The 72,089-nt window shown below is 42.8% G+C and overlaps 2 protein-coding genes across 5 annotated transcripts in view; one reads left to right on the top strand and one right to left on the bottom strand.

Annotated features, from left to right (window-relative positions):
- The window catches only part of LOC120064367 (ribosomal RNA processing protein 1 homolog B-like), a 6,634-nt gene extending 5,873 nt beyond the window's left edge, over positions 1-761 (bottom strand). The window contains exons 1-3 of the mRNA XM_039014905.1: positions 618-761; positions 195-277; positions 5-62 (exon numbers count right to left, since the gene is read on the bottom strand). Coding sequence (XP_038870833.1) covers positions 5-62; positions 195-277; positions 618-747 — 271 coding nt within the window. The 5' untranslated portion in view covers positions 748-761. The remainder of the gene's footprint in view (positions 1-4; positions 63-194; positions 278-617) is intronic.
- Positions 762-23,490: 22,729 nt separating this feature from the next.
- LOC120064365 (glucose-6-phosphate exchanger SLC37A1-like) lies at positions 23,491-71,785 on the top strand. Of its 4 annotated transcripts, none has more exons than XR_005478589.1 (22): positions 23,491-23,723; positions 32,438-32,519; positions 33,652-33,757; positions 33,999-34,077; positions 40,510-40,645; positions 40,814-40,890; positions 41,008-41,174; positions 41,319-41,377; positions 41,917-41,997; positions 42,094-42,222; positions 46,307-46,397; positions 50,316-50,378; positions 50,632-50,717; positions 50,947-50,995; positions 51,185-51,258; positions 51,435-51,513; positions 51,663-51,760; positions 51,846-51,922; positions 56,496-56,673; positions 69,784-69,854; positions 70,199-70,276; positions 71,742-71,785. XR_005478589.1 is itself a non-coding variant. In XM_039014896.1 (19 exons), the coding sequence occupies exons 1-19, from the start codon at positions 23,668-23,670 to the stop codon at positions 56,548-56,550; spliced, it is 1,644 nt and encodes a 547-aa protein (XP_038870824.1). In that variant the 5' UTR covers positions 23,491-23,667; the 3' UTR covers positions 56,551-58,238. The 4 variants fall into 4 exon arrangements, 2 of the variants coding, with proteins under 2 accessions (XP_038870824.1, XP_038870825.1); XR_005478590.1 differs by having other exon boundaries at positions 70,166-70,276; XM_039014896.1 differs by lacking the exons at positions 69,784-69,854; positions 70,199-70,276; positions 71,742-71,785 and having other exon boundaries at positions 56,496-58,238.
- Positions 71,786-72,089: the final 304 nt, after the last annotated feature.

Raw genomic sequence — 72,089 nt, 5'->3', positions numbered from 1 at the left:
TTACTACTCTGGACGTTCTGAAAGCTATGCATCAGGCCAGATATCTGATTCGACAACTCCTCCTGTAGGTAAAATTCCTATTAATGAATCTTCTCTTGGACCCACAAATTGTCAAACTTGCGTATCAACTCTAATGGTTTAACCTTTTTACATGAATTCACATAAGTTGGGTCACAACATGACACTGACGTTACCTGAAGAAGTGGCTTGTCCTGCATCCACAGGCAATAAAAGAGGCCCTTCCATAGTTTAAGTAACTCGTCGCCTGTGAAACCACCTAGAAAAAAGGCAATCGGTGAAACAACTGGATAAATTACTAACGTTACTATAAAAGGAAGTTGGCAACTTTGTTGGTCGCATCGTTACTGGGCTTGTGCGACTTTTCTTTAATGTGTTCTACATCTTAAGACCTTTTACATAATTGTTTGTGTTAATGACAAGTTAACTATTGTATTGTTAAACCGAGAAATTCCGATCTTTTAACAAGCGCAAACGAATCAAAGGGTTAGAAAACTAGCAATACGAAGAGATGAGGCGGACATGCTGCGTATCCCTTCCACCGTTATGTTAAAAGAGAAGTGCGTGGTCCAATTTCCCGGTAAGCCCGTTAGCCTTACCGTTGATTTTCTGTGCCCTAACACTGATATACTTTCTTAGCTTCTTGATGGCCTTTGTCCGAATGGGCTTCTCGTTAGATGCCAATCTTTGAGCGAACTGGATCTCTGCTTCTTGTTGTATTGGCGCCATGTTCCCACTAATTCATGTGGAAACACATTTCTCTGAGCTTTTCGCATGTGTTTTACCTCGTCGCAGGATGATGACTTCACACTTAAAATAAATGGCCGCTATTCTGCATTTCATCACAGGGCGGCAATGTTCACTCAACTTTGACTCGTCATTTTTACCCTGCAGAGTCCATGGAGGCTATTTATAATCACACCCAACCTTTTAATACTGAGAGAATTCCTCAGTGACATGCAAATCCCAGAACAGTAATTATGAGATAGACACTTAGGCTACTATAGAAACATCTTTATAATTGAAATAGACTGAACAAAAACATAAACTCAATTTCAAAGATTTTACTGAGTTACAGTTCATATGAGGAAATCAGTCAATTGAAATCCATTAATAAGGCCCTAATCTATGGAATTTGCATGACTGGGAATACAGAAATACATCTGTTGGTCACAGATACCTTTAAAAATTGGGCTCCACAATGGACCTCTAGATCGCATCACGGTATTTCTGTTTATTCAAATTGCCATAGATAAAATGCAATTGTGTTCGTTGCCTGTAGCTTATGCCTGCCCAAACCATAACCCCACCGCCACCATGGGCCACTCTCTTCACAATGTTGACATCAGCAAACCTAACATCAGCAAAGCGCTTGTTCACACAACGCCATACACGTGGTTTGCGGTTATGAGGCCGGTTGGACATACTGCCAAATTCTCTAAAACCACGGCTTATGGTGGAGAATTGAACATTCAATTATCTGGCAACAGCTCTGGTGGTGCGCTTTTGAGAACTGTGTTTTTCCCCTAATTGCATTTAGCCTTATAGCATACTGCCGTGCACGCATTACTGCCCCTAACACGGACGACACTGGGTCAATTGTACGTCGCCTCATGGTCCTCCCGGTCGCGGCTGGCTGCGACACAGAGGTATCGTATTTGAATATTGAAACAATGTTGCAAATGTCGGAGCAAGTTTTATACAAATCTCCGCTGTTGAAAACGAAATCTAAAAGAAATGTGAGGTATTGTCTAAATGCTTTTAATAGTGGAGATCAAGTTCATAAAGTGCCTGGCTTGGCTGATGAGACAGTGGATTGCGCAGTCAGATGGAACAGAGTAAATCGGCTAAATCAATGACGTTAAAATGCCTGTGGTAACTTGTGGAATAGACGCCGGCAGGAATGCGGTTTTAACCAATCAGCATTCAGGATTAGACCCATCCGTTGTATAATTGGGCAATAAGGCCTGAGGAGGTGTGGTATATGGCCAATATACCACGGCTAAGGGCTGTGTCCAGGCACTCCGCGTTGTCTCATGCTTAAGAACAGCCCTTAGCCATATATCACAAACCCCCGAGGAGCCTTATTGCTATTATAAACTGGTTACCAATGTAATTAGAGCAGTAAAACTAAATGTTTTGTCATTCCTGTGCTATACAGTCTGATATACCACGGCTGTCAGCCAATCAGAATTCAGGACTCAAACCACAGTTTATTACAAGTTATAGCACACTTTTACTCACACCAAGGTAAACCTGATCATCATCAAAATCATCTGATCTGACATCTTTAGCTACTCGTTTCTCTGTGAAACATTCCTCTTAAGTAAAAATTAAACCAACGGACTGCTGCCTCTTCTGTTTACAATTGTCATGACAAAAGGGGTTCGTTTAATCTCCCCCGGACACCCGTGTAGGCGTGTTTTGCACTGGCTGAAAGTTGATTGCATTTGATTTGGAACCGGGCTGCCTCCCGAGCTCGAGTCATGTGCCCCTTTCAAAGCCCAAGGCGAAGTTGGCTCAAAATAAAAGTGAGGTAATTAAGCATGTGTAGTAATTAGTAGGATTCAGTGGCGTGTATTCATGAGTTCCAAGGGAACCCAGGCTTCCCCCCAAAAATTACAAAATAATGTATCGTTCATCTCTGTGTTTCATAAATGTTCTTCAATTTGCAAGAGGTTGAATGTATCTCACCGGAGAAAGCATCTGAGCGAGCAAAACAGCGCCCCTCTGTCTGTATGTGTAGGGCATTTATCTGATGCTGTCTGGTCAGAAAGAGTATGACATTGTTGCTGCCTCTAGCAGTGAATGCAAGGGAAGCCAAGTGAGCATTTGGCCTCCCTTGATAAAAAATAAAATAACAATAACCAATCAGCATTGAGCTAAACTGAGTGAGCTGTGAATGGTCCTGGTGTACCAACAAAAAGTGTCAAAGGAAGACAAACGCCATGCTTGACAGGATTTTTTTTTTATTGTTGCATTTTGTTGTGTTGTTGTCCTCTGGTGGCTAGCTAGGTAGCTAAAATTGTCCCTTTCCTAAATTAGCTATCGATGGAGATTGGTATTTGGACTTGTGGTTTTACTTAATTCTCCATATTGGCCAATGATTATAAAGACAATTCTGATCCAACCCTAAATGTAATGTGCCCATGTAGCTAGATGTAGTATGCTAATGTTAACTACAGTAGCTGGCCTGGCGTATCATTGCCCATGAAAGGAAGTTAGGCTAGCGAGCAAGTATTTTTGCCAGGTATTGTCACGCCCTGATCTGTTTCCCATGACCATTCCGCCTGCCTTGACCACGAGCCTCTCTGCCATTCTGTACCTCCTGGACTCTGATCTGGTTTTGACCTTTTTGCCTGTCCACGACCATTCTCTTGCCTACCCCTTTGGATTAATAAACATTGTAAGACTCCAACTATCTGCCTCCTGTGTCTGTATTTGGGTCTCGCCTTGTGCCTTGATAGTACGAACTGGCCATGACAGACCCAGCAGACTTGGACCAGCGCCGCCAAGCTGTCTCCCTGCAGCAAGCCACCATTGGGAGACATCAGGAGTTGCTACAGGGCCTTTTGGAAGGGCTCAGTTCCTTGACAGAACGCCACGACCGTGGGAAAAAGGCTATCATGGAGCAAATCAGGGAGTTAGCTCAGAGACTACCTGCCACCTCTGGAAAAACCCCAATCACCCAGTAATTCTTTCCCTATCTGTGGGGAGTTTGTTCAGCCTATCCCGAACCCCACTTACCTCCTCCAGAGCGATATTCGGGGAATCCTGGTACCTGCCGGGGTTTTCTTTCTCAGTGCTCGCTTATTTTTGAGCTACAGCCATCTTCGTTTTCTTCAGACCAATCGAAGATAGCGTATATAAATACGCTAATATCGGAAGGGCGCTCTCCTGGGCTACGGCAGTTTGGGAACAACAATCTGCCATTTGCGGTCATTTGGTTGAATTCATGGCTTCCCCAGTGTATATATCCCTGTGTTTCCTGTCTCTCTGTGCCAGTTCGTCTTGTATGTTTCCAAGACAACCAGCGTTTTTTCCCGTTCTCCTGCTTTTTTAAATTCTCCTTTTTCTAGTCCTCCCGGTTTTGACCCTTGCCTGTTTCTGGACTTTGTACCCGCCTGCCTGTGCCACGACTTCCGCCGAAGTCGGCTCTTCTCCTTGTTCGGGCGGCATTCGGCGATCGACGTCACCACGCGCCTGTATTTTGTTCATGTTCCGTGTTTTGGGCACGTTTATTGTATTCTGTGCTGTCGTTTATGGAACAGAATAAAAGTGCGCCTGTTACTACACGCTACTCTCCTGCACCTGACTTCGTCTCCCTTACACACCCTTAACAGAATATCACACCTCGTTCACCCTCCTCAGGACTTTGAATGGCCCCACAAACCGTGGACCCAGCTTCCGGCAGGGCAGGCGGAGGGGCAGGTTTCGGGTCGAGAGCCAGAGCCGGTCTCACTGCGGTGACGGTCCGCGCTGGTCTTTTGGCGAAGCGCAGCTCGCTGAAGGTGAACATGGGCAGCCTCCCATGTCTCCTCAGCGCGCCTGAACCAGTCGTCCACCGTAGGAGCCTCGGTTTGACCCTGATGCCACGGCGCCAGAACCGGCTGGTACCCCAATACGCACTGAAAGGGGGAGAGGTTAGTGGAGAAGTGGCGAAGCGAGTTCTGCGCAATCTCGGCCCAGGGCACGAATGCCGCCCACTCTCCCGGCCGGTCCTGGCAATAGGACCGCAGAAACCTGCCCACATCCTGGTTGACTCTCTCTACCTGCCCGTTACTCTCGGGGGGGAAAACCCGAGGTAAGGCTGATCGAGACCCCGAGACGTTCCATGAACGCCTTCCAGACTCTCGATGTGAACTGGGGACCCTGATCAGACACTATATCCTCAGGCACCCCGTAGTGCCGGAAGACATGAGTAGACGACAGGACTTAGAGAAATGATCCACAACGACTAGGATCATAGTGTTTCCCTGTGGAAGAGGAAGAACGGTTAAAAAATCCAACGACAGGTGTGACCAAGGTTGTTGTGGAACGGGTAAGCGGTGTAGCTTACCTCTGGGCAGGTGTCTCGGAGCCTTACACTGGGCACACACCGAGCAGGAGGAAACATAAACCCTCACGTCCTTAGCCAAGGTGAGCAACCAGTACTTCCCAGTCAGACAGCGCACCTTCCGACCGATCCCCGGATGACCAGAGGAGGGTGACGTGTGGGCCCAATAGATCAACTGGTCACAGACAGCAGACGGAACGTACATACGCCCGACGGGACACTGGAGGGGAGCGGGCTCTGTACGCAATGCCTGCTCAATGTCCGCGTCCAGCTCCCACATGACCTGCGCTACCAGGCAAGAGGCCGGGAGTATGGGAGTCTGATCCATGGGCCGCTCCTCTGTGTCATACAGCCGGGACAGTGCGTCTGCCTTCATATTCTGGGAACCTGGTCTGTAGGACAGGGTAAACACAAAACGGGTAAAGAACATGGCCCACCTTGCCTGACGAGGATTCAGTCTCCTCGCTGCCCGGATGTACTCCAGGTTGCGGTGGTCAGTCCAGATGAGGAAAGGGTGTTTAGCCCCCTCAAGCCAATGTCTCCACACCTTCAACGCTTTAACCACAGCCAACAGCTCCACATCATAGTTACGCTCCGCCGGGCTGAGCTTCTTCGAGAAGAAAGCACAGGAGCGGAGTTTCGGTGGCGTACCCGAGCGCTGTGAGAGCACGGCTCCTATCCCAACCTCGGACGAGTCCACCTCCACTATGAACGCCAAAGAGAGAGCCGAAGTAAACAGAGCTCTCAGCTTCCCAAAAGCCCTGTCCGCCTCAGCCGACCACTGCAACCGTACAGGACCCCCCTTCAGCAGTGAGGTAATGGGAGCAGCCACCTGGCCAAAACCCTGGATAAATCTCCGGTAGTAATTGGCAAACCCTAAAAATCGCTGCACCTCCTTTACCGTGGTGGGAGTCGGCCAATTATGCACGGCTGCAATGCGGTCACTCTCCATCTCCACCCCTGATGTGGAAATGCGATACCCTAGGAAGGAGAAGGCCTACTGAAAGAACAGGCATTTCTCTGCCTTGACGTACAGGTCATGCTCCAACAGTCGTCCAAGTACCCTGCGCACCAAGGACACATGCTCGGCGCGTGTAGCGGAGTATATCAGAATGTCATCGATATACACCACTACACCCTGCCCGTGCAGGTCCCTGAAAATCTTGTCTACAAAGGATTGGAAAACTGATGGAGCATTCATCAACCCGCATGACGAGGTACTCGATTCGAGACGTCGGGCAGGGGACCTTCAGTACCTCGTGGAGTGGGAGGGGTACGGTCCGGAGGAGAGGTGCTGGGTCCCGGTTGCAGATGTGTTGGACCTCGAACTGCTGTGGGAGTTTCACCGTCGCCGGCCGGATCGCCCTGCGCCTCGCTCTCCGGGTTTTCCCCGAGGCCGGTGTCGGCGCACCGCTGGAGCCGCGTGTCAAGGGGAGGTACTGTCATTACTTCCGCCGAAGTCGGCTCCTCTCCTTGTTCGGGCGGTGTTCGGCGATTTGTTTTGTCTTGTTCCATACACACCTGGTTTTCATTCCCTAATCACACTGCATGTATTTAGTCCTCTGTTCCCCTCCATGTCTTTGTGTGATATTGTTGTATGTTATGTGGGTATTTTACCACGCACCTGTATTTTGTTCATGTTCCGTGTTTTGGGCACGTTTATTGTATTCCGTGCTGTCGTTTTTGGAATGGAATAAAAGTGTGCCTGTTACTACACGCTACTCTCCTGCACCTGACTTCGCCTCCCTTACACACCCGTAACAGCCTGACCATTTTGCCTGCCTTGACCACGAGCCTGCACCTCCTGGACTCTGATCTGGTTTTGATCTTTTTGCCTGTCCACGGCCATTCTCTTGCCTACCCCTTTGGATTAATAAACATTAAGACTCCAACCATCTGCCTCCTGTGTCTGTATTTGGGTCTCGCCTTGTGTCTTTACAACAACAAAAAACTAAAAGCATGTACTGTATGACAGAGTCATAGTCATAGACCATTTAGGCAATATGAAAGAGGATGGCATTGACGTTTCTCTACAAGTAGGGTGAGTCAACATGTTTTTTCTACTTGCACGCACACACACCACACACACACACACTCACACACACACAGAAATCAGTACCATGGACAGCTACATCTTATTTATCTTACGTTAATTGTACTAAATAATTTTTGTTATCTTTAAATTGTCACTGTATTAGACTAAGCATAGATGATTAGATTATGTTGAAATGGTGCTGGAATAGTGGAGGCAGCTCCTATTCTTTCGACTTGCGGTAACTCTCTGTGGTTCTAAATCAATAGCTGTTTAGTAGTCCGAAAATGTCGGAAACATTACCTTGCTTGACCATGCTGTAGGTCATGTAACTGTTTGTTACATTCAATATGTCACCGGAAAGATGTAGCTCTCCGGTTTTGTAATGAAACAAATGTGTGGTTGAATTTATTATTCTTATTGTCTCGGCCTATTGTGATGGTGTCAAGGCATATGAACTAACCGGTTATACAGCAAACAACGTAATTATCACAACACAGGTTGTAATATGCATTGATGTATTGATATTTCCCCCAATTTTCCAGATAGGTCAAATGTCTGAACCCCGGTCCCACATTGAGGTAATTATTTTATGCTGGCCCGGGTTGAACCGGTCAAAAGCCTGTTATGTCATCGAGCGAAAGCGGGGAGGGAGGAGCGCCCTTTTCAAATGAACAGCAATCTGCGCCGCTCCGTCATTTTGTCAACAAGGCAGCATGGTGTATTGTCCAGACATATACAACATCTCTTTTCCATAAAATAAATGTTTGAACCCATACAGAAAACTCATGTATTATAATATATGTTCATACAGTATATGCGGGGGAATTCAAAATATATTTACATATACTGTACAGAATATATTTATGAAATATATAACATGAGCACTCATATATTTACATAATCTATGTTAATGCAATATATTTTTGCGCCACATGTATCAATCTGAATTGTAGTGTTGAGTCTACTGATCTCTGGTACCTTGGCATTAGGTTCCCAAAGGGGGGTTTGCATGCAAAAGTTAGAATTGGCTTTAGTAAGAAGGAAATCCTTGCACTTTTAGCACAATAACCATACTGTTATAAGTATTATGACCTGGAAAAGGTTGTGCCTCATATTCTTTTCAGAAAGGAGGAACCGTGGTTACATGCATAGGTGGAGACGGGCAGGTTGTGTATGCATGCAGTTGTGTGTGGGCGGTAAAAACTAGGGTCAAAACAAACAAATGATCTAATACACTTGTTCAAACAGGCGTAACTGCGCTCTCACGCTTATCAAGCTAATGATCTAATAACTGGTGTCAGCATGCTTCAGTTTGGTTGGTGGCTAGCTGAAGTCGGCTAGGCGAACTGAACGAGTGTGCTCACATGCTCCCTAAAACAAAAGCGGAAATATTACCCTGGGACAGTAGAGGGCGATGAGCAGGTAATAGCCATCTACAGCCAAACAAGGAAGACACGTGTGGGAAAATAAAATAGTGTACACAGGATGCGTTTCAAACTCATAAATGACACACCCTCCTCCACTTACCCTCGCCTAATGCCCTTGGGGGAATCCCCGTCACCATCTTGGCCGTCAGTCCAAATGATTAGCCAAGCAAGGGAAGTTGGCAACGTAAGCCCCTCAACCGTCGTTTTTGACCGAGTTTGCGAGTGTACAATTATGTTCACTCCGGGCCTGAAACACCCCATAATTCAATTTGCGATGATTGTACATCCGCTAAGAAAAGTCCGCCAAAACTTAAAACCAACATTAATATGGAGAAGTCAACATACAAGTGTAAGTAAAAACTAATGTAAATAAGTTAGAAATTGTGCTACTAATGCACATGAAAGCTCAAACACGTATCAGAAAAGTAATGATGTTTTTGTTTGGTTAGCTTTTGGAGACGTTCACTTGCGCACATAACTTCTCCTGACATCACACTTATACATTGTCATTTTTGATTTACCTGATATAGTAGGATGCTAACATTCGATGTCTGCGGAAGCGTTGTCTTCTAGCCAAGATATGATATGCAATCATAATTGACTGTAGCGCATATAAGGCACACACACAACAGTTCTATGATGACTGAAAACACAACCGTGGGATGAAGGAGTGACAAATTTCCGGGCAAGAGCAGTCCATTTAAAATGTATTAATTCTTCCCTCGCCCCTTGCCTGCAAGTGTCAACTCGTCAGACGTCATGATACGTCATCAGAAGTGTCCACTCAATTTGAGGGCTGAGGGGAGAGGGTGTGTCTTTTAAGTGTTTGGAATGCAACCACAGAGAGACACTGATGGTGGATGGTGGTTGGAAGCGTGCGCTTGTGTCGCGGTAGCTTTTGATGAAGAAGAACATCAAGACGAAGCAGCTGCTTTATAAGTGGGATGCACTGTTGAGCACTACATCCTGAGGAGTTCGTGCTGATTGTACGGAGATTGTGGCAGCCGGTTAAATGGCGTCCCTTGAGAGGGCAATAACAAGATGTATGTCAGGAGAAGTGCAGTATTATCATAAGGAGACGTATACTTGGAATACGGAGGAGGAATGGAGGGAAAAAGAGAGGCAGAGGAGGTCTAAGAGAGAAAGGGAGGAAGAGGGTGAGCTTGAGTCTAAAATTTTTTTTGAAAAAAGGGGGATGGTTTGTTAAAGAAGAATTGTAGAAAGTGTAAGCAGAGTGAGCTGAAGACAGAAGGAGAAATGGAAGTGAATGAGGTCGAAGTATCGGAGGTGGTAGGTGTGGTGAAGTTCTCGGAGCCCGAGGCTTGCACTGAGGGTTAGGATAAAGATGAGTCTGTGACGGTAGGAGTGAAGTTTTTAGAAAAAGTGGACCCTTGCCTTTTCGCTGATCCATTTGTGGTTTCAGGGTGGGTGAAAACAGAGTTGGGTGCTGTGGAATCAGTGAGGGTTTTTTATTTATTTATTTAACCTTTATTTAACCAGGTAGGCCAGTTGAGAACAAGTTCTCATTAATAACTGTGACTTGGCCACGATAAAGCAACGCAGTGCAACAAAAACAACACAAAGTTACACATAAACAAACGTACAGTCAATAACACAATAGAAAAATCTATATACAGTGTGTGCAAATGTAGAAGAGTAGGGAGGTAAGGCAATAAATTGGCCATAGAGGCAAAATAATTACAATTTAGCATTAACACTGGAGTGATAGATGTGCAGATGATGATGTGCAAGTAGAGATACTGGGGTGCAAAAGAGCAAGAGGATAAGTAACAATATGGGGATGAGGTAGTTGGGTGTGCTATTTACAGATTGGCTGTGTACAGGGACAGTGATCGGTAAGCTGCTCTGACAGCTGATGCTGAAAGTTAGAGAGGGAGATATAAGACTCCAGCTTCAGTGATTTTTGCAATTTGTTCCAGTCATTGGCAGCAGAGAACTGGAAGGAAGGCGGCCAAAGTAAGTGTTGGCTTTGGGGATGACCAGTGACATATACCTGCTGGAGAGTGTGCTATGGGTGGGTGTTGCTATGGTGACCAGTGAGCTGAGATAAGGCAGGGCTTTACCTAGCAAAGACTAATAGATGACCTGGAGCCAGTGGGTTTGCCGACGAATATGTAGTGAGGGACAGCCAACGAGAGCATACAGGTCGCAGTGGGGGTAGTATATGGGGCTTTGGTGACAAAACGGATGGGAATGTGATAGACTACATCCAGATAGACTACATGAGTAGAGTGTTGAAGACTATTTTGTAAATGACATCGCCGAGGTCAAGGATCGGTAGGATGGTCAGTTTTACGAGGGTATGTTTGGAAGGATGCTTTGTTGCAAAATAGGAAGACGATTCTAGATTTAATTTTGGATTGGAGATGCTTAATGTGAGTCTGGAAGGAGAGTTTACAGTCTAACCAGACACCTAGGTATTTGTAGTTGTCCACATATTCTAAGTCAGAACCGTCCAGAGTAGTGATGCTAGTCGGGCGGGAGGGTGCGGGCAGCAATCGGTTGAAGAGCATGCACTTAGTTTTACTAGCATTTAAAATCAAATAAAATGTATTTATATAGCCCTTCTTACATCAGCTGATATCTCAAAGTGCTGTACAGAAACCCAGCCTAAAACCCCAAACAGCAAGCAATGCAGGTGTAGAAGCACGGTGGCTAGGAAAAACTCCTTGAAAAGCCAAAACCTAGGAAGAATCCTAGAGAGGAACCAGGCTATGAGGGGTGGCCAGTCCTCTTCTGGCTCTGCCGGGTGGAGATTATAACAGAACATGGCCAAGATGTTCAAATGTTCATAAATGACCAGCATGGTCAAATAATAATAATCACAGTGGTTGTCGAGGGTGCAACAGGTCAGCACCTCAGGAGTAAATGTCAGTTGGCTTTTCATAGCCGATCATTGAGAGTATCTCTACCGCTCCTGCTGTCTCTAGAGAGTTGAAAACAGCAGGTCTGGGACAGGTAGCACGTCCGGTGAACAGGTCAGGGTTCCATAGCCGCAGGTAGAACAGTTGAAACTGGAGCAGCAGCACGGCCAGGTGGACTGGGGACAGCAAGGAGTCATCATGCCAGGTAGTCCTGAGGCATGGTCCTAGGGCTCAGGTCCCCCGAGAGAGAGAAAGAAAGAAAGAAAGAGAGAATTAGAGAGAGCATACTTAAATTCACACAGGACACTGGAGAAATACTCCAGATATAACAGACTGACCCTAGCCCCCCGACACATAAACTACTGCAGCATACATACTGGAGGCTGAGACAGGAGGGGTCAGGAGAAACTGTGGCCCCATCCGATGATACCCCCGGACAGGGCCAAACAGGCAGGATATAACCCCACACACTTTGCCAAAGCACAGCCCCCACACCACTAAACGCAGTTGGGGCCACGGAAGGAGTGTTGTATGGCATTGAAGCTTGTTTTGGAGGTTTGTTAGCACCGTGTCCAAAGAAGGGCCAGATGTATACAGAATGGTGTTGTCTGCGTAGAGGTGGATCAGAGAATCACCAGCAGCAAGAGCGACATCATTGATATATACAGAGAAAAGAGTCGGCCCGAGAATTTAACCCTGTGGCACCCCCATAGAGACTGCCAGAGGTCTGGACAACAAGCCCTCCGATTTGACTCACTGAACTCTATCTGAGAAGTAGTTGGTGAACCAGGCGAGACAGTCATTTGAGAAGCCAAGTGTAACCAGAAGTGGTCTTGTGATAATTGTTTGTTTCTGCTGGTCAGACGGAGAAGGTGCTCTGCGTTAAATGAATGGGGGCAAGAAATGTGAATTGTTTTGCTCTCAAGAAAAGGGCGCCATTGAAAGGAGTGATTACTGCGGTAGCAGTAAATGTAAAAGTTGACCAACTGAAGGGGAAGATTCCTGATGTTTGTGATGCTCATCGTTTGGTGCGACGCAGACAGGGTGGCATGAGTGTTGAAACAGAGGAGTCTGTTCTTTTGAATTTTGATGTGGAGTCTTTGCCCAACAAAGTGATGTTACGATATATAAATTATCATGTACGTGCTTTTGTGCCAAATACATTACGTTGTTACAGGTGTCAAGCTTATGGGCATGTGGCAGCAGTGTGTAGGTGGGAGGTACCTTGGTGTGAGAAGTGTGCATAAGGACATAAGACAAAGAAATGTGTAGCTTTGGGAAAGGTAGTGATATGTGTTAATTGTAGGGGTGCCCATTAGGCTGGGGTTCAGAAATGTTTGTGCGAGAGAGGCAGGTTGAGGTTTCCAGGGTTAGAGTTGTGCAGAAGTTGTCATATGCTGAGTCAGTGAAAAAAGTAGAGGAAGATGGGGGTCAAGGGGTAGGGATCCTGAGAGGAGTGGTGTAGTAGTAGATCTATACCAGTACAGAGGGATAGGCCAACTAGTGATACATGTTTCAGTAAGATTGGATTTTTAGCATTTAAGGCAATCAACTGTACTGCAGGGATGGAACGTAATTGGCAGATAATTGAGATTGTGGTGGCAGCTGCAAAGAGGTATTTGGGTGTACGAGACTTAACATCAGGAGAGTTACAGGGTGTGTTAAGTGGTGGTGTCCCATCCTTTCAGGTTGTTGGCCTGAGGTAGGACTAAATAGATTTAAATAGTGGAGTAGGGTGGTGTTATTATTTTTTTTTTAAATTGTGAGTGTAGTGTTAGATGTTTGTTTTTTGTTTTTTTCAAGCAAAGTTGTACTCCAGCCTAGTAGGTGGTGGTAATGCAACATTTATTGGATGCCAACTGCCGTTAAAACCTCATCGAAGAAGACACACACACACAGAGAGAGAGAGACACTTGACTGGGGTCGAAGTCGGAAATGTCGGCGAGTAGTGCGGACAAAATGGAGGAAATTTATAAAAAGTTGGCGAAGCAACAGCTGTGCTGGCATGCGAACAACGTGTGTGTCAATTCTGATGGTATGGAGCAGGAGGATGAGGGTCAAGGAATGTAATGGTCGGTTGTGGAAAGACATGGGAAGAAGAGAGATCATGATACAGAAAGCAGTCTTGTAAAGAAAGTAGAAAGAGGGCCAAGGTAGGAAGCAAGAGTAAAGTGTTGGAGTGGAAAGTGGTGATAGTGTTTGATGAGACTACATGGCATCACTTACACCCTATCCGACTAACTATTGCAGTAGAAAAAGAGGTAGGTGATGTGAAATTGGCTCGGTTCATTGGAAATGGTCGATTGTTAATATTTTGTGGTAGCCTGGCAAAGCAAGAGAAGATTCTGAAAATGGAAAACGCTTAATGGGAAGAAGATTAAAAGCCATGTCCCTGGTGCTTATGCTAGGTTGAGGGTAGTCATCATTGATGTCCCAATGTCTATGTCCATAGATTATATTAATCAAATGTGAAGGGAGTGATGGAGGCCAAAAGGTTCATCAGTAGGAAAGAAGGTAAAAGAAGTGAAAGCCTATCAGTGGTGCTGAGGTTTGAGAATGTTATGCCTGGGAAAGTACAGATAGGATTTCTTAGTTTCAATGTGAGAGAATTTGTCCCATCCCTTTAAATGCCAAAGAATGGGAAATGTAGCTGTTCAATGTATAGGAAGGTAAAGATATGTCAAGTGTGGAGGGGAACATGATTATGGTCAATGTGGGAGCAATGTGAGGGTTAAGTGCTGTAATTGTGGTGGTGAACACAGTGGTGCAGAGAGAGGCTAGAGAGCCTCAGAGATATAGAGTTAGTCATGATGTATTGTATGCAGAACCTGTAAAACAGATTGGTGGAACTACATTGTGGAAGGATGGAGCTTCCATGGCTGCCCCTGTAGTAAGTAGACCTAATGTCTGGGCTGGTGTTTCTGCTGGTCCTGGCATGGGTAGGAGGCCTCTTCAGAAATCTTGCGCTCATGAATGTGCACTTTGATAATGAATAAAAGTTGACTTCATAGCTTTTATTGGCAAGGTTATCAATGCGACTCGGGTTGTGGAAAAATATATATTTTATATTTGAGATTCTTCAAAGTAGCTACCCTTTGCCTTGATGACAGCTTTTCACACTCTTGGCATTCTCTCAACCAGCTTCACCTGAAATGCTTTTCCAACACTCTTGAAGGAGTTCCCACATATGCTTAGCACCTGTTGGCTGCTTTTCCTTCACTCTGTGGTCTGACTCATCCCAAACCATCTCAATTTGGTTGAGGTCGGGGGATTGTGGAGGCCAGGTCATCTGATACAGCACTCCATCACTCTCCTTCTTTGTAAAATAGTCCTTACACAGCCTGGAGGTGTGTTGAGTCATTGTCCTGTTGAAAAACAAATTATAGTCCCACTAAGCCCAAACCAGATGGGATGGCGTATCACTGCAGAATGCTTTGGTAGCCATGATGGTTAAGTGTGCCTTGAATTCTAAATATATCACTGACAGTGTCACCAGCAAAGCACCCCCACACATAACACTTCCTGCTCCATGCTTTACGGTGGGAACTACACATGCGGAGATCATCCATTCACCCACACCCGTCTCACAAAGACACAGCGGTTGGAACCAAAAATCTCCAATTTGGACTCTAGACCAAAGGACAGATTTCCACCGGTGTCCTTTAGTAGTGTTTTTTTTTGCAGCAATTCGATCATGAAGCATTTATTTGGGCTGCAATTTGTGAGGCTGGTAACTCTAATGAACTTATCCTCTGCAGCAGAGGTAACTCTGGGTCTTCCTTTCCTGTGGAAATCTTCATGAGAGCCAGTTTCATCATAGCGCTTGATGGTTTTTGTGACTGCACTTGAAGAAACTTTCAAAGTTCTTGAAATTTTCCACATTGACTGACCTTCATGTCTTAAAGAATTGATGGACTGTCGTTTCTCTTTGCTTATTTGAGCTGCCATAATTTGGACTTGGTCTTTTACCAAATAGGGCTATCTTCTGTATACCCCCCCCCCCCCCCCCCCTACCTTGTCACAACACAACTGATTGGCTCAAACGCATTCAGAAGGAAAGAAATTCCACAAATTAACTTTTAACAAGGCACACCTGTTACTTGAAATGCATTCCAGTTAACTACCTCATGAAGCTGGTTGAGAGAATGCCAAGAGTGTGCAGAGCTGTCATCAAAGCAAAGGGTGGCTACTTTGAAGAATCTCAAATATAAAATATATTTTGATTTGTTAAACACTTTTTTGGTTACAGCATGATTCCATATGTGTTATTTCATAGTTTAGATGTCTTCACTATTATTCTACAATGTAGAAAATAGTCAAAATTAAGAAAAACTCTGGAATGAGTAGGTGTGTCCAAACTTTTGACTGGAACTGTATGTATATATCCTATAGCACAGCGTGTGTATATTTTCATTTACAATTTAATTCATCCATGAAATAAATAATACAAGCACATCAAATTACGTTACTATTGTACACTAGCATACTCCCCTATTAACACAGGACATATTTAGGCATACTGTGTTGATAAGGCAAATTTGGTTTATTTGAAAATAACGTATTTATTGTTGATAACGTATTGTCAAAAGCACGTAGGCAATATTATTTCCTAACAATTTCACAACTTAAAAACAGCCTACTTACTCCTCAATCGTATCAAGGACATCTTGGTAATTATTTTCATTGTCTCTACAGAAACTATCTGGGGCAGACACTCTCTAAAACCGTGTCTGCCAAACGAACACATTAATATCTGTGTCACAGCCGAGCTCTCAAATTCTATGCCCGTGTTTCACTCTATGAATGGTCAGTACTATCCGGAATCCTTGGGACGTCCCTACCATGAACCCTAAACTATAACCCTTATCTTAACCATTTTACATTTCTACTTGATTGAGGTAGGGACATCACAAGGATCCCAAATAGCAAGTATCCTCTGGGAAAGCCTATGAACTCCTCTTTGACTGAAAGCCACGGACATAACTCTTATGGTTTTGTAATGTAGGCTACTGGGAACTGGTAACAACAAAGTCTGTGATTGGCCAACAACATTTAGATCTGTTTACAGCAAGATAAGATAACATGCCATCCCCTGAGGTGTTGAGGGAAAGACAGATTACCTATAGATTGGACATAATCTTTTCTAGGCCATTAGTGAGGCAGGCGTCACACAGATGTTAGTAAGGCATTGGTATGACGACATGTTAGTTACACGTTCAATGGTAGGTGACAGCCACACGTGGTACTGTTGACTAGGCTGAATTTAGGCCTTTATCACCCTCCATAGGAGAGTATAGATGTGAGAAGGAATACAATGTGGCTGCTATGAAAGTGAACTGTCTTTACGATTGATTAGGGGTGTATTCATTCCGCCGATTCTGTTGAATAACTTTTCTTAAACGGAAGCAAACGGAACGAAATACCTGAATTTGTTCAGTAGAAGCTCTCGTTTGCAACTGTTGGACTAATGATTACACCATAGATCAGCTAGATGCAGGCAAGAGTGTGCAAGGCGGTATTGAATGTGTCACTGTCTGTCACCTCAAATTTTTCTCTTGACCTGTGCACCTACGTTATAAACTTTCATTCATAGGCTAGGTTGTAGCAACCTCATGATAGGTACAGGGAAAATGTTAATATCATGTAGTAGCCTAAACCTATCAATGTTACATTGAACTGGGTGAATGGAATATGAATGAGAGTCATCCAATATGCTGTATTATAAAGCCATGCTCATGAAAAGTAAAAATCATCCTCCCTCTTAAACGGCACCGACCGCCACTGATATCATGTACAGTGTATATATATATATATTATCTTGTTACCTCTCATTCACAGGTATCCATCTCAATGAACCATGGAAGTACCTGGAAGTACTGACACCCTTGTTGTTGGAGAGTCAAAGAATGCATTTGGCATCATGGCTGCAAGGATTCTTAGTCGTCCAATCAGTGTACCCATGAAATGGTAATGTGTGGCCCTCCACAACTATCTGTCCTCCACGGATGAAGCTTGTGAGCCAAATGCAAGATACGTGGCTCTTCTGTATGTTGTCAGCACTGGATGTTCAAATAGAATGCATTGAAACACCTTGTATTGAGATGAAGAAATGCCAACAGAGCTTTTTCAGCACACAAAAATAAACCATTATTCTTGCTTCTGGGCTCTGAAAGTAAACCACAATACAAAAGTGTCTGCTGAGAACAGATATGTCAACAAGTTTCTATGGCCTAGCTGCTACTCTCTAAAATATACTATGCACAGTCATCAAAAAGAAAGAGGACCAAGTGTTGACCATACTATGCAGTGTTGGTATACGCAGGGGATAAAGGATAACATTGCATTGAAATCGAAAGGCACCATGTCTGCACGCAACTCCATGTCTCTTCGCATGAATATATTCTGTACATATATGTAAATATATTTTGAATTCCCCCTCATATACTGTGTGCACATATATTATAATATATTAGTTTTTCCGTATGAGTTCAAACGTTTATTTTATGTTTCCATATTTTATGGAAAAGAGATGTTGTATGTGTCTGGACGATGCACTACGCTGCCTTGGTGACAAAATGACCGAGCGGCGCAGATTACGGTTCGATTTGATAACGGCGCTCTTCCCCTCAAGTTTTCGTCCGATGACGTGGCAGGCTTCTGCCGGGTTCAACCGGGTCAGTATAAAATAACTCCCTCAATGTGGGACTCGGGTTCAGACACGTAACCGATCGAGAATATAGGTAAAAACATAAATAAACCCGCAAAAAATAATAAACATCAATATCTTCAAAACTGTTGAATTAATATCCTAACTTTTTTTTGTTCCACGTTAAAGCTGTTCAGGTTTATCATATATTGACAATATGTATCCGTTACTGGAAAACCAAACAGGGCTAATCTGGCCTATTTGAACTGGATGATATATCCTTATCATTAAATCCTATTCAAATAGGCCAACTACAGGCCTTTTGGTTTTCCAGTAACAGATGCATGTTTTAACTAATTCCCTTCTTGATTCACTTTGTTGCCACACCAAAATGCTTAAAAAATATATCTAGCCAGGGACATCAGACACAGCGGTTCCTTGTACTATTCTGACGTCATTTGTAGACCAAATGAGAGTTTAGGCGACCAGTGTGAATGGGCGGATTCAATTATGCTGAGCCGCGGGGCACCGGGCAAAGGCCCGTCACGTCATTCGGAGAAAGCGAGGAGGGAGGAGCGCTGATATCAAATCAAACAGTAGTCTGTGCGGCTTGGTCATTTTGTCAACAAGGCAGCATGGTGCATCGTCCAGAAACATATTTATATTCCCTAAGTAAATTTTTGAATGTTCTGACTATTTTTTATTGGGAAGGCAGATAATACAAAAAAAACCAAAAGCAATCACTTTCGCATGGGAAACACAGAGTCCTACTAATTACTACACATGCTGAGATTCGTCACTTTTGTTTTGAGCCAATTTCGCCGTGGGCTTTGAACGGGACACGTGGCTCACGCCTACGTGAGCGCGGTTTCATATTAAATGCAATCACATTTCAACCAATGCAAAACACGCCTACACCGGCGAGATTAATCGAAACCCCTCACTGAAGTGTGACAGTTACACATTGGTCTGAAAGAAGAAGGAAGTTGTAGTTAACCGCCTGACAACCTGCCGCCTTTTTGCTTTTTGGACGAGAAACAAGACGTGTCTTTTGGTTCCCCCCTGTATTTCAACCACGGCAAGTTTGATAATGTCTCTCTCTCTCAATGTCTGTGAATTGATGGGCGCGGCGATTTTTTACAGATAGACCTCCTTTTCTGTCAAGCGTCGAACGCACGAGGATGAGCAGAAAGTGAATTGGAGAGCACGGTTACATGCACACAATAATGCGATTATTGTGTATAGTCGAATTAATATAATAGTTACATTAACACGTTTACATGCTTTGCAAGAATAACGATTAACCTAAGTCATATTTACATGGACACATCTGAAATCAAGCTACCTGATGGCACTGATAAATGCAGACCATGTTAGTTTTGGGAAGGATATTTGATTCTAAGTAAGGACATACATTTTGTATGTGAAAACTACTTCAAGACGCATACATTTTTTCCCCTGACTCATTTCGCGAGGGAGGGAGGCTCGCTCGGCTGGTGGCAGGACATGGGCAGATTAAATAGATTGCTGGAAGGCGGATTAAAAGTGTTTACATTTCGAAAGATTGCCCAGAAAACTAGGTGTTTCAATCGATGTATGCTACTTCGATTTTGACCTTATGGCGATTTAAGATGAGCAGAATAAGGTGTTTACATGACTATTACATAATGGCTACTACCATACTCCGTTTAATATCGAGTTATTAGTGTACATATAAACATTTGTAAGGAAAGTGGTTGGTTACAAAGTAGCTGATGATCATAATCATTGAAAACATAGTATGGACCGTGGTTTACTAGCAAATGTTCTGCAGTATGCTTCTCTCTTTGATGGCTATCACACAAGGACGTCCTATTTTGATTATACTTTTTTTTTTTTTGCTCTGTATACAACTAATCTCAATTAGGATGCTAGATAATAAGTCCCTAAATTAGGAAAAATATATGTATTTTTAAATAACATACGTTACACCAGTATTGTCTACTGAAGTTCAGTTGCCTAATTAACTTCGGTAAATCATTTAGAGGCTCTGCGACTGCCACACATCTAAATATAAAGCTGGTCCAGTTGATGTACAGTACAAGATTCCAAGTATGAGCTTTTGCTATTAGCTCTACTGCAGGCTGCTGTAGTGAATGGTTGTGGTGGTGCAAAAGTTTTAGTGTGTTACTTAGTAGCCTATGTAGAATTAATCCATTCAACTTTCACTTTAAGTACTAAAATGATGACGTGACCATACCAGTAGTTTAAATGACTAATGTCGTGGCAGAGACCCATGATTGAGTTAAATTGTACAGTAGGCGTAGCTACAAGCAAGCCAAGCTGTCGCTAGATACACAGTTGGTGGTACAGTGCTTGGCAACGTCATGTTTTCAGACCAAGATTCCAGCATATTAGGTTATTCATGTCTGGTAATAAAAGCAATAATACTTCTGCTGTCCTCTGCTACACATCTGATCCCCAGAGTACGAAACAGAAGTTGTTTGAATGCCAGGAATATATCTGATCCCCTACTGAGATGAGTTGCTTGGTGGAAAGTTTACTGTAGCCTACAATGCCTTCCTTGGACATGTACAGTGCATTTGGAAAGTATTCAGACCCCTTAACTTCTTCCATATTTTGTTATGTTACAGCCTTATTCTAAAATTGATTAAATATCATTTCTCATCAATCTACACACAATACCCCAAAATGACAAAACAGAAACAGGTTTTTAGAAATTTTTGCAAATGTATTACAAATGCAACACTGAACTATCACATTTACATAAGTATTCAGACCCTTTACTTAGTACTTTGTTGAAGCACCTTTGGCAACAGTGACAGCCTCAAGTAGGGTTGCACATTTTGGGGAATATTCAGAGGTGGGGATTTAACTGCAATATATGGGAATTAATGTAAATGTATGCAAATTAATATTAATACCATTTAAATGTAGATGTTTTTTGCATTGGATATATTTACCATATCATATGGAGACAGAAACATAAACATTTTACCTTATCATAAGTAGACATAATTGCCAATGTTTAAATCCTCCCCCCCCCCAAAAAAAAGCTGTTTAGTTACGAATTGAACTTTTAATTAAATGAGTTGATCTTCACATGGGATGATTTCACTGAACAACAAAAGAAAGGGAACCTTGAATGATCCCCAATGATCCATTGCATCTCCCAAAAATGTTTTCAACATACATCTGTAAAATGATAGTCTAGAAACTAAAGCTTTGGTTGTCTTCCTCTCAGGCTTCCATGTCTTCTCCCTGGACCTCCTCAATGCCCACCTCTTGAACATCAGACTCTGAGGCCTCATCTTCATTGCCACTTTCCAACCTTGTTGAGGATGGCTCGTTGTCAGGCTCAAAAAGACTCAAATTTGCCTGGATAGCCACCAATTTTTCAACCCTTGTATTGGTCAGCCTGTTGCGTGCTTTTGTGTGTGTGTTCCCAAAAAAGGACCAGTTGCGCTCTGAGGCGGTTGATGTTGGTGGGATTTGGAGGATGATGGCGGCAACAGGGGAAAGAGCCTCAGATCCACAAAGTCCCTACCACCAGATGGCTGATGCAATATGGCAGTCGTGCCAACATATCTCATCTCCATCCCAAAGCCCTTGCTTGGAAGTGTATTTCGCCAGACTGCCAAGAACCTTGCCCTCATCCAGGCCAAGGTGGTGAGACATGGTAGTGATGACACCATAGGTCTTGTTAATCTCTGCACCAGACAGGATGCTCTTGCCAGCATACTTGGGGTCCAACATGTACGCTGCGTTGTGTATGGGCTTCAGACAGAAGTCTTCACGCTTTTTTATGTATTTCAGAACTGCAGTTTCTTCTGCTTGGAGCAACAGTGAAGTGGGCAGGGCAGTACGGATTTTTTCTCTTACATCTGCAAGCAGAGTCTGAACATCAGACAGGATGGCATTGTCTCCCTCAATCCGTGCAAAGGCTTCTGCTATAGGTTTCAGGAGTTTCAGGCTGCTTACCACTCTCTCCCAAAATACATCACCCTTGATGGGGCTGTCCATATCGGCAGACTGATATGGCCATTTCTTGGAGAGACTTCTTCCCCTTCAGGAGACTGTCAAACATGATAACAACACCACTGCAACGGGTGTTGCTGGACAGCTTCAATGTGGTGCTCTTATTCTTCTCACTTTACTTGGTGAGGTAGATTGCTGCTATAACTTGATGACCCTTCACATATCTAACCATCTCCTTGGCTCTCTTGTAGAGTGTATCCATTGTTTTCAGTGCCACGATGTCCTTGAGGAGCAGATTCAATGCATGAGCATCACAGCCAATGGGTGTGATGTGAGGGTAGGACTCCTTCACTTTAGACCAAGCAGCCTTCATGTTCGCAGCATTCTGTCACCAGTGCAAGTACCTTTTGTGGTCCAAGGTCATTGATAACTGCCTTCAGCTAGCTCATCTGCAATGTAGAGACCGGTGTGTCCGGTGTGTCCCTTGTGTCAGTGCTCTTGTAGAATACTGGTTGAGGGGTGGAGATGATGTAGTTAATTATTCCTTGCCCACAAACTTTTGACCACCCATCAGAGATGATTGCAATACAGTCTGCTTTCTCTATGATTTGCTTAACCTTCACTTGAACTCTGCATCCAGCAAATTAGTAGATAAAGCATGTTTGGTTGGAGGGGTGTATGCTAGGCAGAGAACATTCAGAAAAACTTCCAATATACATTGCCTGTGAACATCAGAGGTGAACCAATTGTTAAGTTAGAAATTATTTAAACACACTTTGCTGTAGGCTACTGTTTACTAGTTAACAAAAAATCATGTATGTCATATAAAATATATTCACCCCACCCAGTATTGTAATCAAAACCTACCAGAAAGCATGTAGTCCTCGGCTCAGACAGTTGTAGTCGTGTGGGCTCAATAGCATCTCATTAGTGTGCAAGATCTTCAGAATCAGCTGTGATGGAAGAATGATGGAAGAATGCACTGTGCATGCAGAGGGTTGCAATTCCATTGAATTGGGGAGAGTTTAACCAAAATATGCCACAAGACCTAGAATTGCCCTATGTGTAACCCACAAAAAAGGTTCACTGTTATAAGCAAACTCTTTTTGATTAATTTAAGCAAAATTCCCAGCAAAGGGTCTGAATACTAATGTAAATAAGGTATTTATATATGTATTTTTTTATATCAATTTGTCTAAACCTGTTTTAGCTTTGTCATTGTGTGGGGATTGCTGAGTAATTCTCTTTATTTAATCAATTTTAGAATAAGACTAACGTAACAAAATGTGAAATAAGTCAAGGGGTCTGAATACTTTCCGAACTGTACATCCACAAAATTAAATTTATAGAATTTACATTATGGAATGGAGAGAGATGCCCATGCTGACTTCAGAGGTCCTGCTGTGTTTGAAACCTTTCTTTTGTTCTTGTGCCCTGTAGGAGAACACTTCTGAGGGGTTATTCCAGCAGGTTCTTGGCCATGTCTCCCAGGCCTAGTGTTGAGCTCACAGGGTTCTTCTGGCCAGAGGTGAGCTGCAGTTCTGTGTGTTGGTCATCATTGCTGTGAGATCTACCGATCTGTTGACTCCTGACCCCGCAGTGCCCGTTATCACCCAATCATCATGGCCCCTGTGCCACCTGGCATCCGCTTCCTGGCCTCCTTCAACAGAGACCAGTGGTGAGTTCTGTATGTCTGTCTGTCAGAGCAATACGTTCTGTTGGTTTGTCAGTACAGGTCTGGCTTACACGTGAACTTAGTTGTAAATTGTTGATGACTTATGATGAAGAGACCTCAGGGCTCAAGCCATACTGTTCATGTGTGTGCCTGTGCAGGAGTGTACATGTGAGTGTGTCTGTGCTTGTAGCTGTTTTCTATTTATTCCTAATTATGTGTGTTCTGCAAGAGAGTGAATTAGCCGGGACACAGAGAAAGAGAGCGCGAACACTGTGCAAATAACAGAACTGTCCTCTAAGTTCCCATACATCATGTAGAGTAGGGCATACGTACCATCTACTTACAGGCAGCTTAATGATCACGTATCCCAGTCATTATTAGGGCCAGGAGTTGTTCCAGCTCAGGAAAAAATAAGATCAGGAGTTATCAAGAGAAAGAGTGGGGAACCATGTTCTGAACCTGACTTTGAAGTATTTCTTAGAGCTTTATCACATTTAATTGCGTTCAGACTGACTTGTAATACAGTGCGAGTGAGTGGCATGCTGAAATCAAGGTTGTAAACCTTTGTACCTGTGTGACTGTAGCCAGTCCAGTCTCCCTCTACGCAGTCTCCTATATTGTATTTTTTATTTCACCTTTATTTAACCAGGCAAGTCAGTTAAGAACAAATTCTTATTTACAATGACAGCCTACCAGGAAACAGTGGGTTAACTGCCTTGTTCAGCGGTAGAACAACAGATTTTTACCTTGTCAGCTCGGGGATTCGATCCAGCAACCTTTCGGTTACTGGCCCAATGCTCTAACCACTAGGCTACCTGCCGCCCCGTATGTCTGGTCCTATCAGAGAGTTGGCGTCAACGAACATGACTGACGTTTTACATTCTCCCAACCAATTGTGCAATTTTGTTATTTTTTTTGCGTTTTGTGTAACTTGTTTTTTAATGTATTGTGTACATAATGTTGGTGCTACCGTCTCTTATGACCGAAAACAACTTCTGAACATCAGAAAAGCAATTACTCACTGCGGACTGGAAGAAACTTTTTCCTTTAAAGAGTCCGACGAGAAGGATATCCTGCTTTCACTGAAACAGACCCAGATCCAGGCCTTTTGCGCGAAAAGACGCCAAAAAAGGGGACGCGGATCGGGGGTCCTTCTGAGAAGCCGGAGGCGAGCGAGTAAACTCCCAATGCCTTCCATTCTTCTTGTTAACGTGCACTCGTTAGAAAATAAAATTGATGACCTACTATTAAGATTATCCTACCAGCAGGATATTAAAAACTGTAACATCTTATGTTTCACCGAGACGTGGCTGAATGAAGAAACGGACAATATAGAGCTGGCAGGATTTTCCATGCACCGGCAGAACAGAGACGCTACCTCTGGTAAGACGAGGGGTGGGGGTGTGTGTCTTTTTGTCAATAACAGCTTGTGCGCGATGTCTAATATTAAAGATGTCTCGAGATATTGCTCGCCTGAGGTAGAGTACCTTATGATAAGCTGTCGACCACACTATCTACCAAGAGAGTACTCATCTGTATTTGTAGCCGTCTATTTACCACCACAAAGCGAAGCTGGCACTAAGACTGCTCTCAACCAACTCTATAAGGCCATAAGTAAAGAAGAAAATGCTCATCCAGAAGCGGCACTTCTAGTGGCCGGGGACTTTAATGCAGGAAACTTAAATCAGTTTTACCATATTTTTACCACCATGTCACATGTGCAACCAGGGGGGGGGGGGGGGATCCAAGACCACATTTACTCCACACACTTTGTCGCACTGCTTTGCTTTATCTTGGACAGGTCACAGTTGTAAATTAGAACTCGTTCTCAACTGGCCTACCTGGTTAAATAAATAAATAAAAAAACACAGAGATGCATACAACGCTCTCCCCCACCCTCCATTTGGTAAATCTGACCACAATTCTATCCTCCTGATTCCTGCTTACAAGCAAAAACTAAAGCAGGAAGTACCAGTGACTCGCTCAATACGGAACTGTTCAGATGACGCGGAAGCTACACTACAGGACAGTTTTGCTAGCACAGACTGGAATATGTTCCGGGATTCATCCAATGGCATTGAGGAATACACCACCTCCGTCATCGGCTTCACCAATAAGTGCATCGATGACGTGGTCCCCACAGTGCAGCGCCTTGCAAAAGTATTCATCCACCTTGGCGTTTTTCCTATTTTGTTGCTTTACAACCTGTAATTTAAATGGATTTTTGTTTGGATTTCATGTAATGAACGTACACAAAATAGTCCAAATTGGTGAAATGGAAAAAATAACTTTCACATAAATTTTAATCGTAAAATTGGTGCATGCATGCATGTGCATTCCTTTGCAAGGAAGCCCCTAAATAAGATCTGGTGCAACCAATTACTTTTAGAAGTTACATAATTAGTTAGTCCACCTGTGCAATCTAAGTGTCACATGATTTGTCACATGATCTCAGTGTATATATACACCTGTTCTGAAAGGCCCATGGAGTCTGCAACACCACTAAGCAAGGGGCACCACGAAGACCAAGGACCTATCCAAACAGGTCAGTGAGAAAGTTGTAGAGAAGTACAGATCAGGGTTGGGTTTAAAAACATATCTGAAACTTTGAACATCCCACGGGGCACCATTAAATCCATTATTACATTTTTTAAAGAATATGGCACCACAACACACCTGCCAAGAGAGGGCCGCCCACCAAAACTCACAGACCAGGCAAGGAGGGCATTAATCAGAGGCAACAAAGAGACCAAAGATAACCCTTTAAGAGCTGCAAAGCTCCACAGCGGAGATTGGAGTATCTGTCCATAGGACCACTTTATGCCGTATACTCCACAGAGCTGGGCTTTACGGAAGAGTGGCCAGAAAAAAGCCATTGCTTAAAGAATAAAAAAATAGGCATGTGGGAGACTCCCCAAACATATGGAAGAAGGTATTCTGGTCAGATGAGACTAAAATGTAGCTTTTTGACCATCAAGGAAAGCGCTATGTCTGGCGCAAACCCAACCCCTCATCACCCCGAGAACACCATCCCCATAGTGAAGCATGGTGGTGGCAGCATCATGCTGTGGGGATGTTTTTCATTGCCAGGGACTGGGAAACTGGTCAGAATTGAAGAAATGATGGATGGCGCTAAATACAGGGTAATTCTTGAGGGAAACCTGTTTGTCTTCCCCCCGCTGCTACTCGCTGTTTGTTTGTTACCTATGCATAGTCACTTCGCCCCCACCTACATGTACAGATTACCTCAACTAGCCTGTACCCCTGCACACTGACTTGGTATTGTTATTCTTATTGTGTTACTTTTTATTATGGCTTTTTATTTTAGTCTACTGGTAAATATTTTCTTCTTCTTGAACTGCACTGTTGGTTAAGGGCTTGTAAGTAAGCATTTCCCGGTAAAGTCTACACTTGTTGAACTCGGCACGTGGCAAATTAAAGTTTGATTTGAGGTGGGACAGTGGTGGTGTTCTGTGGTGTCACAGAGCCACTGACATGTTTTTCACTAAATTACTGCCAACAAGGAAGACACATTGCCAGTGTCCTAACTGTCCCCTTCCTGTCTTATGAACACAACCCCCTCCCCACTAGACACATGGAGAGAGAGATACAAACACGCACACATGCTGCCCAGCTGGTGAATGTGCAAAGGCAATCAGGGATTCTTCACTCTGGCTACTTTCCACTCCTTAGCAATTGGTCTCTAGGAATGGTTTATGGTGGTGTTAAGACTGCCATAAGTGGCTGTATTTGGCTTGTCCAGGGGCAGACCCACGTCGAGGTGGCTGCATTTGGCTAGGTCAGGGTCGTTCAGGGGCAGACCCACGTCATGGTGGCTGTGTTTGGCTAGGTAAGGAGCAGACTGACGTCGAGGTGGCTGCGTTTGGCTAGGTCAGGGGGTAGACGTGTCCGTATATGTCAAACTCAATTTGTTTGCCAATTGCACAAGTCCACAAGGAAATGACTGAGTGGGAAAGTTAAAGGAACGGCACATCCTGGCCTTTGTTATACTTACCAGTTCTCACTGTGTACTTTGAATTAGTCAGAAGTTTACATACACCTTAGCCAAATACATTTAATCTCAGTTTTTCACAATTCCTGACATTTAATCCTAGTAAAAATGCCCTGTCTTAGGTCAGTTAGGATCACCACTTAATTTTATGAATGTGAAATGTCAAAATAATAGTATAGAATTATTTCTTTAAGCTTTTATTCATCACATTCCCAGTGGGTCAGAAGTTTACATACACTCAATTAGTATTTGGTAGCATTGCCTTTAAATTGTTGAACTTGGGTCAAATGTTTCGGGTAGCCTTCCACTATCTTCCCACAATAAGTTGGGTGAATTTTGGCCCATTCCTCCTGACTGAGCTGGTGTAACTGAGTCAGGTTTGTAGGCCTCCTTGCTCGCACATGCTTTTTCAGTTCTGCCCACAAATTGTCTATGGGATTGAGGTCAGGGCTTTGTGATGGCCACTCCAATACCTTGACTTTGTTGTCCTTAAGCCATTTTGCCACAACTTTGGAAGTATTCATTGTCCATTTGGAAGACCCATTTGCGACCAAGCTTTAACTTCCTGACTGATGTCTCGAGATGTTGCTTCAATATATCGACAATTTTCCGTCCTCATGAGGCCATCTATTTTATGATTTACACCAGTCCCTCCTGCAGCAAAGCACCCCCACAACATGATGCTGCCACCCCTGTGCTCCACGGTTGGGATAATGCTCTTCAGCTTGCAAGCCTCCCCCTTTTTCCTCCAAACATAACGATGGTCATTATGGCCAAACAGACCAGAGGACATCAGACCAGAGGACATTTATCCAGAAAGTATGATCTTTGTCCCCATGTGCAGCTGCAAATCGTAGTCTGGCTTTTTTATGGCGGTTTTGGAGCAGTGGCTTCTTCCTTGCTGAGCGGCCTTTCAGGTTCAGGACTCGTTTTACTGTGGGTATAGATACTTTTGTACCTGTTTCCTCCAGCATCTTCACACGGTCCTTTGCTGCTGTTCTGGGATTGATTTTCACTTTTCGCACCAAAGTACGTTCATCTCTAGGAGACAGAACACGTCTTCTTCCTGAGCAGTATGACGGCTGCGTGGTCCCATGGTGTTTATACTTGCGTACTATTAATTGTACAGATGAACGTGGTACCTTCAGGCATTTGGAAATTGCTCCCAAGGGTGAACCAGACTTGTGGAGGTCTACAATTATTTTTCTGAGGTCTTGCCTGATTTCTTTTGATTTTTCCCATGATGTCAAGCAAAGAGGCACTGAGTTTGAAGGTAGGCCTTGAAATACATCCACAGGTACACCTCCAATTGACTCAAATTATGTCAATTAGCTGATCAGAAGCTTCTAAAGCCATGACATCATTTTCTGGAATTTTCCAAGCTGTTTAAAAGCACAGTCAATTTAGTGAATGTAAACTTCTGACACACTGGAATTGTGATACAGTGAAATAATCTGTAAACAATTTTTGGAAAAATTACTTGTGCCATGCGTAAAGTAGATGTCCTAACCGACTTGCCAAAACTATAGTTTGTTGTGGTTGAAAAACGAGTTTTAATTTCTCCAACCTTTCTCCAACCTAATTTCTCCAACCTAAGTTTATGTAAACTTCCAACTTCAGCTGTATTTTGCAAATTACTTTGATTGTGTAGATGTAGCTAGCTACAGTTTGTCGGTGAAATATTTGATCTCCATTCAGCTCATTTACGCCACTTTAAACGAAGTCAGTCAGTCCAGCCAAGAGGTCCAGTTGTCCTCCACCCTCTCAGAATACAAGTTAACATAAACGGCCCTTTTTCAGGACCCTGTCTTTTAAAAACAATTCGTAAAAATCTTCATTGTAAAGGGTTTAAACACCGTTTCCCATGCTTGTTCAATGAACCATAAACTATTAATGAACATGCATCTGTGGAACAGTCGTTAAGACACTAACAGCTTACAGACGGTAGGCAATTAAGGTCACAGTTATGAAGACTTAGGACACTAAAGAGGCCTTTCTACGGACTCTGAAAAACATCAAAAGAAAGATGCCCAGGGTCCCTGCTCATCCGCGTGAACGTGCCTTAGGCATGCTGCAAGGAGGCATGAGGACTGCAGATGTGGCCAGGGCAATAAATTGCAATGTCTGTACTGTGAGATGCCTAAGACAGCGCTACAGGGAGAGGACGGACAGCTGATCGTCCTCGTAGTGACAGACAGGTGTAACAACACCTGCACAGGATCGGTACATCCGAACATCACACCTGCGGGACAGGTACAGGATGGCAACAACTGCCCAAGTTATACCAGTAACGCACAATCCCTCCATCAGTGCTCAGACTGTCCGCGAAAGGCTGAGAAAAGGCTGGACTGAGGGCTTGTAGGCCTGTTGTAAGGCAGGTCCTCACCAGACATCACCGGTAACAACGTCGCCTATGGGCACAAACCCACCGTCGCTGGACCAGACAGGACTGGCAAAAAGTGCTCCTCACAGATGAGTCACGGTTTTGTCTCACCAGGGGTAATAGTCGGATTCGCGTTTATCGTCGAAGGATTGAGCGTTACACCGACGCCTGTACTCTGGAGCGTGATCGAGATGGAGGGTCCGTCATGGTTTGGGGCGGTGTGTCACAGCATCATCGGACTGAGCTTGTTGTCATTGCAGGCAATCTCAACGCTGTGCATTACAGGGAAGACATCCTCCTTCATGTGGTACCCTTCCTGCAGGCTCATCCTGACATGACCCTCCAGCATAACAATGCCATACTGCTCGTTCTGTGCGTGCTTTCCTGCAAGACAGGAATGTCAGTGTTCTGCCATGGCCAGCGACGAGCCCGGATCTCAATCCCATTGAGCACGTCTGGGACCTGTTGCATCGGAGGGTGAGTGCTAGGGCCATTTCCCCCAGAAATGTCCGGGAACTTGCAAGTGTCTTTGTGGAAGAGTGGGGTAACATCGCATAGCAAGAACTGGCAAATCTGGTGCAGTCCATGAGGAGGAGATGCACTGCGGTACTTAACCTCTCTGATACAAGTGGGACGCTAGCGTCCCACCTCGACAACAGCCAGTGAAATTGCAGGGCGCCAAATTCAAAACAACAGAAATCCCATAATTAAAATTCCTCAAACATACATGTATTATCCACCATTTTAAAGATAAACTTATTGTAAATCCAACCACAGTGTCCGATTTCAAAAAGGCTTTACTGCGAAAGCACACCATGCAATTATGTTAGGTCAGCACCGTTATGGTCAGAAATGCATTGTCTCAAACAAACATCTGGTGAAAGTGCAGAGAGCCACATCATATTACATAAATACTCATCATAAACATTGATAAACAATACAAGTGTTAAACATACGAATAAAGAAACTTCTCCTTAATGCAACCGCTGTGTCAGATTTCAATAAGGCTTTACAGAGAATGCACACTTTGCGATTATGTTTGGTCAGCACCTAGCCACAGAAACCCATACAGCCATTTTCCAGCCAAGGAGAGTGTCACAAAAGTCAGAAATAGCATTAAAATGAATCACTTACCTTTGATCTTCATCTGGTGGCACTCCCAGGTCTCCATGTCAGACAATAAATGTTTGTTTTGTTCGATAATGTCCCTCTTTATGACCAAAAACCTCCTTTTTGTTCGCGTTTTGTCCATTAATCCGAATGCTTATGGCACTAAGTCCAGACGAAAAGTCAAAAAAGTACACTAAAAGTTAATAGAAACATGCCAAACGATGTTTGAAATCAATCCTCCGGTTGTTTTTGTCATAAATAATCAATAATATTTCAACTGGACAAAAGCTTCGTCAATAGGAAATGAGAAACAAGAAAGGTGCGTTCCCGATCAGGCGCATGGCCGATGAATGGAAATTTCCACTAGCCACTGATTGAAAGTGCTGTATCTCCCTAATTTTTTAGAGTAAAAAGCCTGAAACAATGCCTAAAGACTGGCCACATGTAGAGGAAGCCACAGAGCTCGTGAACTGGGTCCTAAGTCTTTGTATGGTGGATAGGGTTTCAATGGAAAAACAGCCTTTCAAAATAATAGTACTTCCTGGTTGGATTTTCCTCGTGTTTTCACCTGCTATATCAGTTCTGTTATACTCAGACATTATTTTAACAGTTTTGGAAACTTTAGAGTGTTTTCTATCCAAATCTACTAATTATATGCATATCCTATCTTCTGGGCCTGAGTAGCAGGCAGTTTAATTTGGGCACGCTTTTCATCCAAAATTCCGAATGTTGCCCCCTACCCTAGTGAAGTTAATGCAGCTGGTGGCCACAGCAGATACCAACTGTTACTTTTGATTTTGACCCCCCCCCCCCCCCCCCCCCTTTGTTCAGGGACACATTATTCCATTTCTGTTAGTCACATGTTAAGTTTGCAGAAAATAAACGCAGTTGACAGTGAGAGGACGTTTCTTTTTTTGCTGAGTTTATATTGAAAATACTGTGATTTTTAAGAATAATAGTTTTCAGAGAATAATTTATTGAAAAAGTAGGTTCATTGTCATTTCTACACACTTAACAGTGAGAGGACGTTTCTTTTTTTTGATTAGTTTATCTAAGGACAGATCTAGGATCAGATTACCCAAACCTCACACTGAACGTTTCATTCTCACAATGGTATCTCACTCTCAGTGGTCAGGGATGAATGCTACCCACTGACTACCTCCTCCTATCCAGCCCTTCTCACTGCTGCCCCCTTGTGTTGTCCCCCTCCAGGTACCGAGCCTTCACATTTAGCCTCACCTTCCTGCTGTACACCAGCTTCCACCTGTCCAGAAAACCCATCAGCATCGTCAAGGTAATATATATATATATAAGGTAAAGGTAAACAATATTGGATAACATTGGTTATATAAATGGTTAATCCCTGGCTCTGCTTTGGAAGGGACACTGTCATTCTGATATATAGTCACAGACAGGGGCACAACTTAGGGGGGGACAATTTATTTTGGTTCCAGTCGGATAAACACTCCAAACAGCATACCCGACAGCTCGGAAGCGTCCCATGGTTCTAAAGCACACCGTTGCCTCGTTTTGTATCATATTCCAATGATACAACTGGGGGGGGACGAAAATGCTATTTCAGAATGTGGGGGGGCAGTGAAAGTTGCGCTCCTGGTCACAGATATAGTAGCAGGATGAATCACATTGAGGCTGATCAGGTTACAATAACACCTGTGCTGATAACATGTATATTTAATGTGTGGATAGGAGTGTAGTGAGTAAATCTGTTATTATGTGCTATTATGTGTTATTATGTGCTATGCCAGTGTATATATGTATATATATATATATATACATACACACTGATGTACCCTATAGGGAATTTACTGGACTATACTGGCATAGCACATAATAACAGATTTACTCACTACACTCCTATCCACACATTAAATATACATGTTATCAGCACAGGTGTTATTGTAACCTGATCAGCCTCAATGTGATTCATCCTGCTACTATATCTGTGACCAGGAGCGCAACTTTCACTGCCCCCCCACATTCTGAAATAGCATTTTCGTCCCCCCCCCAGTTGTATCATTGGAATATGATACAAAACGAGGCAACGGTGTGCTTTAGAACCATGGGACGCTTCCGAGCTGTCGGGTATGCTGTTTGGAGTGTTTATCCAACTGGAACCAAAATAAATTGTCCCCCCCTAAGTTGTGCCCCTGTCTGTGACTATATATCAGAATGACAGTGTCCCTTCCAAAGCAGAGCCAGGGATTAACCATTTATATAACCAATGTTATCCAATATTGTTTACCTTGGAACCATTGCATGGCTGGAAGCAGCTTGATATTTAGTATTAAATGTATGAGATTAATGTTTGACCAGCTATATATGTTGGGTTTACTATAGTTTGTGCTCTTTTTCATTGCGTGCACACACATGTGAATGTTTGCTCACTATGATTATTTGTTCCACAGAGTGAGCTACATAAGAACTGCTCAGCTCTCAATGAGCTCTCCACAGCCAGTAGTAGCCAGCTGCCAAACCTCCACACAGCTGCAGAGTGCAGCTGGAAACCCTTTGGTGAGACCCCACTCAACCCTTGTTCTCCCCCTCTTTCAGTCTCTCAATCCCTCTTTCTCCCACATTCTCTACTAAATGTTATGCATCCTCTATCCCTACACTTATCACTAATCACACATTTGTTACTATTCATTCACACATTGTTTTCGATCCCCATAACCAAACCCAGGAGCCTGTATTCAGATGAGTGGTCCTTGGTTGAATTGATGTCATTCTCATGTAAAACTACCTCCATACCTAGATAAAAGCAACTATAAGCAGCTGCTGGGAGCCATGGACTACTCCTTCCTCTGTGCCTATGCCGTGGGCATGTTCCTCAGGTAAGGCTAAAACTAGGCTGTCCACTTGACCTGATCAGGAAAACCTCTGGGCTCTAGTTATCACATAAAGCTCTTCCCCATCTCTCGTCCTTCAGTCACAGTCCGACTGCAGAGTCTAGGGCTGTTGCGGTGACCGTATTACCGCCACACCGGCGGTCACGAGTCATGAAGGCAGTCAAATTCCACATGACCGTTTAGTCACAGTGATTAGACTTCTCCAAGATCTGATGCTGCTGATGGTCATTAGTAACCTACCAACTTGCTAACTGTCTGGTACTCAGCGCTCTATTGTCACTCTGACATCAATGCAAATGTCATCAAAAATCCAATCAAACACTTCATGAGCTCATGTTTGCCAACATTTTTCTATAGGCTATGAAATGGCGTGAGAAAACCGAGTGATGGCCACTATTTTAAAAGCGGATCCTTCAGATTTCTATAGGCCTACTATATATATTTATTTATTTATTTCTCAACTTTCCTAATATTAAGCACATTGCTTATTTTACAACCGGAGTATAGGCTACCTGGCTGACATGAAAATGAACCACGGGAAAAGCGTCCTCCTTTCGATATTTAAGTACATAGATGACATGTATTTTTTTTCTCCTGCCACTGTTTCCAGACGGGTGCATGATAATGGTCCATTCTAAATCAAAACATATTTCACACCATATATTATTTAGTATTTGTAAAGACAAGATTATATCAAGAATAGTCTGATGGGTGACAATATTAGCGTGAATGATGCCCAGCGTAAGGCAATGCCTTTTTTTTGTTTCGGCTTTTATTCGAATCACGGTCTCACACCTTATGTAGCCTAGCCCACAGGCCTATATTTTTTTGATAAGGTTTGTATCACAACTAACGTGGCCAAATAACTTCTTAAAATGAAGAACATTAATTTGCTTTACAAGGGTTGTAAGAGCCTAACTGGCATACATAAGCAGCGTGTGAGTTTCAAGTTTGGGGAAGATAATTTTCACCATAAAAATGCACCTTTAGAATAAAAGCATTACATGCATAGTAGCATTTTGCGGTCACTTTTGATAATGGTGTTTTCCCGCTAATGGAGCATTCACGCTTATAGCCTACTACCATGTGTGCATTGCTGCACTTATTATGTGAAGAAATAGCCTAATAGTTTATCAACATTTTAAGCTAAGCGTTCTGATCTGTTGCGTCAGCCACATTGCGTACATTTTTTTTTACTCGTGGTTGTATTAATTTGGTATCTATCGCATCCCGCAGCTGTCCCCGACTATGTTTGGAATATTTGTTTCTCGCATAGAATAGGTCAACTTTTGTACTATGGGGATAGTAGATTGACTTAGGCTAGTGCTTTTGCTGTTCGTTAGGCCTACTCATCTTGATGACTGACAAAGTAAATGTGGACAGTTCTTCCAATATCGTCAATATGCACCTCGGAATTGGATAAGGACTTGCGCAGTTGCGTCCCCGATGTGTCTGTCTTCACTTGTAACCTGAGAAAGACCTGATCACGTGATGGAGAGCCATGTGAGTGAGAGGTGCTTTGGAGGACTCGGGGAGAAGGGCACAACTCAGCACTCTGGGCCACAGACACAACGGCCACTGGCCGCAAAAGACATGGCTTTTTTTTTAGGGTGCATTACGGCCACACAAAGGGGATGCAGTCGGGAAATTCAAGGCGTTATCAAGTGCTTGTCAGATTGTGAATGAGAGACGACTAAGGAAGTGTGTACAGTCTGTGAAAAAAAACAAAGCAGAGCTCGTGCCTTTTCAAGCGACTTTTTAAAAATCATTAGAGTTGCCTCATGCAGCCTTACAATGTATTAAAAATCTAAACATATAGTCCAATGTTTGTAGAACAACTAAAGTTACATTAATAACTCTAAATTAAGCATATAGAAGTATCTATTTCTTTGTTAGCCGCATGTGCGCACTCCCTCAAATCGTTTGGAGAAAATATCCTTTCTATTTTATTCAGCTTTGTTCAGTAGTATTCTTCATACTATAAAATAATTCCAAGGAATTCTAAGCAAATCTTGTCTGCTAAATGAACTAGTGTAGTCCACAGCCATTTAACATAGCCAGATCAGGACCTAACATAAGGACAACTCAGAGTATGCTATTGTTCTTCTGAAATAGACTACATTTTCCTGTCATGTTTCTTTAGACCTGTCTAAAATAATTAATGGATTTATTGTGAAGGTGTAGGCTATATTACATGGATTTATTAGACTTTTTAAAATGTAATGTTCCACAGGTCTGTATCAGTGGCTTGTAGGCTGTGTGGAAGCCAGGAGATGCTAAATGTGTTTATGTTAATTAACGTTCAATTACCCTGAGACCGACAGTTATTTGCTTGAGGATCACCGGCTGATGACATTTCGTGACCTCCACAGCTCTAGCAGAGTCTAGCAGAGTGTTTGTCCCGTTTTGTGAATCCTTGGTTGGTGAGCAGACCCTGATTCAAGAATTTTAACTGATTTCAATTATTTTTAGCCAGATACTAATTGGGATATTGAATTTTATGTTCCTTTTCATGGCGTAAAAGGCCCTTCTTACCTTGTCTCTCAGATCGATCGCAGCTTTTTGGAAGTTATCTGTAGTGCTGATGTTTAGGCAGAGGTAGGTATAGTTTGTGTGCTCTAGGGCAATGGTATCTAGATGGAATTTGTATTTGTGGTCCTGGTAACAGGAACTTTTTTGCAACACAATTATGTTTTTTTTATTTTTTTATGTTACTGTCAAGAGTCCAGGTCTGACAGAATCTGTGCAGAAGATGTACACTACTGTTCAAAATTTGGGGGTCACTTAGAAATGTCCTTGTTTTTGAAAGAAAAGCAATTTTTTAGTCCATTAAAATAACATAAAATTGATCAGAAATACAGTGTAGACATTGTTAATGTTGTAAATGACTATTGTAGCAGGAAACGGCAGAATAAAAAATAAAAAAATGGAATATCTACATAGGTTTACAGAGGCCCATTATCAGCAACCATCACTCCTGTGTTCCAGTAGCACGTTGTTAGCTAATCCAAGTTTATCATTTGAAAAGGCTAATTGATCATTAGAAAACCATTTTGCAATTATGTTAGCACAGCTGAAAACTGTTGTTCTGACTAAAGAAGCAATAAAACTGGCCTTCTTTAGACTAGTTGGGAATCTGGAGCATCAGCATTTGTGGGTTTGATTACAAGCTCAAAATGGCCAGAAACAAAGAACTGTCTTCTGAAACTCGTCAGTCTATTCTTGTTCTGAGAAATGAAGGCTATAACATTAACAATGTCTACACTGTATTTCTGATCAATTTTATGTTATTTTAATGGACAAAAAATTCGCTTTTCTTTCAAAAACAAGGATATTTTTAAGTGACCCCAATCTTTTGAACGGTAGTGTAGGTGCTGCTGTAGGCCCTCCTTGGTTGGTGACAGAAGCACCAGAGCATCAGTAAACAGTAGACATTTGACTTCAGATTCTAGTAGGGGGAAGCCAGGTGCTGCAGACTGTTCTAGTGCCCTCGCCTATGTATGTATGTACAGTTGACGTTGGAAGTTTACATACACTTAGGTTGGAGTCATTAAAACTCGTTTTTCAACCACTCCACAAATTTCTTGTTAACAAACTATAGTTTTGGCAAGTCGGTTAGGACATCTACTTTGTGCATGACACAAGTAATTTTTCCAACAATTGTTTACAGACATTTATTTCACTGTATCACAATTCCAGTGGGTCAAAGGTTTACATACACAAAGTTGACTGTGCCTTTTAAACAGCTTGGAAAATTCCAGAAGATGATGTCATGGCTTTAGAAGCTTCTGATGGGCTAATTGACATAATTTGAGTCAATTGGAGGTATTTCAAGGCCTACCTTCAAACTCAGTGCTTCTTTGCTTGACATGGGAAAATCAAAAGAAATCAGGCAAGACCTCGGAAAAATAGTTGTAGACCTCCACAAGTCTGGTTCATCCTTGGGAGCAATTTCAAAACGCCTGAAGGTACCACGTTCATCTGTACAAACAATAGTACGCAAGTATAAACCCCATTGGACCACACGGCCGTCATACCGCTTCAGGAAGGAGTCTCCTAGAGATTAACTTACTTTGGTGCGAAAAGTGAAAATCAATCCCAGAACAACAGCAAAGGACCTTGTGAAGATGCTGGAGGAAACGGGTACAAAAGTATCCACAGTAAAACGAGTCCTATATCGACATAACCTGAAAGGCCGCTCAGCAAGGAAGAAGCCACTGCTCCAAAACCGCCATAAAAAAGCCAGACTACATTTTGCAGCTGCACATAGGGACAAAGATCGTACTTTATGGAGAAATGTCCTCTGGTCTGATGAAACAAAAATAGAACTGTTTTGCCATAATGACAAACCTTATGTTTGGAGGAAAAAGGTGGAGGCTTGCAAGCCAAAGAACACCATCCCAACCGTGAAGCACGGGGGTGGCAGCATCATGTTGTTGGGGTGCTTTGCTGCAGGAGGGACTGCACTTCACAAAATAGATGGCCTCATGAGGAAGGAAAATTTGTGGATATATTGAAGCAACATCTCAAGACATCAGTCAGGAAGTTAAAGCTTGGTCGCAAATGGGTCTTCCAAATGGACAATGACCCCAAGCATACTTCCAAAGTTGTGGCAAAATGGCTTAAGGACAAGAAAGTCAATGTATTGGAGTGGCCATCACAAAGCCCTGACCTCATCCTATAGAAAATTTGTGGGCAGAACTGAAAAAGCGTGTGCGAGCAAGGAGGCCTACAAACCTGACTCAGTTACACCAACTCTGTCAGGAGGAATGGGCCAAAATTCACCCAACTTTTTGTGGGAAGCTTGTGGAAGGCTACCCAAAACGTTTGACCCAAGTTAAACAATTTTAAATGCAATGCTACCAAATACTAATTGAGTGTATGTAAACTTCTGACCCACTGGGAATGTGATGAAAGAAATAAAAGCTGAAATAAACCATTCTCTCTAATATTATTCTGATATTTCCCTTTCTTTGTTTTAGGGTGTGCTGGGTGAATATGTGGTCTGTCATATGGTAATTTGGTAAAAAGCCAATTTTGACATTTGCTCAGGACGTTTTCACTGAGGAAATGTAGGAGGCTGCTGTTAATGATAATGATGAGAATTTGCTGTTGATGCAGATCCCACAGTAGTTATTGGGGACCAGTCCTTGGTTCCAAATATTGGGGAAGATGCTAGAGCTGAGGATTATGGTAGATTTATAATTGATCATGTCTCTGTTTTTGCTGTTTGTTCTTTCTTCATAGGGCCAAAATGAGAAGTGGTTTATCCATACGCCTCTGTTTTGGATAGTTAGCTATTTGTGTTGTTGTTTAGTGTGTTCCGATTTTTCCTTAGTGTATTCCTGTACTCTTTTAGTGTTTTAACATAGTTAAGGTGTAGGATCAGGTTTTCTGGGTCTGTGTTTTTGGTTGGATATGTTTCTCAATTTCTTTCTTAGGTTTTTGCATTCTTCATCCATCCATTTGTCATTGTTCATTTTCTTAGGTCTTCTGCTTGAAAGTTTTTAGATTTGATGGTGAAGCTGGAAAGTCAATTATACTGTTTTGGCTTTCTACTGCCAATTTTACTCATTCGCTACTGCAGTGAAACGTTTTGTCCAGAAAGTTGTCTAAAAGGGATTGAATTTGTTGTTGCCCGTTATTTTTTGGTAGGTTTCTACACTACTTTATTTCTATCTATAGCATTTCTTAATAGTATGCAGTTTGTTTTGGCTTTGTCTCGTTATTCAGTATTGCTCTGTTCAAGTAGAGTAGACTGATTTTGCTGTGATCTGATAGTGTCAGTGGGCTGACTGTGAACACTGCGAGACTCTGGGTTGAGGTCAGTGATAAAGTAATCTACAGTACTACTACCAAGGGATGAGCTGTAGTTGTACCTGCCGTAATAGTCCCCTCGAAGCCTACCATTGACTATGTACAGACCCAGTGTGCGACAGAGCTGCAGGAGTTGTGACCCATTTTTGTTGGTTGTTTTATCGTAGTTGTCAAGGGGGAATATCTCCCCCTCGCTCCTTGCGTTCTCTTTTTTTCTCTCTTTGTCTTTCGCTCTCACCTCTCACTCTTTCCCTCTCACTCTTTTAGCCATGAAAGGGTCCTCATTCTGTCTCTTTGTGTTTCCACAGTGTTACAACATGAACACAGTGTGCTTTTCAAGGACCGTGTTGCATAACTAACTCTGTGCCCCAGCAAGGTCAAATGGCTTCTAGCCAAGCTTGTGGCGTGCTGGATGTCATGCTGAATAGTGTTGATATTTAATGTTTTTTCATTCAAAATTGATGTTTCGTTATATCAGGGGTGGAGAGAAAAATTCTCAATATGCCAGCCTATTTTTATGCTGAATATGCTAGCCATTTTTGTCAGCCTGCATTGAAACTTTTCTTATGTGTTGTTAAAATGTCATTGTGCGTCCTGCAGTGGCATCATCGGTGAGCGCCTGCCCATCCGTCTGTACCTGACGTTTGGCATGCTGATGAGCGGCCTCTTCACCTGTCTATTTGGCCTGGGCTACATTTACAGCATCCACAGCCTTGGCTTCTATATATTTGTCCAGGTAAGTCACACAGTGGACCGACTGTAACTACCTACACATGTACAATATCAGTAAAGCCATAGAAAATTCTTGGTCTGACATTTCATAGGAAGACGAGTTGAGAATTCAAAGGACAACAGTTCTATATTCTGAATGTTTTTCTAACTCTGTGTTTCTCCTCTGCCTCAGGTGGCTAATGGCTTGGTTCAGACCACTGGCTGGCCCAGTGTTGTCACATGCATCGGGAACTGGTTTGGCAAGGGAAGGTAAGCCACAAGATCTGTTAAAATGAAAGAATTCCTCCATAGTTCAGATGCATTGAATAGAAAATAGTTATAGAATATATATTGAAGTTAAAGTATTCTAACTGGTGTCTCCAATAGGAGGGGTCTGATCATGGGCATATGGAACTCCCACACCTCGGTGGGCAACATCTTGGGCTCTCTGATCGCAGGTTACTGGGTCTCCTCCAACTGGGGCTTGTCCTTCATCGTTCCCGGCCTCATCATCGCTGCCATGGGAATCATCTGCTTCCTCTTCCTCATTGAACGTGAGTACTGCTATGTGATTGGTTGGAGGATTAAGAGACTCGTTCCATCTACCTTTGAGTAGCTCCGATGCATGATTTATGCGACGGTCAGAATTTTACATGCTGATATTAAAATATTTAAACTGTCCGTGGTTTTGTCTGTAGATCCAAATGATCTTAGAAGCATCCATGCTGTACAGAACCCTGCTCCCTGCAGCAACAATGTGAGTACTTAGGATGTCTCCCTTGTTCTCAAAAGCATCTCTGCTTAGTATAGACATAATATTTAGGACATTTCAGAGGTATAAATTCACAGATATAGACAGGAAAAAGCCCCTCTTGGTTCTATGCTTAGATTAAATTATATTTTGAAAATGTGTGTCCAAGAATGGGATCATTGTGTGGATCACATGTCATCAGAATTTGCCTGGATAGCATCACATCTGTCGCACATCGCGCCCGGCAACCGTTTCCTAGACAACTGTCGCCCACTTTAGCTCCTTGCGTAGACGTAGAGTACCTGAGTGTCTCAGAGTGTGGGCTGGCTCTGGTAAAAATGCCTCCCTGGAGACGGACACACAAATCAAAAAGGGATGAAACATGATTAACTTTTACCATGTGGGCAGATTCATTGTATAAGCTTGATTGACAGGTATCATTTTCAGTCTCCCACGCTACTGTGAACTGCATTACAGTTTTCTTCACTAGTAGCTGGTGGAACACTGTGTATAATAGTGATGTTAAACTTTTTTTTCTCATGCAGCAAAAGCTGACAAAGAACTGGATTGGGACGAATGGACACAAGCAACTGTACCATTCATATAAACAGGGAGACAAATATCAGGTGTGCCTGTTTTTATCTGAGTTTGTCTGTGTTTACATTAGTGTATGTATGTGGATCTGTGCTATTAACCCTTGTTTTTCCCTCCATCTCTCTCAGAACTGGGACACAGAGCTGCTGCTCCCTCAGGACAACAGTAGTGTTTCTGTCCCAGTACAGCAGGTGGTGGTGGTGAAGAGCGAATCGGAGCCCTCGGCCATCAGCTTCATGGGAGCTCTACGCATTCCGGTCAGTCGCCTGACCTCTCACACCACCCATATCTCTCACACACAATAACAAAGGCCCAGGCCCTGTTCCCCAAAGCCAGGGGTGTTCAACTCAATTCCTGGAGGGCCATTTATCTGCTGGTTTTTATTATTGCCTTTCAATTCATGTCCAATTCAAGACATAGATAACCAGGTGCAGTGAGTTTCTAACTAATCAATTACCTTAATTGATCAATCAAGTACCAGGGAGGGGCAAAAACCCGCAGATGAGGACACTAGAAAATGGCGACTGTGCTTTAATCGGAAAGTGCGGCAAGTGAAGTGTGACAATGAATGGAAATGAGTGAAATCAAAGAATGGAACTAAACGAGCAAAAGTTGTAGTAGAAGACAAGGACCGGTCCAATAATGCATTTCTTATGGGACTGTGTTTTTTGGACAAGGAGGTTAATTTGCGAAATCCATTTGTATTATCGAGCACTGAAGAAAGCAGTGGGAAAAGTGGGTTCAATCAAGGTGACTAGAAGCGGCCTTGTTTTGGTTAATTGTGTCATTGAAGAACAGAAGAAGTGTGGACTGGATCTGGCAAAATTGCCCACATCAGAAGTAACATGTATTGATCTTCGGAGCAGGGTGCCTGCCAAAGGAGTTGTAGCTGGAGTCTTGTTGGATATACACTACCAGTCAAAAGTTTTAGAACACCTACTCATTCAAAAGTTTTTCTTTATTTGTATTATTTTCTACATTGTAGAATAATAGGGAAGACATCAAAACTATGAAATAACACATATGGAATCATGTAGTAACCAAAAATGTGTTAAACAAATCAAAACATATTTGAGATTCATCAAATAGCCACCCTTTGCCTCATGAGGCAGTCACCTGGAATGCATTTCAATTTACAGGTGTGCCTTGTTAAGTTAATTTGTGGAATTTCTTTCCTTCTTAATGCGTTTGAGCCAATCAGTTGTGCTGTGACAAGGTAGGGGTGGTATACAGAAGATAGCCCTATTTGGTAAAAGACCAAGTCCATATTATGGCAAAAACAGCTAAAATAAGCAAAGAGAAACGACAGTTAGTCATTACTTTAAGACATGAAGATCAGTCAATACGGAACATTTCAATAACTTTGAACGTTTCTTCAAGTGCAGTCGCAAATACCATCAAGCGCTATGATGAAACCGGCTCTCATGAGGACCGCCACAGGAATGGAAGACCCAGAGGTACCGCTGCTGCAGAGGATAAGTTCATTAGAGTTACCAGCCTCAGAAATTGCAGCCCAAATAAATGCTTCACAGAGTTCAAGTAACAGACACATCTCAACATCAACTGTTCAAAGGAGACTGCTTGAATCAGGCCTTCATGGTCAAATTGCTACAAAGAAACCACTACTAAAGGACACCAATAGGAAGAAGAGACTTGCTTGGGCCAAGAAACACAAGCAATGGACATTAGACCGCTAGAAATTTGGCCTTTGGTCTGGAGTCAATTTGAGATTTTTGGTCCTAACCGCCGTGTCTTTGTGAGACGCAGTGCGATGAACGGCTGATCTCTGCATGTGTGTTTCCCACCGTAAAGCGTGAAGGTGCTTTGCTGGTGACACTGTGATTTATTTAGAATTCAAGACACACTTAACCAGCATGGCTACCACAGAATTCTGCAGCGATACACCATCCCATCTCGTTTGGGCTTAGTGGGACTATCATTTGTTTTTCAACAGGACAATGACCCAACACACCTCCAGGCTGTGTAAGGGCTGTTTTTACCAATAATTTGTGATGTAGTGCTGCATCAGATGACCTGGCCTCAACAATCCCCCAACCTCAACCAAATTGAGATGGTTTGTGATGAGTTGAACTGCAGAGTGAAGGAAAAGCAGCCAACAAGTGCTGAGCATATGTGGGAGCTCCTTCAAGACTGTTGGAAAAGCATTCCAGGTGAAGCTGGTTGAGAGAATGCCAAGATTGTGCAAAGCTGTCAAGGCAAAGGGTGGCTTTTTGAAGAATCTCAAATATAAAATACATTTTGATTTGTTTAACACTATTTTTTTAATTTACTACATGATTCTGTATGTGTGTTTTCATAGTTTTGATGTGTTCACTATTATTTTACAATGTAGAAAATGGTAGAAAATAAAGTAAAACCCTTGAATGAGTGGGTAATCTAAAACTTATGACGAGTACCTCAGTCAGAAAATCCCATGAATGGTCAGTGCATGTCGCCTGACCTCTTTTTTTTATTTAACCTTTATTTAACTAGGCAAGTCAGTTTAGAACAAATTCTTATTTACAATGACGACCTACCAAAAGGCCTCCTGTGGGGACGCGGGCCTGGAATAAAAAAAATAAAAATACAATATAAATATAGGACAAAACACACAACACTACATTAAAAGAGACCTAAGATGACAACATAAGGCAGCAACACATGACAACACAGCATGCTAGCAACACAACAAGACAACAACATGGTAGCAACGCAACATGGTCTAAACATTATTGGGCAAAGTCAACAGCACAAAGGTCAAGAATGTAGAGACAACAATACATCACACAAAGCAGCCACAACTGTCAGTAAGAGTGTCCATGATTGAGTCTTTGAATTAAGAGATTGAGATAAAACTGTCCCGTTTGAGTGTTTGTTGCAGCTCGTTCCAGTCGCTAGCTGCAGCGAACTGAAAAGCGGAGCGACCCAGGGATGTGTGTGCTTTGGGGACCTTTAACAGAATGTGACTGGCAGAATGAGTGTTGTATGTGGAGGATGAGGGCTGCAGTAGAGATCTCAGATAGGGGGGAGTGAGGCCTGAGAGGGTTTTATAAATAAGCATCAACCAGTGGGTCTTGCGACAGGTATGCAGAAATGGCCAGTTTATAGAGGAGTATAGAGTGCAGGGATGTGTCCTATAAGGAGCATTGGTGGAAAATCTGATGGCCGAATGGTGAAGAACATCTAGCCTCTCGAACACCCTTACCTGCCGATCTATAAATTATGTCTCTGTAATCTGGCATGGGTAGGATGGTCATCAGAATCCGGGTTAGTTTGGCAGCTGTGGTGAAAGCGGAGCGATTACGATCAATCTAGACTTGGTTTCCTCTAACTTTAGCCTGCAGCTTTGATATGTGCTGAGAGAAGGACAGTGCAACGACTGTATGGTTAATTGAAGGAAGGAGAAAAGCCTATCGATATTATTGTTGTTTGAGGAGACTCTACCTGAATATGTGAAGCTTGGATATGTGAGGTATGCGGTGAGAGCGTTTGTGTCCAAACCATTAGTATGGGAATTGTAAAGGATATGATCAAATGTTTGCAGGCTGGAGAAGTATGGTATTGAAGAATCTGAAAAAATTTTGTAGATGTGGTGGGGTTCATACTCCAGACTTCCTTGAGTGCCCTGTTAGGGTGAAGACGGTTGAGGTGTCAAGGATCAGGGATCTATGTGGAGCCGGTGAAAAGAGTCAAAGGAGCGAGAGGCAACAGTGTTGAAGATATGGCGGTGGATGCCTTGCAACCAGTTGCTAGTGTTTTAAGTCAATCGAGTGATCTGGATACACTCATTGTGAAGAAGGTAGATATTGTGGCTTTTATAGCCACAGTGATTCATTGTACAGCACAAGTGTCCAAGAAGCTGGACATCATATCTGCAGCCAAGATGTTTTTAGGTCTCCAAGACTTCATGGCAGAAGCACTGTCAGGACTATTTTCGCTAGGAAATGTCCTGCCCTCACAGGAATCTTCTTAGCCTGTGTAGGGACCTAATTTAGAATGTTTTTTTTTTTTACAGAAAAGCAGGTTGGTTTTGTTTAATTTATTTTTTGATAGTTTGAATATTTATTTTTACCCACATTATTTACTTATTATCCACCCGCACAGTAGGTGGGGGAATGTACATCAAATTGTTGCGAATACCATTTATACTGTAGAAAAATACCTGCAGACACATGTTCCTTATACACTTAAATAGATCTGAAAGAATTGCACGGGTACTGTACAAGCAACAGGGAAAACCCCTGACCCTTGGCATACACCAAACACAGTACCACGCCATTCTATTCTGGAGAAATGTATAGTTTTTATTTGTTGACAGTATGCTTCTCTTTCTCTCTCCAGGGAGTGATAGAGTTCTCGCTCTGTTTGCTGTTTGCCAAGCTGGTCAGCTACACCTTCCTCTTCTGGCTGCCGCTCTACATCACGAAAACGGGTATGTACATTACACTACATCAGTGGTTCTGAACTGGTGGATCGCGACAGGAGGTTTTGAATGGGTTTTCATATTTTTAATGAAAAGATACTCCTGTCTGAATTTAAACTAATACCAGGTAGAAAGTGTGTAGAAATGACAATGAACCTACTTTTTAAAAAATAAATTATTCTCTGAAAACTATTATTCTTCAATCACAGTATTTTAAATATAAACTCAGCAAAAAAAGAAATGGTCCTCTCACTGTCAACTACCTTTATTTTCAGCAAACTTAACATGTGTAAATATTTGTATGAACATAACAAGATTCAACAACTGAGACAAACTGAACAAGTTCCACAGACATGTGACTAACAGAAATTGAGTAATGTGTCCCTGAACAAAGGGGGGTGAAAATCAAAAGTAACAGTCAGTATCTGGTGTGGCCACCAGCTGCATTAAGTACTGCAGTGCATCTCCTCCTCATGGACTGCACCAGATTTGCCAGTTCTTGCTGTGAGATGTTACCCACTATTCCACCAAGGCACCTGCAAGTTCCCGGACATTTCTGGGGGAATGGCCCTAGCCCTCAGCCTCCGATCCAACCGGTCCCAGACGTGCTCAATGAGATTGAGATCTGGGCTCTTTGCTGGCCAAGGCAGAACACTAACATTCATGTCTTGCAGGAAATCATGCACAGAACTAGCAGTATGGCTGGTGGCATTGTCATGCTGGAGGGTCATGTCAGGATGAGGAAGGGTACCATGTGGTACCCAGGAAGGGTACCACATGAGGGAGGAGGATGTCTTACCTGTAACGCACAGCTTTGAGATTGCCTGCAATGACAACAAGCTCAGTCCGATGATGATGTGGCACACTGTCCCAGACCATGACGGACCCTCCACCTCCAAAATCGATCCCGCTCCAGAGTACAGGCCTCGGTGTAATGCTCATTCCATCGTCAATAAACGCGAATCCGACCATCACCTCTGGTGAGACAAAACCGCGACTCGTCTGTGAAGAGCACTTGCCAGTCCTTTCTGGTCCAGCGACGGTGGTTTTGTGCCCATAGGTGACGTTGTTGCCGGTGACGTCTGGTGAGGACCTGCCTTACAACAGCCCTCAGTCCAGCCTCGCCCAGCCTATTGCGGACAGTCTGAGCACTGATGGAGGGATTGTGCGTTCCTGGTGTGTTCCTGGTGTAACTCGGGCAGTTGTTGCCATCCTGTACCTGTCCCGCAGGTGTGATGTTCGGATGTACCGATCCTGTGCAGGTGTTGTTACACGTGGTCTGGCACTGCTGTCCGTCCTGTCTCCCTGTAGCGCTGTCTTAGGCGTCTCACAGTACGGACATGGCAATTTATTGCCCTGGCCACATCTGCAGTCCTCATGCCTCCTTGCAGCATGCATAAGGCACGTTCACGCAGATGAGCAGGGACCCTGGGCATCTTTCTTTTGGTGTTTTTCAGAGTTATCTTTGAAAGACAGGGTCCTGAAAAAGGGTTTCTTTTTTTGCTGAGTTTATATCGATAAGTAGTGCTTTTTAGCATGGTTTGTGGTCTCATAAGTGAGTTGCCAAAATGTTTCATCAAGCATATGAGTTATATGGAATTATTGACAATGAAAAGGTGTGATTTGTTGTTCCCTTGTCTAATATAATTGCTACATTTGCTGTCAAATATAGCATTAAAAATTGTTTTCCAGATTGCATTTTGCCCCAAACATATTGTCGTACGAATATTGGGTCGCGACTGAGATAACATGGTTCAATTTGGGTCCAAAGGCAAAGGCAGTTGAGAACCACTACATTACACTACACCAACACCCTCACCCACTGCTACATTCGTATAGGAACTCTGTCTGTTTGGTCAAGTATACAGTACATGAATCCAGGGCATTGTGGAGAGCTCTATAAGAAGTGTCAGGGCATTCATTCTTTGCCCGCTACCTGCTAGACTGTCTGAGACATACTGTATCTGACATTTACAGTGCATTCGGAAAGTATTCAGTACTCTTGACTTTTTCCTCATTTTGTTACGTTACAGCCTTGTTCTAAAATGGATTCAATATTTTTCTCATTAATCAACACACAGTTCCCATAATGACAAAACAAAAACAGGTTTTTAGACATTTTTGCAAATGTATTACAAATACAAAACTGATATCACAGTTACATAAGTATTCAGACCCTTTTCTCAGCACCTTTGGCATCGAGTACAGCCCTTAAGTCTTCTTTGGTATGAAGCTACAAGCTTGGCACATCTGTATTTGGAGAGTTTCTCCCATTCTTCTCTGCAGATCCTCTCAAGCTCTGTCAGGTTGGATGGGGAGCATCGCTGCCAGATATTTTCAGGTCTCTCCAGAGATGTTCGATCGAGTTTAAGTCCGGGCTCTGGCTGGGCCACTCAAGGACATTGAGACTTGTCCCGAAGCCACTCCTGCGTTGTCTTGGCTGTGTGCTTAGGGTCGTTGTCCTTTTGGAAGGTGAACCTTCGCCCCAGCCTGAGGACCTGAGCGCTCTGGAGCAGGTTTTCATCAAGGATCTCTCTGTACTTTGCTCCGTTCATCTTTGCCTCGATCCTGACTAGTCTCCTTGTCCCTGCTGCTAAAAAACATTCCCACAGCATGATGCTGCCACCACCATGCTTCACCGTAAGGATGGTGCCTGGTTTCTTCCTGACGTGACGCTTGGCATTGAGGCCAAAGAGTTCAATCTTGGCTTCATCAGACCAGAGAATCTTGTTTCTCATGGTCTGAGAGTCTTTAGGTGCCTTTTGGCAAACTCCAAGTGGGCTGTCATGTGCCTTTTTACTGAGGAGTGTCTTCTGTCTGGCCCCTCTACCATAGAGGCCTGATAGGTGGAGTGCTGCAGAGATGGTTGTCCCTCTGGAAGGTTCTCCCATCTCCACAGAGGAACTCTGGATCTCTGTCAGTGACCATCGGATTCTTGGTCACCTCTCTGACCAAGGCCCTTTTACCCCGATTGCTCAGTTTGGCCAGGCGGCCAGCTCTAGGAAGAGTCTTGGTGGTTCCAAGCTTCTTCCATTTTTAAGAATGATGGAGGCCACTGTGTTCTTGGGGACCTTCAATGCTACAGAAATGTTTTTGTACCCTTCCCCAGATCTGTGCCTCGACATAATCCTGTCTCGGAGCTCTACGGACAATTCCTTCGACCTCATGGCTTGGTTTTTGCTCTGACATGCACTGTCAACTGTGTGTGCCTTCCCAATTCATGTCCAATCAATTGAATTTACTACAGGTGGACTCCAATTAAGTTGTAGAAACATCTCAAGGATGATCGATGGGAACAGGATGCACCTGAGCTCCATTTCGAGTCTTATCCCTTAAGGTCTGAATGCTTCTGTAAATAAAGAATTTCCGTTTTTGATGCAAACATTTCCAAAACCTGTTTTTGCTTTGTCATTATGGGGTATTGTGTGTAGATTGAGAAATATATTTTTTATTTAATCAATTTTAGAATATGTATTTATTTTATTTAACTAGGCAAGTCAGTTAAGAAGAAATTATTGTTTACAATGACGGCCTACCCCGGCCAAACCCAGACGACGCTGGGCCAGTTGTGCACCGCCCAATGGGACTCCCAATCACAGCCGGATGTGATGCAGCCTGTATTTGAACCAGGTACTGCAGTGACGCGTCTTGCACTGAGATGTAGTGTCTTAGACCACATAACAAAATGTTGAAAAAGTCAAGAGGTCTCAATACTTTCCGAATGCACTGTATGTCTTGATAATCTGTGTTCAAACCAGCTCTACCTGTTAGGACAGAGGTTCCCAAATGTTTTCACTCGGGCCCCCCTTCCAGCAGTTTGGGAACCACTGAGAGGATACCTATGCTTTGCTGGTTGTTTTGTTAGTATCCTGTGTCACTTGTTTAGTTTGCCAGAGGGTGTGTGAAGATAATAGACCTGTCTCTCAGCTCACCTAGATGCCAAGAAGGCCGGAGATCTTTCCACTCTGTTTGACGTGGGAGGAATTGTGGGTATGTTCCCTTTTTTTTAGTTTTTTCAGTGGTTGTTTGTGGTTCTGATCCTTTTGTATGAATCTTTCTACGAACCAAATAACTTTATGATCTGGATATTTGTATGCTCCTGTGTGTGTTGTCAGAGATTTGATTTGTAAAAATGCATGAATGATGTCAGGACTTCCTAATTCATCATTGGAATTGAACTACCTGTAAACCACACATTTTATCTTGATTGTTGTGCTAATCTCATCTCTTTCTCTGTGTGTAGGGGGAATATTGGCTGGGGTCATATCTGATAAGCTGGGAAAGAGAGCCACCACCTGTGCAGTGATGCTGCTGCTGGCTGCTCCTATAGTGAGTCTCTTTCCCTGTGTGGCTCCATTTGTTTCTATTTCTTTCTCTCTCTTTCTCCGTTTCTGAAAATCAAACTAACTATCCTGGTGTTGCAAGAACCATGCTCTACCAACTGAGCTACAGAAGATCACTGAGCTTCAGAGGACCGTTGACCATCTCAAGGGCTAAACATAAGCATGCATCATTAATCTTATAGGACATTTTTTTACGTTTTTGTTCTGTATCTCAGCTTTATGGCTTCTCCATGATCAGCGAGTTTGGACTGGGACCGACCATCGGTAAGGATCAATTTATATTACTAAGTCCAGTTTTTGTTGCTCTTGTGAGAGGGATTGTAGACTGACTTCATGAATCCCGCTCCTGAGCCCGTTGACATATTGGCTGTGCTATTCTGACTGTCAATAACGCACAGGTGAACAGAGCTATGATCAAGTGGATAATGTTGTGATGGGCCATTTTCTTCATAGGTATGCTACTGGTGTGTGGAGGACTTGTGAATGGGCCATATGCCCTTATTACAACAGCAGTGGCTGCTGATCTGGTAAGTGTGTAGTGAGTGAGTCTTTCTCACTGGTTTACACTTATATAATCCTCCCTAGTACAGTTTTGTCTTTCTAACCTTTTAGATCAGCCATACTATCTCAGTATTTTGTGTGTGGGGGTGGGCTGTCTCTGACCTCATATCCTGTCCCTCTCTGTTTTGACCTTTGAACCTAGGGAACACACAAGAGCCTCAAGGGCAACGCCAGGGCCCTTTCTACTGTCACGGCCATCATTGACGGCACAGGATCAGTAGGTCAGTCTCTCACCTCCATCCATACCAGTAGATCCTATGTGATAAATTAGCTCCATGAGGGGATAGCTAATGACATGGGGTTGCTTTAGAATTTAGCATAGGTCTAGCTCTGTGACTTACAAAACTGTCCTGTGATCTGTTCTTCTCAGGTGCAGCAATAGGCCCCCTTCTGGCAGGAGTGTTGTCGTCACAGGGCTGGGATCAGGTCTTCTACATGCTGATGGCAGCTGACTTCCTAGCACTGCTGGTAGGTGCTGATGCTTGTTAATGTTTGTCTTATTTTGTGTGTGGATCTTATAGAATGTGGCTTTGTGGGTGTGTTTCCTCTGTAGCTGTTGCTGCGGCTGGTGACGAAGGAGCTGACCTCTGGTAACGTGGTTAAACCTCGCTCTGGCAGCACCACTGTAGAGTAAGTGACTTGTTTATATTCTACTTGTAATATGGTGGTAACTAGGCTTTGTTATGATAACTGATGCCACTGATCATGTTCTATGTTGATGATCTATGTTAATGTCTATGTTCTGTGATCTATGTTAATGACTTGTATTTAATTTTTAATTATGTCGTTTGCTGATGACACCATCTTTTTGTCTGATAAAGACACTCAGAAACGTATCACTAAATTAACTGCAAAAAAATTGTGAAAAAAGGTATTGGTGTCATCAGATGAATACAACCTCTCTTCCCCAAAAAAATATTTGGAATCTGTACTACACCTTACTCTATCCATTTATCTCATATTGCAATATATGCTGGGTCAGTACTTATAAAAGCAACCCCAATAACATCTTCATTCTCCAAAAACATTCTGTGAGGAATGCAACTCAGTCGTGCCAGTTCCTCTCCACTCTTTCATCGCCTTCAAATCCTCAAAATGTATATCAACCAAATCTGTTTGTATTCCAAACAAGAACTGCCACCGATCTCCACATCCCTCCTTCCATACAAGATTAGGTCAATGTTCCATCACTTAAAGTGATAGCAGCATACCACCCTGCATACCACTGCTGGCTTGCTTCTGAAGCTAAGCAGGGTTGGTCCTGGTCAGTCCCTGGATGGGAGACCAGATGCTGCTGGAAGTGGTGTTGGAGGGCCAGTAGGAGGCACTCTTTCCTCTGGTCTAAAAAAAAAATATCCCAATGCCCCAGGGCAGTGATTGGGGACACTGCCCTGTGTCGGGTGCCGTCTTTCGGATGGGACGTTAAACGGGTGTCCTGACTCTCTGAGGTCATTAAAGATCCCATGGCACTTATCGTAAGAGTAGGGGTGTTAACCCCGGTGTCCTGGCTAAATTCCCAATCTGGCCCTCAAACCATCACGGTCACCTAATAATCCCCAGTTTACAATTGGCTCATTCATCCCCCTCCTGTCCCCAGTAACTATTCCCCAGGTCGTTGCTGCAAATGAGAACGTGTTCTCAGTCAACTTACCTGGTAAAATAAAGGATAAATAAAAATAAAAAAGGTTGTTCTTTATTGGAACAGTGTCCTGGACCACCTCCAGCGCTTCAACTCCTTCAAATATAAATATAAAAAATATCTACTGGACATTCTATACAATGACTCTGCCTAAAATCTGATGGTGACACTGTCTTTTTTTTTTCATTTCTTTTTTCTTTGTGTAAATCTTTATTCATTTTTTTCTTAGTCTTAAACATCATGATACATGTTGTTTTTCTATAAACATTTTGAAAGAGGGAGGTGCCTTTCAAGACTTTATTTTTTTTTGCAAATAAATAAATCATAGTCACTAGTTATGTTTCCATACAATTGGCAACAGACTTTCATGCGAATATTCTAAAATCCACATAAAGAAAATATGCTCATTTTCCCACCAGTGGTGTGTTTCTACCAAACAGACTTGTTGTGGGTAAAACAAATCAGTGCCTGACGACTTAGTGCACACAATGTACCTTTTTGCTTATGTTTTCATGTACCGAAGAAACACATTGACCTTTTAGATTTTTATATCGCATTTTCAACCGATTTTTGTTTTGTTGCAAAATGTAGCCTTAAAAAGCAAATGTGCCTACTCTGGTTTTGGCACGTGAACTTTAGCCAACAGATCACAGATACAGTGCGGGTAGACTACGGTTATGCATGTCTACATGATGATATTATTATGGATAATAGCGAGAATTTCTTATTTGTCAAACGGCAGTCAAGCATCGATCATAATGCCACCAGAATAAGACCCTCGACATCACCCTGTTAAGTTCATCATAACTTATTTAGTCTAAAGCCTAATAAACTGCCTGGTTTCACGAGTCGTAGTGGGAGGACCACATACCATATCGCGTGACTCCAAGTTTACTTCGATATGAATATTATTATATCAATATTTGTGCATAAAGGCATTTCCACCACCATTTCTCGTATAACTAGTTTTACCAACACAAAAAGATGATTGTCGATGCTTGGCTGCTGTTTGACAAATAAAAATGATTACTCTTTTGTCCATAATCATCTCATCATGTAGGCTATACTTGCACTGTAGCCTAACTGTGAGCTGTTGGCTAGAGCCAAATTCGGTATGTCAGAATTGAACCGCAAAATGTATTTATATGTGCATTAGGTCATCACACACAGCCTTTTTATCAATTTGATGGAAACACATCTCTGGTGGGAAACTGCACATTGTTTTTATGCAGATTTTTGTTTAGGGATCAAAGTCTGTTTTTCTGTTTCTGTCTTGTAGGATGAAGGAGCACTAAGCACTTTGCACTAACTCTAGACCGAGAAGTGAAAAGACTGTGGCCCTCGCTCAGCACAGACACACTGCATCCTATACCACTACCCTGGACTGGACCTTTTAACTGAGATTACCTGAACCCACCCTGCCTGTGGTCACCTCTCAACCTTAACCCAATCCCTATAAACCAGGGCCCAGTTTTCAAAAGTTATCTGGATTTTAAGTCAATGATTTGTCTGTTCTATGAATATGCCTTTAATACTATCTGATGGTTTTTGAAAAACTGAGCCCAAGAGCTAGACAATGTTCACAAAGAGACATAGACAACACTTCTTTCTAAAGGTCTGTTGTCACTGCGAGCTTCTATCGCCGTCCATTCAGCAGTAGCTGACGTGAACTAGTGTGTAGCAGCACCTATTGGAAACGAATGAAAGTCGATGAAGATTCAGTAGCGAAGTATAATAAGCAACCAACCAAGCCATCCAGTCCCTCTGAGCACATAACACTTTTTTTGTTTTGTTTTACTTCTAGAGCATATTGGGCCCACTTCAGCCTTGTGTAACCAAAGATTGTGGGGAAATGCACAGTAATTTATACGATTATTTTTTTTTTTTCTGTTTTCTGGTGGTCTATGTATTTTCTCTGTTTAGGAAGTATATGAAGGTACTGATATTTTGTGTTCCTATATGATCAGCAAATTATGGTGCGGTTTGTTATGTTTTGGGACTTGAATGCTATGAAGGTAACATTTTGTGTTTGAGTATGAATTTCTGCATACCAACTCTGAGGAGGGTCAACCATTTCTCAATCAGTTATTTATGCAGTGCAATGTTAAACTGTGATATTCTTTTTAGTATGTGTAGAAAATACTAAATGCCGTCATCCCAAACCTTAAAATGCTCACATTCATTCTGCCTTTGTGAACATTTTAAAGGCGTTCCTGTGACTAATGCTTCCTACCTCCGAGTCCTGCAAGTTTAATGTGCCAAATGAGTGAAGAAAGGTAGCCTATGTACCTTCATGAAAAAGTAATCTATATTCTTATGAACCTTCAATCTGACAGATGCCCGTGGCTGTGGTTAATTCCAATTCACCGCCCGTATTTAACTGAATTGAAATGGAAGGGACCCCATCCAGTAACGTGTCATTGTTCTTTGTGGCGATAGAGCATTTCTTGGTGGAAGCTAAATCATCGCAGTGCTTAAATGGTAGTACTTGAAATACTGTGTACCTTTTGGTGTTTGTTCATTGGTCAGGCAGTTGCTTTGTTTAGTTACTTGTCTGATTCTTACCTGACTCATAAGTACACGGTCTTGGTGACAATTGTCCATTTCTGAAGACATCTTGGTAGATAAAAAATAAAAAGGGAGTGGCTGTGTTGCTGAATTCTCTGGAAGCTTCTTCACAAAAGATCTGTCTTGGTTTCTAAGCATAATGTTGAGTTGTTTTGTTCACCAGGCTAAATGTGTTCCAGTTAGGAGGCTGAGTGGTCTCAAGTCTCCCACCTGGAGGTGGCAGGTGTCAAACAAAATGTACACTTCTGAAAGCTAGTCCTCCACTCAGTGACACAGGCAGGCACACACACACACAATCTCTCTTTGTTTCTGAAAAGTACTGCAGGCCAAATCAAATATTAATTATTATTCTCTGAAGGTTCTCATAATAAACCAAAATGTAATTATGCCGGATTATACCCTACAGTCAATGACGGGTTATATTGAAAGTATTAGTATGTTTTGATTGCCCATGACTCCTCTCCCTCGCATAGCATCACAAAACCCCTGAGCTGACTCGAGCCTACAAGGCTTGATTAATATGTCAAGGGAAGCGCGTGGGCGCCCATGCAAGAAACTAAATTAAATGTAAAACATCTCTTTTTTCCGGCGCTTGCTGTCTGCTTTTTGGTTTTCTTTCGTCGGTTCCTTTCTTCTCGTGTGCTTTGACCAAAAATACCGTTTTTAGAGACTATATATGATTTGAATAGCCATATTATCAATAGAATATAGCCTCGTTTGTTCGTAAAAGGGAATGAACATCGCGAACAGACTGCGGTCTGGGGGCTGTGTGGGCAGGCAAACTACCCCACTCACGCGTCCTTGAGGAGCCCCGGTAACTATGGCGATAAGAGAAAAGCGTACGATGATCCCTGCTCTTCAGTTTCCCCAGTGTGTGTGTTTGTCTGCGTGCGACTCATTGAGAGAGGCTGAGGGAGGTGGTTTATGAGATGAGAGAGAGCTAGGTGCTCCAGAGAGAAAGAGATGTTGAAACGCTAACTTCATTTGCCCATTCAGAGACGGACCGACGGCTCTCGGGGTTTTCCAATTCGGGCACGGAACGGAGTGGTAGCCTATAGCCCGCAATCCGACTCCTCGGCAGCGGCGAGAGAGGCTTGAGGGGTGGAGAGAGATGGGATCAGCTTCTTCGGCGTACCGAGTAATCTACCTGGACGTGGATGGCAGAATTCAGAAGGTATAACTGTCAATCAACCGTTATATCATGTCAGCCTGTATCATCATCAACCTACACCCTGCCCTGTAGGCCTAACCGTCCAATATTGCATAGGAAAGATTTGGAAGAACGGTGCAATGATAGTTATGCTGTCTATAGAATAGGAAACCCTCAATAGCATATTGTATAATATTCATATACAAATCGTGGTTAAAATGAATAGCCTAATGTCATTGATAATGCAATAAAAATCTAATTATGCATATGCCAGACACACACTTGATTTACTGTTTAACGGATGCGCCGCTTCACTTTTATAAAAAGATGTATCGTTTTTTGTGTCCCTTGAGTATTTCCCAAACTGGTGCGAGAGAATCAGACCAAACCACCTCAGATCACGCGCTTGTTATGTTCGGGCCTCTGATTGGACACTGACGCACAAACGGTCGGGACCTGTATGTGCAGATGTTTATTTTCTCTCGCATGCCAGCATAGCTGAGCAAATTCCTACTATTTGTGTCCAGGTTTAACGTGGTGGGACGTCCCATCGTTTAAATGCACGGTTAACGCATAATGTTTTTACCTACTAGAAGCAATTAATACCCGAAACAACGTCATCATCGAACCAAACGACTGGCCAGAGATCAGGGCATTCCTCAGCAAAGCTTTTCCTGGCAGCCGGATGAGGCAATCGAAGGAGGATGCAGTGAATTGACTATATAGGCCTACTGGTCTCGAATTTAGTAAAGCTTGCTCTGGAATTGATTTATGCTTCTAATTGCGCATTTTGAATATCAGTTATATTCTGTAGATTATGCTATAGTTTACTTTATGGCCAGATTGAAATGTACTTTTTCCAATGCTACATTCATTTGACAGACTTTACTTGATTGTCCCTCTTTCTTCAAAGTAAAAGCCTAGTCTATTATAGACCTATTCATATTTGTATTACTATTTTGTTGCAGGCTATAGGCTAATAGGTCATGAACTCATTATAAATTAACATTTTATTTGATTACAATTATTTATTGTTATTCTTGAATTAGAGAAGCATACATATTCTACTATATAGCCTGTATCGCATGGAATTACGTTTTTATCCTATAGATAGGTGTTGAATTGCACTTATTTGATAGCGGTGCTTGACTTACACTGAAATAGGTGCCGGTACTCATTTTGGGTGTTGGTACTGTTTATATTTAGGTGCAGGAGCTCCACAATACTTTTGAGCTAATATTCTGTAAGAGGAACAGGAGCTCAAACAGTGGAAAATTTGAGGTGCGGGTGAGTTCCTGCCCAAGTCCAGCACTGTTTGAAAGACCTAACTTGAATGATTGGCCATCTTTAGTAGCCTATTTCTCCTATAAAGTGTGGTTTATGATAAGCCTTTTTAATATTTGCATTATATTCATATTTAATTAAAGCATAGTTAGGCTATACATTTAAGTAATGAACTGATTATACATTTGGTCAATTTTTTCATTAGAAAAAACACTTGATATTGTATTCTATTATACATATGTTAATAATTATGTTATTGATGTTTATCAGAGATATGTTCAGAATAAAGAAACTGTCATACTGCCCATTCTGTTTCATTTCACATGATTATATCAATTAACGTTGTACCATCATCTGCATCCTTTTTCAAAATAACACAGGAAAGATTTCCTAGCATAGGTTTTTGCTTGGAATAATATAACTCTTGAAGCCCACATTAGGCCTAAAGCTTGCACAGATGGGTAGGACAATGTGGTAAAGTACAAATGTATTCCTTCTCCACTATTTATGAAAAACTCTCACTTGGAGTCCATTTTATTTTGGGGGATTATTTTTTTTGCTTCCTCGCCTCACTTTTATGAAGAAGAAAAAAGCAGTTAAACAGTATATCAACTTTGTCCAGCAATATCGAAAACTGAATTTTCAGAATCTTGTCTATGTTGTTTGGACACATTCACTGTCCTCTCTATGTGTATATGCATGCGTGTGTGTGTGTGTGTGTGTGTGTTAGATCTTTATCAAGATTTGCACAATTGCACAAGAAACTGCACAATTTTATGAACCTGTGTGGAGTGGCAACATGTAGGGCTCTTTTTGGCTGGCGTTAAGGCGGCGCTAGTCTCAAACGCACGTTAGTTTACAATTTCGTAATGTAAAAACTGTCAGATTGGCATTTTCTACACCTAACGCTAAATTCGGCAGTTTACCTCTTTGATATCAGCTCAGATGGGCGGATGGAAATATTTGAGGTGTGTCCTTAAAAACAGTATCCAAAGTACTGATTTCAGGCAGCGCTGATAGGGATATTTAAGACCAACCAAAAGCTGGTTTTAGCAGTAACGCAGTTCGTTATGGCATGAACAGCAGAAACGCAGCCTATCCAGCCGTGACGCACTCTGCCCATGTGCGCATGGAACAAGAGTAGCCCAATTTACTTTTGGTGCCTGTATTCTTCATATTTAGAAATATAAAAAACGATTTTTGTTTTAAAACCAAGCATACAGTAGCCTTCCCTCTCAATTAAGGTTTTGTTGTCTGCCCAATGTTATCACGAAGTAGGCTAGTCAAGACTGTCGATAAAGGGTTTGGCTCCTGAGACCGCTTGGAAATACATCTTAATCACCAAAGCTTTATTAAAATATAAGGTTTGAAAGGAGTGAAACAGTGAGCTGACATTCTCTTTTTATCTATGCATTGAAGGCAGGCCCACATTATTTTAGCCATGCAGGTCACGTTTTGGACGTGCGTAAAACCTCATCCATGATGTAGGCTACGTGTCCATGCCCACCGTGAAACGAGAGATGAGTACCTCGGTGAATGAATACCGGCGAACCTCGTATTTAGAAGTTATCTGTAACCTGTAAAAATGGAAAAACCCAAGCCCTCCCTTAGGCCTACCACAACGAAGGCTAATTCAACAGCAATGTGTGTTTTTTTTTTATCCTGGCGATTGTATTCCTGGCGATTTTGTATTACATTTTACATTCATTTATTGTTGTTGTAAAAAAAAAACTTTAGTATGATTCACCTCCCTGGTTTCATGGTGACAACGTCAGTGGCGCGCTTGCAATGCAACTTCTGGAGATGTATGAATGCGAGATGATCTGTAAAATGTTTCCGATTATGTTCGTAAAGCATAGGCCTATTGGGGAGCATTATCACGGTGAATGGACATTCGCCCTTTCTATTTATATTGGATTTTTGTCCAGCTACTGTGAAAAGTTTGGATGTGCGTATAACCCTCAGTAGTCTACATTGTTTTAATAGTATATACCCACGGGGAGAAATTGTTGTCTGGAAGTGTGACGTAGGGTATGAAATTGGGTTCAAGTTAATGTATTTAGCAAGGATAGGTCTACATTTTGTTATTTTGTTTCTGTAAGCCATTTAACACACTAATGGACTAGCATTGGGAGTGGAGTTGATTCCAAGGCAATACAAAAAAGACCGTAAATACACAACTTGAAGCAACCACATTTCGCCATGGAACACGTTCTGATTGGCTAGTGATTGGGCCAAGCCCCAACACACCCACAATTTGTTTATTCATCAAAACCCATCACTTTCGCGCCAACGCCAGCAAGTACGCTGATAATTGTGTGTTTACAGTGCCTTGCAAAAGTATTCATCCCCCTTGGCGTTTTTCCTATTTTGTTGCGTTACAACTTTAAATGGACTTTTATTTTGATTTCATGTAATGGACATACACAACATAGTCAAAATTGGTGAAGTGAAATGAAAAAAATTACTTGTTTAAAAATAAAAATGGAAAAGTGGTACGTGCATGTGTATTCACCCCCTTTGCTATGAAGCCCCTAAATAAGATCTGGTGCAACCAATTACATTCAGAAGTCACATAATTAGTTAGATTGCACACAGGTGGACTTTTATTTAAGTGTCACATGATCTGTCACATGAACTCAGTATATATACACCTGTTCTGAAAGGTCCCAGAGTCTGCAACATCACTAAGCAAGGGGCACCACCAAGCAAGCGACACCATGAAGACCAAGGAGCACTCCAAACAGGTCAGGGACAAAGTTGTGGAGAAGTACAGACCAGGGTTGGGTTTAAAAACATATCTGAAACTTTGAACATCCCACGGGGCACCATTAAATCCATTATTAAAACATTGTAAGAATATTGCACCACAACAAACCTGCCAAGAGAGGGCCGCCCACCAAAACTCACGGACCAGGCAAGGAGGGCATTAATCAGAGAGGCAACATAGAGACCAAAGATAACCCTGAAAGAGCTGCAAAGCTCCACAACGGAGATTGGAGTATCTGTCCATCGGACCACTTTAAGCCGTACACTCCACAGAGCTGGGCTTTACGGAAGAGTGTCCAGAAAAAAGCCATTGCTGAAAGAAAATAAATGTGGGAGTCTCCCCAAACATATGGAAGAAGGTACTCTGGTCAGATGAGACTAAAATGTAGCTTTTTGGCCATCAAGGAAAACGCTATGTCTGGCGCAAACCCAACACCTCTCATCACCCCGAGAACACCATCCCCACAGTGAAGCATGGTGGTGGCAGCATCATGCTGTGGGGATGTTTTACATCAGCAGGGACTGGGAAACTGGTCAGAATTTAAGTAATGATGGATGGCGCTAAATACAGGGAAATTCTTGAGGGAAACCTGTTTCAGTCTTCCAGAGATTTGAGACTGAGACGGAGGTTCACCTTCCAGCAGGACAATGACCCTAAGCATACTGCTAAAGGAACAGTCGAGTGGTTTAAGGGGAAACATTAAATGTTTTGGAATGACCTAGTCAAAGCCCAGACCTCAATCCAATTGAGAATCTGTAGTATGACTTAAAGATTGCTGTACACCAGTTTTGCCCTGAAGAATGGGCAAAAATCCCAGTGGCTAGATGTGCCAAGCTTGCAGAGACATACACCAAGAGACTTGCAGCTGTAATTGCTGCAAAAGGTGGCTCTACAAAGTATTGACTTTGGGGGGGTGAACGCTCAAGTTTTCATTTTTTTTGTCTTATTTCATGTTTGTTTCACAATAAAAAATATTTTGCATCTTCAAAGTGGTAGGCATGTTGTGGAAATCAAATGATACAAACTCCCCAAAAATCCATTTTAATTCCAGGTTGTAAAGCAACAAAATAGGAAAAATGCCACGGGGTAAATACTTTCGCAAGCTACTGTACTTTGCTGGCCCATTGTACAATTCCAGTCTGGAAAAGTACTGGAAATGTCTATGTAGACTGCCACTACCATCATTTAAGATCATCTCCTGCACATTTTAAACCCAGCATGTAGTCTACACATTTCTATTACAGTAGATATACCCGCCATTCTGGATTCCAGGATGAAATGCTAGCCACCGTGCTTCTACATCTGCATTGCTTGCTGTTTGGGGTTTTAGGCTGGGTTTCTGTATTTACTTTGGCTGATGTAAAAAGGGCTTTGCAAATACATTTGATTTGATTGAATGCTCAGGTTTCTTACATATATGATCAAAACTTCAGCATGTAGGGGCCACATCTTAACTTGAGATTTGTTTGTGTAAATCACTGGAACAATCGCCACATGAAACCTCAAGTGACTTACTTGCATCTCATGTAAGGATTTGGCCTAAAGACAATTTCGTATAGTGTCACAAACTCCTTATTCTACAATAGGTTGATCAAAACAAGTATTGTGATTGGTTGAGACTCGTTCTAAACCATACTAAAACAACTGTTTTAGCACGGGTAAGCCTATAACGCAAAATTGGGAATCTTATTTTCTTTTCTGAGAAATCCCTGCTCCTCCACAGCCCAGCCAGCCAATTAATTAACTTGATCTCCACTGTAAAAGGCATCTAGACATTATTTCCCCTTGCTTCTAGCCTAACATTTGGTTTGCAACATCTGGGGGTTGTACAAACATTGCTGTCTGTCTCTCGACATTTGCAACATAGTTTCAATAGTGAAATTCGATCAAAGTCATTTAGCACGCCCTCTCGTGTACAATTGCTTTAATCTCACACAGACTATATCCATGTCAATTAGCCTCCACAAACAGAGCCAGAATGGTGGGTCTAGATCCCGTCCAGAGGGCTCTTTACACTTACACCCAGTGGAGTGGAGGAGACTGAGGACCAGGGCCATAAAGGAACAACATAAAGACTTTTATGCTCCACTCCGATGGCACTTTGCATTTATTGCAGACCGTGTCACTTTTTATGGAATTCATTCCAAGTCTGTTTTATGTTTGTTTGTTGTTTTTCTGTGAGCCTGTTCGTTCAGTTGGTTTAGGATATGCTGTGGTGTAGGCTCGTAGTCAGTGACTACATCTATGAGCTCATAGAGATAAATCAATTCATCTCTGACTGTGTGTAAGCTTTTGTTCTGGATTTCTGATATTGTTCGGTTGCCATTGGTCAGTTGTTGCTGCGGTAAAAATATGGCACCTCCTCTCTTTCTCTCTCCCTCTCATTCTCCTGTGTCTATGTGACGCTGCATTTCTCACACTGTTGATCTATCAATCTCTCACACACACACACACACACACACACACACACATTCTCTCTCTCTCCTTTCCTTTATCCCTCTCACACACTCCTCTCTTTCTCTCTCACGCTTGCATTCCTTTATCTCCCTCTCTCTCTCTCTCTCTCTCTGCTCTCTCTCTTCTCTCTCTCTCATACTTATTATCACTGCTCCATCATTTCTAAACATGACTTCCCATCAGACTAAATTAGTGTCTTACCTTACTTCTCACAGCTCAGTCTGAGCCATAACAACAGGGACCTATCGGATCTCATCATAATTCCAGCACAGCTCTGTGCACAGAGCACATTACTAACCACGTTTCCATCCACAGTTTTTATGCAAGTGAAGTCTTACCGTAGGACCCAAAAATTAATGACAGCTTTAATGTAAACAGCAAGTTTCGGTACAATTTTATAAATGCCGACAGAATTTGTTTGTTCGACATGTGGGATCTTTCTGTGTCGGTGTAACAGTATACCTTTAAACCGTCCCCTCGCCCCGACCTCGGGCGCGAACCAGGGACCCTCTGCACACATCAACAACAGTCACCCACGAAGCATCGTTACCCATCGCTCCACAAAAGCCACGGCCCTTGCAGAGCAAGGTGCAACCCTACTTCTAGGTTTCAGAGCAAGTGACGTAACTGATTGAAATGCTACTAGCGCGTACCCGCTAACTAGCTAGCCATTTCACATCCGTTACACTCACCCCCCTTTCAACCTCCTCTTTTTCCGCAGCAACCAGTGATCCGGGTCAACAGCATCAATGTAACAGTATAACTTTAAACCGTCCCCTCGCCCCGACACGGGCGCGAACCAGGGACCCTCTGCACACATCAACGACGGTCGCCCACGAAGCATCGTTACCCATCGCTCCACAAAGGCCACGGCCCTTGCAGAGCAAGGTGCAACCCTACTTCTAGGTTTCAGAGCAAGTGACGTAACTGATTGAAATGCTACTAGCGCGTACCCGCTAACTAGCTAGCCATTTCACATCCGTTACATCGGTAAAATTAATTATGCGAGAAATGGCATTGGAAACACCTTTATGCACAAATATTGATACAATAACCATCATATCAAAGTCAACTTGGAGTTATGCGATGACTTGGTGTGTGGTCCTCCCACTACAGCTCAGGAAACCAGGCAGTTTATCAGGCTATAGATTAAATAAGATATGATGAACTTCACAGGGTGGTGATAGTGCACGGTGATGACCTTGATGCTCCTTCCCAATAAATATCGAGTGTCATATTCTGGTGACATGATGATCGATGCTTGACTGCTGTTTGACAAATACGAATATTCCCACTCTTATTTCATTATGTAGACTAACCTACCCGCACAGCCTACCCGTACTGTATCTGCGAGCTGTTGGCTACAGCACACATGCCAAGACCAAAGTAGGCACATTTGCTATTTAATGCAACAATTTTTGTGACAAAACTATCAGTAGAGTTGAAAATGCGATGGAAACACATTGAACTTTTAGATTTTCATTTGGTACATGAAAACTTAAGCGAAAAAGTAGATTTTTTGTGCACTATGTCATCACGAGCTTATTTTTTATCCACAACAAGTCAGTTTGGTGGTAAACTCTGCCGAGTCCCCAACAACCAGATGTTCCGGTTTTCAGGGGAAATGGAAAGAGAGCCTGTGACCCAACTTCCGCTTTTGGACTAACAAGGCGACACTCCATCTTAACTCCTCCACACTCCTGGCCTTTGTCTGACCTGAAAGTTGATGATGTTTGACATACATTATCATTTGGACTCGAACATTGTGGTTTTAGGGTCTATATTGGTTTGAACTCATTAGATTATCAGAGAGATTGTTGTTTTTTACTGATGCACAGATCATTTGCATTTTAAGGCTATAGCCAGATGGGTTCCAGGCTCCAGTCCTTCAGTCCATAGTGAATAATGAGTGTTTCATTCTCTTGCTGCGTGACTGACAGTGTAGTGCTGCCATTGTGTGTTTTATTATCTAGCTTCCTTGTACAGAAATTATGCTGATTAGTTCCTGCTTTACGTGCTTCATTGTTCTTCTGCATGTTCTGTGTGTGATTGAATTTGAATACGGTATTTCCTGTGCCGTTGGATAATCAGGAATGTGGATTCATGTCATTTTGCATGTTGGTTTAGGTGTCCATATACAGTCCCTTCGGAAAGTATTCAGAACCCTTGACTTTTTCCACATGTTGTTACATTTCAGCCTTATTCTAACATGGATAGTACAAAGAAAAATCCTCAGCAATCTACACAATACACCATAATGACAAAGCGAAAACAAGTTTTTAGAAATCTTTGCAAATTTATTAAAGATTAAAAAAAAACAGAAAGACCTTATTTACATAAGTATTCAGACCCTTTGCTCTGAGATTCGAAATTCAGCTCCGGTGCATCCTGTTTCCATTGATCATCCTTGAGATGATTCTACAACTTGATTGGAGTCCACCTGTTGGAAATTCAATTGATTGGACATGATTTGGAAAGGCACAAACCTGTCTATATAAGGTCCCACAGTTGACAGTGCATGTCAGAGCAAACACCAAGCCATGAGGTCGAAGGAATTGTCCGTGGAGCTCCGAGACAGGATTATGTCGAGGCACAGATCTGGGGAAGGGTACCTAACAATTTCTGCAGCATTGAAGGTCCCCAAGAAGACAGTGGCCTCCATCATTCTTAAATGAAAGAAGTTTGGAACCCCCAAGACTCTTCCAGAGCTGGCCACCCGGCCAAACTGAGCAATCGAGGAGAAGGGCCTTGGTCAGGGAGGTGTCCAAGAACCAGATGGTCACTCTGACAGAGCTCTTGAATTCATCTGTGAAGATGGGAGAACCTTCCAGAAGGACAACCATCTCTGCAGCACTCTGCAGCACAATCAGGCCTTTATGGTAGAGTGGCCAGACGGAAGCCACTCCTCAGTAAAAGGCACATGACAGCCCGCTTGGAGTTTGCCAAAAGGCACCTAAAGACTCTCAGATCATGAGAAACAAGATTCTCTGGTCTGATGAAGCCAAGATTGAACTCTTTGGCCTGAATGCCAATTGTCATGTCTGGAGGAAACCTTGCACCATCCCTACGGTGAAGCATGGTGGTGGCAGCATCATGCTGTGGGGATGTTTTTCAGCGGCAGGGACTGGGAGACTAGTCAGGATCGAGGGTGAAAATGAACAGAGCAAAGTACAGAGAAATCCTTGATGAAAACCTGCTGCAGAGCACTCAGGACCTCAGACTGGGGCAAATGTTCACCTTCCAACAGGACAACGACCTTAAGCACACAGCCAAGACAACGCAGGAGTGGTTTCGGGACAAGTCTCAATGTCCTTGAGTTGCCCAGCCAGAGCCCCGACTTGAACCCGATCAAATATCTCTGGAGATACCTGAAAATAGCTGTGCAGCAATGCTCCCAATCCAACCTGACGGAGCTTTAGAAGATCTGCAGAGAAAAATGGGAGAAACTCCCCAAATACAGGTGTGCCAAGCTTACAGCGTCATACCCAAGAAGAGTCGATGCTGTAATCGCTGCCAAAGGTGCTTCAACAAAGTACTGAGTAAAGGGTCTGAATACTTATGTAAATTGAATATTTCCATTTTTAATAAATCAGCAAACATTTCTATTAACCTGCTTTTGCTTTGTCATTATGGGGTATTGTGTGCCGATACCCCATAATGACAAAGGGGGAAAAAAACATTTAATCAATTTTAGAAAAAGGCTGTAACGTAACAAAATGTGGAAAAAGTCAAGGGGTCTGAATACTTTCCGAAGGCACTGTATAGAAACTCAACAAGAACAGAACTCAGGTATTAGAGAGGAACTGGTTATTCATCAGTTATTATTAGATGACATGGAGGGTCCATAAACATCCAGGTTTGTCAGCACTATCTACGGACCTGGTTCCTCATACAAGAGAGCTCCTATGCTTACCCTACCACCTTATGCTCTCTGTCCTTTAGCATACTCTCTGCTGTCAAGCTAGCGTCATCCATCATCGAAAACAGAAGCGGGCAGCAGCGCCAGGCTATTACATGAGCACCTCCATGTTCAAGCACACACAGCAACACACACACACACACACACGCAATGACGAGCGTCAGAGCTCTATGTGCATCATGCCATCCTTCCCAAGCATGACAGATGACAAAGACAATGTTGACCCCTGACCCACTTGTATTACTTTTACCAAAGGGCTGTTGTATGTCACTGTATATTATGCATACTGAGTGGGTTTCCTTGTTGCATCCGCTCAGATGTTAAGGCACTAGGACTGTTACAGTAGGTCTACTACACGTCTCTCTAGAGAGGAGATGGAACAGGATGTTACTGTAGGTCTACTACACGTCTCTCTAGAGAAGAGATGGAACAGGATGTTACTGTAGGTCTACTACACGTCTCTCTAGAGAGGAGATGGAACAGGATGTTACTGTAGGTCTACTACACATCTCTCTAGAGAGGAGATGGAACAGGATATTACTGTAGGTCTACTACACATCTCTCTAGAGAGGAGATGGAACAGGATGTTACGGTAGGTCTACTACACGTCTCTCTAGAGAGGAGATGGAACAGGATGTTACTGTAGGTCTACTACACGTCTCTCTAGAGAGGAGATGGAACAGGATATTACTGTAGGTCTACTACACGTCTCTCTAGAGAGGAGATGGAACAGGATATTACTGTAGGTCTACTACACCTCTCTCTAGAGAGGAGATGGAACAGGATATTACAGTAGGTCTACTACACGTCTCTCTAGAGAAGAGATGGAACAGGATGTTACTGTAGGTCTACTACACGTCTCTCTAGAGAAGAGATGGAACAGGATGTTACTGTAGGTCTACTACACATCTCTCTAGAGAGGAGATGGAACAGGATGTTACTGTAGGTCTACTACACGTCTCTCTAGAGAAGAGATGGAACAGGATGTTACTGTAGGTCTACTACACGTCTCTCTAGAGAGGAGATGGAACAGGATGTTACGGTAGGTCTACTACACGTCTCTCTAGAGAGGAGATGGAACAGGATGTTACTGTAGGTCTACTACACGTCTCTCTAGAGAGGAGATGGAACAGGATGTTACTGTAGGTCTACTACACGTCTCTTTAGAGAGGAGATGGAACAGGATGTTTATATTCGCCGCTTCTCTTTGTTGAATTGAAAGAGTGAAATTGAATTACAATTTTACACCAGTGAAAATGGAGCAGACATAGCCTTTATGCATTTTTCTGAAAACGGATATGGGAAATTGATTAACAATAACTAAGTGAATATTTATGATTTGTGAATATACAATCCTGCAATTTCTATTGTATTTCATGGTGAATTGTCTGTTTGTGAACATAAGTGGCTCTTGCTTACGTGTCTCTGAACTAAACACATCACTGTCTAACACACCTGACAGCCTGCCACTGACAGGTTTCTGGAGTGCTCTCTGTCGCTCTCATCGCTCCCCCTCTTACTCTCTCCCCATCCCTCTTTCCTTCATACCCTACACATTTCTCCATCTCCTTCTTACCCTTGTTGCCTTGGTTCCTTTTGTCACCTATTGTCGACATTGTTGTCCCTGCCAATGGCATAAGAATCAAGATGCTTTTATCTACATGGGTCAAAGTCGTCTGTGTTGGTGAACCTGGGGTTGACACTAGAAATGACTGACTGACTTTGTTTGGAAGGCAATTAAAGGAGAGGGGGGGTGGGATGGGGGGATATTTACTGTGGTGCGCTGGAATCTGCGTATTTGTAATCAAAAGAAAAGCCCAGAATGAGAAACCTGTCAATACAAAGTTCTTCTTCCCTCCCTAGTGGGGTGGTTGGTCCATTTTCTCTCACACTGTACTCGGGTGTTGCTTGAGAGGATAGTAGAACAGGCTGACTAAATACACTGGTTTGGTGGTCTGCTGTTCCACCCTGATCACTGGGAATGTATTCCACGTCTAGTATCAGTATCTCCAACATTTCTGCATATATTTTTAGAATATATACTCTTAGAAAAAAGGGTTCCAAAAGGGTTCTTCGAGTGTCCCCATAGGAGAACCCTTTTTGGTTCCAGGTAGAACCCGTTTTGGTTTCAGGTAGAACTCTTTTGGGTTCCATGTAGAACCCTCTGTGGAAAGGGTTCTTCATGGAACCCAAAAGGTTTCTACCTGGAACCAAAAAGGGTTTTCTTATGGGGACAGCCGAATAACCATTTTAGGTTCTAGATAGCACCTTTTTTTCTAAGCGTGTATGTCATCATTTTCAATTCTCAAAATGCTGTATCCCTTAGATCTACGCACATGGAGGTTGTTATGTGAACATGAACGTTTTGCTCACACGTCAAACATTATATACTCACTGTGGACTTTGTTGGGCTACTGACACTATAAATAGAGTATTGCATGCTACACTCTTAGAAAAATCTAGAACCAAACAGGGTTCTTCGGCTGTCCCCAGTGGAGAACCCTTTGAAGAACCCGTTTTGGGTTCCATGTAGAACCCTCTGTGGAAAGGTGGGAAACAGTTCTACCTGGAACCAAAAATGGTTCTCCTATGGGGACAGCCGCAGAACCCTTTTGGAACCCTTTTTTCTAAGAGTGTATGCATTATATATCATATATGTACTAGATCGTGACTATGTTTCGTGTCTTTGCTACCCTTCCCGTAGGTGGTCTTCAGCAGATTCTGCAGCCCGTATGATATCAAGGAGTTATTCTGTACCGCTCTAGGTCTTCCAAGGTAATTCTCTGCTCTCTTTTCCCGTCTTCAGTTCTGCTGTGAAGCTTAGAGTCGTCTCTGTCAGCGTTTTGTCAGGATCCTTTAATCTCCCTGTCTGCTAGGCTGTTTTTCTAATGTTGTTTTGAGGATCACTTCTATTAGATGCCATGTTGAGAACTCATATTAGTGACAAGATAATACTCTATAGTGAGTGGCCTAGTTCCAATAGTCTTGACTAGCATTCATCTTTCCCTTGGTTTCCTTGATTGATATTTGGAATGTGCCCAACACCTACACTCTCTTCATTGAACCATAGTGGGACACATCCTCAGAGAGAGTGTCCCTGCTTTGTCTGTTTTGGACAGGAACACCACCTTGTCTCTGCTGGATTCCACGGGAGCCATGGTGTCCATCGACCCCACCATGCCACACAACACCGAGAGGTAGGCCCTGTCACATCTACATTCAGGGATGGAACTGCAATTCTTTACTATACCTGGTCCAAAATCTGTGCCATGCGATATTTTAAAAGATACAATATCACTAGCCCGGGGAGCTAGTGGGACACATTTTCTACTAGCCTGGTCTGAAAAGTACTAGCCATGGGCTAGAGGGCTACCTTCATTTCCATCTGTGTTTACATTTATAGCAGAAAAATACATATGCTGGTCCTTAAATGCATAATCTGTCATTTTGGCAGTCTAAACTCATAAGAAAAAGTTAAATTCTTCAAGGGTAAAGGTTTATATTATTGATTTAAATGTCCATTCAACAGCAGGAAATATCCCAGATTGTGCCCTATTGCCCAGGACTTGTTAGGCTGAAAATACTAACAGATCCAAGGTCAGGGTGTGATCAGTGAGCTAGACACTGCTCACACACATACACACACGCATGTTTTACTAACCCTAAGCCAAATGGCATAACTCCTAATTCTAACCCTAAACCTAACCCCTAACATGCTGACCAGCGCCATTGCGTGCATGTTGATTTTGTCCACCCACATCAGACGCGATCAGGACAAGCAGTTGGAAATATCAAAACGAACTCTGAACCAACTATATTAATTTTGGGACAGGTCGAAAAGCATTAAACATTTATGGCAATTTAGCTAGCTAGCTTGCTGTTGCTAGCTAATTTGTCCTGGGATATAAACATTGGGTTGTTATTTTACCTTGAATCCACAAGGTCCTCTACTCCGACAATTAATCCACAGATAAAAGGGTTAACCGAGTTTGTTTCTAGTAATCTGTCCTCCTTCAGGCTTCTTCTTCTTTGGACTTTATATGGTGGTTGGCAACCAACTTTAAGGTGCATTACCACTACCTACTGGACTGGAGTGTGGACCTCAGTTCATCCTTCAATCACCCACGTGGGTATATGATCCTAAAAACCAATGAGGAGATGGGAGAGGCGGGACTTGCAGAAGGTCAAGTGTCACAAATAGAACCAAATTCTGTTTTAGCGCCTGGCTACGCAGACTCGCGCGAGCAGTGGAGGTGCATTGATTGAATAACATGTATGTGTACATTATTTTGCAATGCTTGCTCACGTGACGTGAGTGGTATGGTCAGCATGTAAGCCTAAAATATAATTTTTCCTTGTAGGGACCGGCAAAATGTTCCCACTTTTCCTTGTTTTACTATCCTTGTGTGGACTTCTGGTCCCCACAATGATAGTAAAACCAAAAAGACACACACACACACACAGCCCCCAGCGTGTCCTCACACTTCAGACGCTGAGTAAGAGAGTGGGAGGAAGAGGACATTCACAGCATGTCTGATTAGGAGGAAGGGGGGACGTATTTGAGTGCTGCACCACTTGCTGTCTAAACTGACTGGTGTGTTTGTGTGTGTGTGTGTGTGTGTGTGTGTGTGTGTGTGTGTGTGTGTGTTCTGTGTGTTGAAGGTCACCGTACAGAGTGGTGCCCCTGACTGGAGGACAGCTAGCTGGTGAGTCCCAGAGGGCCATTGGCTTTTCACACACATGCACTGACTATGCAAATAGACAAGCATTGCTGACATCACATACGCAATAGCTTATTAGCATATGCATACGTACCATATCGTATATAGCATATATGTAAGCAAGCATGAGCACACACACAAAGCACAGCACACTATCCCACATACCTGATGTGCACATAAACAAGCATAGTCATCAAAACATGTAGGCAATAGACACAAGGATGTAAACACACACACACACAATTTATTTATTGTTTTGCTTGGTTAGTGAGGTTACATGGTTCATGAC

Source organism: Salvelinus namaycush, chromosome 19, assembly GCF_016432855.1.
Source record: "Salvelinus namaycush isolate Seneca chromosome 19, SaNama_1.0, whole genome shotgun sequence".
NCBI lineage: Eukaryota > Metazoa > Chordata > Actinopteri > Salmoniformes > Salmonidae > Salvelinus > Salvelinus namaycush.
Note: the sequence above shows the minus strand (reverse complement) of the source record. Positions and strands in the feature narration are given on the sequence as shown.

Excerpts from the sequence above, each read along its gene's own strand:
- LOC120064365 (XM_039014896.1), top strand. The coding sequence starts at position 23,668 with ATGGCCCCTGTGCCACCTGGCATCCGCTTCCTGGCCTCCTTCAACAGA. Across the intron at positions 33,758-33,998 it reads GTGCAGCTGGAAACCCTTTG|ATAAAAGCAACTATAAGCAG; the intron begins GTGAGACCCCAC and ends CTCCATACCTAG. Across the intron at positions 46,398-50,315 it reads GCTCTACATCACGAAAACGG|CTCACCTAGATGCCAAGAAG; the intron begins GTATGTACATTA and ends CCTGTCTCTCAG.